Raw genomic sequence first — 72089 nt, forward strand, 5'->3', positions numbered from 1 at the left:
CGAAGGCTTTGGAGACTGGATGTACTTTCAAAACACCTGTCAAATTACAACACCTATCATAAGGTCTTGTACCTTCATCTTAACAATGATGTATGGTATCATTCTATTCATGTAATCCTAATTATTGGATATTGGATATTGTAAACTTTAAGTTAGTAATGTGTCATTCTTCAAGTTGTGATTTAACATGTGATGTTTAATCATGGTGTTTCAACACCTCAATTCATATGATGTAATGATTCTTTCATCAAAATTAGTGACTTCATTTTTGCTGAATTATTTATTAACTAATTGTGCTCTTATTTATGAACAACATTGTGTTAAGAGTTGTACTTTGAGTTAATAGTTTGTTAACCTTGATTAATCATTTTTATATATTGAAATGCTTGATTTATCTTATTTCAACATTGTATTATGTGGTGTTTTATTCCAAAATTTTAGCCTTGTTGTGTGTTTTGGCAATCTTGCTGTAAGGTTGGTTCTTACGTAAATTATCAAACATATTAGACACAAGACATAGAGAAAATAAAGTTTAATGTGAAAAACCCTTCCGGGAAAAAAACCCACCACCCGAGTGACTTTATATTACAGTAACAAGTTACATTCAAAACTCTATTTTTTCACAGGCTTAGATTGCCCTCATAATCAACTTAGTTTGCATCCTTCAACATTCTACCAAATTCTTGTAGCCATTAAAACATACTACAATTCATTTTAGAATTTGGTACAGAAATTGTTACATTTCAAAATAGTCTACTAGCTCAACTGTCGGACCCAACACAACCGACACCAAAATGGCTTCAATGTGCTCATCGCACCTTCCTCATTTTCCACACATTTTTGGAAACAAAAGCCATCCATAGTCCATCTTACTTCACTGTAGCACATTAAAACATTAACATTGTGTCACCATATGGTGACTCACCCCCACCTTATGATATGGTGGACTCACCATACAGTGAGGTTCCTTGCATAGTATGGTGCATTTTGTCACCTTAACATAGAGAAGTTCTAGTTATGGTTGTGTCCCAAAGTGAAGAAAGTGGGAGAGGGATTAGAACAATTAAAAAGACTCCAGATTGTAGATATTTATAATTCAAGAACTAGTGAGGTAAAAGATATATTCATGGAAAGTGGAGAATATTGTCATAAAATCAAATCCATCAATTTTCTATTACATGTGAGAAAACATTTTTATGTTTTAAATATTAAAATTTAATAATTAATTATTTACTATTTACTTTTTTTTTTAAAGAAAAATTATTACGGAATGATAAATCCTTTTTATTTAAATTTAATTTTTTATTTATATTGAATATGATAAATATTTTTTAAAATTCCAAATAAGGAAGTGATTCTCTTTGGTCTATTATTGTCTTTTTAGTTGTGGTTACACACAAATATTTGACATTCAATATACCATTACACTCAGTAAAAAACTCAAAACTCTAGTTTATGTATAACTTGTATTATTGTCTTTACATCCTTCTTTCTTTCAAAACTAATTTGTTGATTAATACTAATTTGTTGATTAATACTTTTATGTACAACAATGAGAGATTCTTTGGATCTTGAAGGATAAACTTCTTTTTGCAATATCTTTTGGGTTCTTTTCTTTCCAATATTGATGTATCATGTATAAATCTTATACGAGGTTATCATATTTATAGAATTTAACATCATTTAATATTTTTACAAGTGTATCTATTGCAAAATTAAGTGAATCAACTACTAAATTGTAGCAAGCTTTTTGAATTTTGACGATATTTACATGGTATAAAAATTTGTCTATTAAAGAAAATTTATATTTGAGGACACTACATACAACTTTACATTAAAAAATCTAGATTTTTAGTTGAAATACATGAACATAAATTTAGGCTTGCAAATGATAAGATTCTTAGATGCACATTAGAATAAATTAATCGACACATATTTCATAGAGAAATATGAACAAAATGTAAAAATGATATCAATTTCATGCCAAGATGGTAACGAACTTTATTTCAAACCTAACATGAAGAGCTTAATTTAAAAACACCCAATATCAATAGGCAAATAAATTATTTAAAATAAATTATGCATTTCAAACAATAGTTAGGATTTGATGCACCAAATATATTAATTCTACTTAATGAAATTATTAAATCAAATATAGTTAGTAAACAAACTTTATGGAAATCTTGGCCAATTTGATAAACAAACATATCACACCACTCTAAATATACAAGTGCCACTAGTTGTCAGTACTTGTCATTGTTGTATTTTAGATGAAGTATTTATTAGTTATTCTATTTCAACATTATTTAAATTTGTTGTTGTAAGTTTAATTGTATACATAATTACAACTATCATTGTCATTGAAAAATGGACTACTAATTATATATTGTTCTTATATAATATATATAATTGTATATAAGATATCTAACTTGTAAATTAATTTAAGTCAATCTTTACTAAATTTTAAAGAAACTTTGAGTAATGACCCAATGAATAACCATCTAACATTAAATGATTTGAAATACATAATTAATTATTTATAATTTACTTTTTGAAATAGTACGAAAATTATATAAATAAAATCAAAACATATACGAAAATTATATAAATAAAATCAAAACATAGAAAAATTATAAACATATTAACATAACTTTAACTAATTAATTGATTATTGTATAACATTTTAAACAAAAAAAAATAAAGAATTTTAGATGACATTAACATATTGTAGAAATATTGCTAAATATCTAACAATAAATCAAAAGATGTTGATTTAAAAAGTAATGCCTAACAACAAATAAGACAGATAACTAACCATATAGAACAAGGGTACAAGCAATCATAATTCTAGATACAAATACTATAAAAGAAGTTTGTAAAACAAAATTCTAGGGGAAACAACTTTTTTATATTATGAAGGGTATACAACACAACCAAATATTTTAGGCGAGACATTCTAAATTCTAAATGGTCATTTACCTTTATTTATGTACTAATATAATGAAATGTTATCTAAACTTAAAGCTCCAAATTAGAAAATTAGAATCTAGAAATTCTAGAAATAATATAGCCTCAAGAGTTTGAATTTCAAGATTGTGAGAGAAAGGCTACTATGGTATGGGTACATAGAGCTTCGAAGGTTCTTAGGCGAGTCATTCTAAATGCTAAAGGGAAGCTGATGTTTAATGTAAGTTGTAACAATTGGGTAGTATGGAAAGATCACACAATTTTGAAAAAAATAGAATATAAGTTATTTCAATAAATTTTGTTACGCTTACATGATAAGAAGTTTGATCATTCTAACATGTTCAATTTAAAATTTAATTTACATTTATTATTATTTGGTATTTCCCTATTTTATGCCCCCTATTTTTTTTATTTGTGGCATCATAGAGTGAATTATTTATACAAATTTGAAAATTGTGTTATTTTAGTGTTTCCTTATCAACTTGCATGTAATCATTCTAGGTAGCTTAGTTATTGGTAGAATCACATAGGAATGACACACCTTTGGCAGAATCATTTGAGTGTGAAAAAACCAACCCTTAATTGAATCTAGTGCCATATTTAGCTTGCTTCTAATTCTGAGACATTTTTTGTTCTAGAATCAGCTGGTAAGTATGCTAATTCAATAATTTAGTTTTTACTTATAAGAGATCTTGTGTTATATTTTGACTTTATTAGAGATATTCTATATTATAATTGTATTTTATAATATCCATTAATATTATGACCCTCTTAATTTATAATTTTAATCCCATTTCCATAGTGCAAATTTTTCAAAACCCATGAAAAGTGTATGATAGGTATTTTTGGTTTCAATTTGGCTTAATCTTGGAAAAGAAAACATTACATATGTTTCTAGAGTGGAGAAACATCGCCAAGGATGAGTTTTTTAAATTTAAAAAGACCAATTCTTACTTTATCATTCTAAATCAATCTTCATCACAATATTAAAAAAAATGTTGAGTTCTTTCTTTACTCATGACTAGTTATAGTAGTTGAGTATGTTTACCTTAGACTTGGTGAACCCATAAAACAATGAAATTAAGTGGGAAAAAATTCAAAAAATACATCTAAAATGGGTGCCAAAGACCCACACACCTTTCAAAAGGACACAAAAAAATCCAAAATGTACTTGAAGATGCCTCTCATGTACAATTTAGTGTGCCTTAAAATGTGGCAATTAAATAACCCCAACAAAAACATAATAGTATAGCTTCTTATGTCATCTCTTATAAAACTTGATTGACATCAAGGGTTGATATCACTAGCACACTCAAAATGACCAAGCATCATAAATATTAAATACTAAATAGAATTCAAATATATGTCATAGCTATCCATTTGTAATGCTAGGGAACCATACATTTCAAAAAAGAAGTGTCAAGTTGATAATGGTTATCCTACACAACCTAAACTTCAAACTTAAAAAATAATCTACACATAGATCATCATGAACTACAATTAAATTAACTTCAAAAATTTTGTAATTCCAACAAATTGGCCTCTTAATTGAACAATTAGTCCTGAGATTAATTTTATTTGTTTGAGTTATCCTTATTCACAAGATGCTGAATTGGTCTCCTTACTTATTATGCAAGTTATCTTTAACATCCAATAGACTTAGACCTCTTTACTCTACTTAGAAATATTTTTCTAAGCCCCAATGTAAGGGACTAATCATTGTCGATAACCAAACTACCCATTGATATTTATTAATCTAAAAATAGAGACTCTTGTGCTTGGCTGAAAATGAGACTGGTAAGAAATTAAAATGTCTTAGATCTGATAATGGTGGTGAGTATTGTAGCCATGAATTTGAATATTATTGCTCCACTAATGGTATTCATAGAAAAAAAATTGTTCCAAGGACTCCATAGGAAAGTGGAGCAGCTAAACGCATGAACATGACTATAATGGAGCATGAGCTTGCATGCTGGGTTTACCTTACACATGTGGGTGGAGGCTATCAATACTGTTGTATATTTGATTAATAGAGGTCCCTTTACTCCTATGGGTTGTGGTATTCCAAAGCAAGCATGGAATGGTAAGAAGGTGAGTTATTCTGTTCTCAAAACCTTCAGTTGTGAAGCATTTGCTCGCATAGATTCTGAAAGCAAAACCAAGCTAGAAGCTAAGTCAAAGAAATATGTATTTATTGGATATGGCATTAATGAATTTGGTTATAGCCTTTGGGATTTTGAAAATCATAAAATTGTAAGAAGTAGGGATGTCATATTCAATGAGAAAGTGTTGTATAAATATCTCTTGCAACAACATGAGAAGAAACAAGATGATTATGTAGTGCTGGATGATACACCAAAAGATGATGTTCCAGCCATTCCTCAAGAGGTGCAACAACCGCAACAACAAATACCACACACACCATTGAATGTTAGATGGTCAATAAGGAAAATTAGACCTCTAGAAATATTTTCTCCCTTTTTGTATTCTATTTTACTTATTGATGCTGGTGAACTTGAATGTTATGATGAAGTTGTGCAAGTGTACTAAGATTCAATGGGAGTTTGCAATGAAAGATGAAATGGACTCTTTGCTGAAGAATAAGACATAGGATTTATGTAAGTTTCCTACAGGTAAAAGAGCTTTACAGAATAAGTGGGTTTACAGGTTAAAAGAAGAGGATGGAGGTAAGAAAAGATTTAAAGCTAGGTTAGTTGTGAAAGGATTTGCATAAAAAAAGGGCATTGATTTTGATGAGATATTTTCTCCTGTTGTTTAGATGACTTCTATTCGTATTATTTTAAGTATTGTGGCTACTGAAGATTTGTATTTAGAGTAGCTTGATGTTAAAATAGCCTTCCTTCATGGTGATTTGGATGAAGAGATATATATGGCTCAACCATGGGGATTTGAGGTCAAAGGTAGGGAGAACTTAGTGTGCAAATTGAATAAAAGTTTATATGGCTTGAAACAAGTACCTCGGCAATGGTATTTGAAATTTGATAGTTTTATGCATGAGCATGGTTATAGTAGGTGTCATTCAGATCATTGTGTCTAATTTAAGAGGTTGGATGATGATAGCTACATTATTTTATGTTTATATGTTGATGATATGATTTTAGCTGGGTCTAACATGGATCATATTAAGGGGCTAAAATGCCAGTTGGCACATGCATTTTCTATGAAGGAATTGGGGGCAGCAAAACAAATTCTTGGTATGAAGATTTGTAGAGATAGGAAGAACAAAACATTGATGCTATCTCAGGCTAATTATGTGGGGAAGGTGTTGCAATGTTTCTCTATGGAGAATGCTAAAGCTGTTAGCACACCATTACCTAGTCATTTGAAGTTGACTACGGAGATGTGTCCCAAGACACAAGAAGAGGAGGAAACGATGTCCAAGGTAGCCTATGCTTCAGTTGTAGGAAGCTTGATGTATGCTATGGTATGTACCAGGGCAGGTATTGCACATGCAGTGGGAGTTGTTGGTAGGTATATGAGTCATCCAGGAATTGAGCATTGGAATGTAGTCAAATAGATTCTCAGATATTTGAGAGGAACATCCAATAAGTGTTTACACTTTGGGGGCTCTACTACTAATATACAGGGCTATATTGACTTAGATTTGGTAGGGGATATTGATACTAGGTGGGGTAATATAGGTTATGTCTTTACTGTTGGTGGAGCAGCCGTGAGCTAGGTTTCTAGGTTACAGAAGGTTAATGCTTTATCCACTATAGAGGCAAAGCATGTTGCTACTACAAAGGCATCCAAGGAGATGTTATGTCTTTATTTCTTCTTGGAAGAATTGGGACATCCTTAGAAAGATAATTATTTGTTTACAGATAGTCAGAGTGTCATTCATCTTGCAAAGAATTCAACTCTGCATTTAAAGACGAAACACATAGTTGCAGTACCATTTCATTCGGTCAATTTTGGATGATGGATAGTTAAAGTTGGAAAAGATACATATAGATGACAATCCAACAGATATGTTGACAAAGGTAGTAATGATGCAGGAGCATCCTAGGTTGCCTTGTTATCTTGCTCATTTTTTTGTTTAATTTGGAATTCCTTCATGTGCCTAGTAGTCCTTCATGTGCCTAGCAATTCCTTCATGTGCCTAGTAGTCCTTCATGTGCCTAGCAGTTCCTTCATGTACCTAGTAGTCCTTCATGTGCCTAGCAGTTCCTTCACATGCCTAGTAATCCTTCATGTGCCTAGCAGTTCCTTCATGTGCAATCCAGGTTCCTTCATGTGCCTAGCAATCTAGTTTCCTTCATGTGCCTAGCAGTGCAGTTTCCTTCATGTGCCTAGCAATCCAGTTTCCTTCATGTGCCTAGTAATCCAATTTTCTTCATGTGCTAAGTTATTGTAGCAATTCCTTCATGTGCCGAGTTATTGTAGCAATTCCTTCATGTGCCAAGTTACCTAGTGTATGTCGAGTGACTCTTCATGTGCCGAATTATCCAGTGCATGCAGAGTGTTTCTTCATGTGCCAAGTTACCGAGTGTATGCTGAGTATTAGTATTTGGATGTGATTTTTGCGAGCTGACTTGCATAATTTATTTCATTCTCGACATTTATATTAAGATATTTTCTTGGGATGAGTCTAGACCGTTGTTGGGTCGGCCTTCCTCTTATGTAATGTTCTAGAATGTTATGTAAGCCATTTTAGCAAGCATAAATAGAGTGTTTAGGCTCAGAGTTAGGAAAGTTTTAAGAGAAGAAGATTTTTGGAGAGCAGAATTGAAGGTGTGAATTTGCTGTTGGATCTTTGTAAGTGAATGTATTGTAATTGGCCATAACCTAGAAGGCTTTACAACTGGGCATGTATGTAGATGTTTTGATGAATCAATAAAAGTATTTCACTCTTCTTTCTCCTTTGGTTATTGTTCCTTGTGTTTGCTTCCATTGTGTTAACTCTTGCAGGGTGGTTTGGATAGTTGGGTGAGCCTTTGGCCCTAGTTATTCTCTCTTGCCTGTGTCAGTTTGTATCAGAGCTTGAGGTTCATCCTTGTAGAGATTGGATTGTGTAGAACCCTGATTTAGATTTGGTTGTAGGGTGGTAGATCTACGGATTTGACCTATAACTTGTAGAGGGTTACAATCTTGCAGGAACCTGATTTGTAAAGATGGTTTGTGGTAGAAGAAATGTCGATGATGCTATATTGGATCTGTTGAGACGAATTGTAGCCAGATTAGATGTTATGGAGATAGCCTAGAGGAGAGGAGCACATCTTGATGATGTAAGTGATGATGAAGTAGCAGCACCAAACCATAATCCAGAACCTGAAGAGGATTAAGATGAGGAAAGATTGTTGTGAGTTTTGTCTAGAAAAATTCAAAGCCTACTATAGAAGTTGTTCCTTATAATGGAAAATTGGATACCAATATTGTGTTGGATTGGATCTCTGATATGGAGAAGTTCTTTGATTATGAAAACACTCCTAATAATAGAAAGGTGAAGATTGCAGTCACTAGGCTGAAAGGTCATGCATCACTATGGTGGGAGCACTTGCAAAATGATAGACAAAGGAGAGGAAAGGAAAAGATTAGAACTTGGCCAAAGATGGTGAAGAAGGTAAAGAACAAATTCCTCCCTACTAATTACCAAGTTAGCCTATTGAGAAAGATGCAAAATTTGAAACAAAAGGACACGACTATGAAAGAGTATACTAAGGAATTCTATAGATTGGACATCAGATCTAGACATGTGGATGATGATGTTGAGAAAATTGCAAGGTACATTAATGGATTGAGATCTGGAATATAAGATGAAATAAGTTTTGTGAAGCTGGAAAGTGTAGAAGAAGCATATCAATATGCCTTGAAAGTTGAGGAGATCTTGAAAAAGAAGCATGAACAAAGACAAAGAGGTAGAGGTGGTAGATTCCAAAGAGGCAGAGTTAGATCTTATAGAGAAAGTGACAGATCTGATAGTTCTATGTAGGATAAAGGCAAATTTGAATGGAAGAATGATGACAAAGGCAAGACCGAATGGAAAAGTGGTAGTTCTTACCAAGGAGGCACTAATTTTTATTGAGGAAGAGGTAATTCTTATTCTAGAGGTGGATTTCATGGTAATTGTTAAATAGATGTGGCAAAGAAGGGCATATATCTTTTAAATGTAGATCCTTTGAAAGTGGAAAAAATAACATAAATGCTGTGATTCAAGAAGATGATGAGGGTTCACCAAGTGGACCTGAGGCTGGAGAAAATATGATGGTGAGAAGAACCTTATGTAATAAGGGAAGTGATAAGGAACCTTTTTTAAGGAGAAGTCTTTTCAAGACAAAATGTAAGATGGTTGAAAAAAGCTGCAAAGTGATCATTGACAGTGGAAGTTCTACAAATCTGGCATTAGAAGAGCTGGTTACCAAGTTGTAGTTGTAGAGGCTGAAACATCCCAAACCCTATCATGTTTCATGGATCAAAGATGAGCATAAGATATTGGTAAGTGAGATATGCCTTGTGAAGTTTAAAATTGGACATTACTTTGATGAAGTTTTGTGTGATATTATGCCCATGGATTGTTGTCATATTTTGTTGGGTAGACCTTGGCAATATGATAGATATGTTGTATATGATGGAAGATTAAATCAATATACTCTTTGGGTAAATGGGAAGAAACAAACATTTTTGCCTTTGATTGAAAGTCTAGATAAAGTTAATTGTACTACTATAAAAATTTGCATGGTTAATGGGAAACAATTTGAAAAGGAATCAAGTTCATTTTTCTATAATTCCAAGAAAACCAAGTTTTTTAAATGGAGACCGAGTGCAAAAAAATAGTGTTAACTGAGTGCCAATCAGTGGTGATCGAGTGATAGATGGTGGTATTGACTAAGTGCCAGAAGAAATTGTAGAGTTGCTGAATGAGTATAAAGACATTATTGCTAATGATATCCTAGATGGTTTACCTCCTATAAGAAGTATAAGTCATTGTATGGATCTGATTCCTCGAGCTAGTTTACCAAACAAAGCACCATATAGATTGACACCTGTAGAGAATCAGGAACTTAATAGATAAGTGCATGAGTTGTTGTAGAAAGGTTTGATCAGAGAAAGCTTGAGTCCATGTGTTGTACCTATTATATTAGCACCTAAAAGAATGGAGAATGGAGAATGTGTAGTGATTCCAGAGCCATTAACAACATAACAGTGAAATATAGGTTTCCTATGCCAAGGATGGATGGCATAATTGATTGCTTGAGTAGACCAAAGTATTTTACCAAGATTGATTTGAAGAGTGGCTATCATTAGATCAAAATCAGTGAAGGTGATGAATGGAAAACTGCTTTCAAGACAAAAGATGGTTTGTATGAATGGTTGGTTGTGCCTTTTGGTTTGACTAATGCACCTAGTACTTTCATGAGGTTGATGAATGAAGTTCTAAAAAGATTTTTGGGTAAGTTTGTGATTGCTTATTTGGATGATATTTTGATATTTAGTAAGACTAAGGAAGAACATCTTGAACATATTAGACAAGTATTGCAGAGGTTGAAAGAGGAAAAGTTGTCAGTTAATCTGAAAAAGTGTTCTTTTATGCAAGAGGAGATTGTGTATTTGGGATTTGTGATTTCAGCTGATGGATTGAAGATAGACCTTGAGAAGGTTAAAGCAATTTTGGAATCGCCTATACCTGAGAATGTGAGTGAGGTAATATCATTTCATGGTTTGGCTAGTTTTTACAGAAAGTTTATAAAGAATTTCAGTGCTATTTGTAATGCTATGACTGAGACAATAAGGGGAAATAAAAAGGAATTCAAGTGGACACATGGAGCTAATAAGAGTTTTGAAACTTTGAAACAAAAGGTTGCTGAATTACTTGTATTGCCTTTGCCTGATTTCAACAAAGTATTCCAAGTTGAACGTGATGCAAGTGGTAATGCAATAGGAGCTGTATTAAGTCAAGAAGGTAAGCCTGTTGCTTTTTTTAGTGAAAATTTGAATGATACTAAAAGAAAATATTCTATGTATGATCAAGAGTTTTATGCTATTGTTCAAGCATTGAAGAAGTGGAGACACTATTTGATGCTTGAGGAGTTTGTGTTGTATACTAATCATAAAGTTTTACAATACTTGGGAAGTCAACATAAATTGAATCAAAGACATATGAAGTGGGTTGAGTATTTGCAGAGTTTTACATTTGTCATTAAGCACAAGAGTGGAGTTACTAACAGAGTTCTTGATGCATTGAGTAGAAGATGTTCTTTGCTGAAATGAATGTTGAAGTTCTTGGTTTTGATGAGATGAAAGAATTATATGATGCTGATTCTGATTTTTTTGAGGCGTGGAGAGAGTGTAGAGCACCAAATCTGACAGATCACATAAGTAAGTATGATGAGTACTTCATTCAAGAAGGTACCTATTTTGTTCAAAGGTATTCAATTGTGTATTCCTAGAAGTCCTATGAGGTTGAACCTGATTAAAGGAAAACATAGTGGTGGATAAGCTAGACATTTTGGAATTGATAAGACATTGAGTTTGCTGAAAGAGAAGTATTATTGGCCATAAATGTATAAGGATGTTTAGAGATTTGTAAAGAGTTGTGGAGTTTGTCAAGTTGCAAAGGAGTGAGTCAAAATACTGGTTTGTATACACCTATTACTATTCCTAAGAAACCTTGGACTGACATTAGTATGGATTTTGTTCTTGGATTACCTAAGATAGTGACGAGGTATGATTCTATATTTGTTGTAGTGGATATATTTTCTAAGATGGCTCATTTCATACCATGTAAGAAAACATCAAATGTTGAGTATGTTGCTGAACTTTTCTTTAAAGAGATTGTGAGATTGCTTGGATTACCAAGAAGTATTATTTTAGATAGAGACAATAAGTTTGTTGGTTATTATTGAAAGACTTTGTGGAAGAAGATGGGTACTAAATTGAAGTTTAGTTCTACATTCCATCCAAAAACAGATGGACAGACAGAGGTTGTGAATAGAAGCTTGGGTAATTTGCTAAGATGTTTAGTTGGGAATAAGCCAAGTAATTGGGAGATGGTATTGGCACAAGCTGAATTTGCATTAAATAATTTTGTGAATAGAAGTACAGGAAAGACACCTTTTGAGATTGTTACTGGAATGCATCCTAGAGGTATATCAAATTTGAGAAATGTTGCTAGTGAAGAAAAGAGAAGCACTGCAGGAGAAGAATTTGCTAATTTTATGGAATCTTTGCATAAGGAAGTGAAGTTGAGGTTGAACAAAGTAATCAAAGGTATAAGGAGAATGCTGATCAGTCTAGAAGACACCATGATTTTCAAGTTGTTGATGAGGTGATGGTTCATTTGAAGAAAGGAATATTCCCAGTTGGAACATACAGTAAGCTAAAGATGAAGAAATTTTGACCTTGTAAGATCTTGAAGAAGTTTGATAGTGGTAATGCTTATGAAATTGAGTTACTTGATGACATGGATATATCTCCTATATTCAATATTTTTGATTTGTATAAGTATCATGATTGAGAGGATGAAGTTGTTGTATCAGATGATTATCCTAAGAAGCAGATTGAGGAAGATGAATAGATATTGGATCAGAGAGTTGGCAAGAGTACAATAGGAAAAGATTACTATGAATATTTGGTGAAGTGGAAGAACATACCTATTGAAGATGCTTCATGGATTTCTCAATTTGAGTTGGATTTAGCTCGGGTTGGGACATCTCAATGATTCAGGAGAATCATTTCTTTCAACCCCGCTTGTCTGATGCAGGAGCATCCTGGGTTGCCTTGTTATCCTGCTCATTTTTTTGTTCATTCTGCAATTCCTGGATGTGCCTAGTAGTCCTTGATGTGCCTAGCATTTCCTTCATGTGCCTAGTAGTCCTTCATGTGCCTAGCAGTTCCTTCATGTACCTAGTAATCCTTCATGTGCCTAGTAGTCCTTCATGTGCCTAACAGTTCCTTCATGTGCCTAGTAGTTCCTTCATGTGCCTAGCAATCCAGTTTCCTTCATGTGCCTAGCAGTCCAGTTTCCTTCATGTGCCTAGCAATCATGTTTCCTTCATGTGCCTAGTAATCTAGTTTTCTTCATGTGCCAAGTTATTGTAGCAATTCCTTCATGTGCCAGATTACCTAGTGTATGCCGAGTGACTCATCATGTACCAAGTTTCCCAGTGTATGCAGAGTGTTTCTTCATGTGTTGAGTTACCTAGTGTATGCCGAGTGTCAGTATTTGGATGTGATTTCTACAAGTTGACTTGCGGGATTTATTACATTTGCAACATTTATATTAAGATCTTTTCTTGGGATGAGTCCAGACCGTTGTTGGGTCGGCCTTCCTCTTATGTAATGTTCTGTAAGCCATTTTGGCAAGTATAAATAGAGTGTTTAGGCTTAGAGTTAGGCAAGTTTTAAGAGAAGAAGATTTTTGGAGAGCAGAATTGAAGGTTTGAATTTGCTGTTGGATCTTTGTAAGTGAATGTATTGTAATTGGCCGTAACCTAGAAGGCCTTACAACTAGGCATGTATGAAGATGTTTTGATGAATCAATAAAAGTATTTCACTCTTCTTTCTCCTTTGGTTGTTGTTCCTTGTGTTTGCTTCCATTGTGTTAACTCTTGCAGGGTGGTTTGGATAGCTGGGTGTGCCTTTGGCCCTAGTTATTCATCCCTGTAAGCCTACCTTGGCAATTTTCTAGGTGCAAATGAGAATTACTAAGATTGTGGAAGGAGATTTGGTTGAGGAGAAAGTTTCCATAGGAGGCGACCTAAATATATTGGAGCCCACAAAAATGGAGAACTTCTCCAAAAGGTGGGCCACCTAGATTATGCTAAAGGAAGGAGGGTTTGTCCCCTACATGTAGGCCATGGTGGGGTACGACAAAAAATATTCACAATAGTTCATTGCTACTTGGAATGATATGCAAGTGACCATAATTGGCATTTCTTTTTAGGTGAATGAAGAATCTATTACTATGGCAACAGGTTTGGAGATGAAGGGCAGGAAATGGCAAAAAATTATGAAGGTGGCAGATGAGGTGAGCCTGTCTAGTTTCTTCAGAGAGAATGAGGCTCCTGACCGGTACAGAGGTGTCTTTAGGAGAGACAAACTTTCGAAGCCCTGGGATGATGTATGTTTGATGATAATGAAGTATTTGACATTGGAGGGTAGGTACAATGTGTATTACTTTTATCATTTCCCTCAACCATTTTTGCAATAGGGAATTTGTTAGTATTCCTTTCTTCTTGTTGCATGCACTTGAGGACATTGTCATTGATGTTAGAGAAAAGAAGAAAACAATAAGGGCCAACCCCCTAGTTTTTGGTTTCTTTTTTTATAAAAAACAATAAGTCAAATGTGACAATTATATCGGGAAGAGAGTGATAGAGAAATTTGATGACTAGTCCCAACAACGAAATACCAAAATAATGTTAGCCCAACAACATGAGGAAAGTTTAATCTTGATCCCTTTCGACTCAAATCCTCAAGATATATAAGTATAATTTAAAGCACATTTTTAATTATGATTTGTAGAAGTTCTCTAATAAGACATATTATAGTAAGATATCTCATACTAATTCTTTGGATTCACATTTTTTTGTAAGCATGTGACATTGTTTATAAATACCTAATGAGAAATTGTTAGATTATAAGGGAAAAGCTCTCTTAAAGCCTTAAACAAATTATTTTCATGGCTTTGAGACAATTATTGTATGTGTAGATAATCAATATAATTTTACCGTTAGGATGAAGTTCATTATCAAGTTTTGTCCTTGTATCAATCTATAAATATGTGTATAATGAATGACTTTAAATGGTAAGAAATAGGAACTATTCAGAGAGAGATATTATGTTTGCTAAATGATTATTGGAAAAAACTAATAGAAATTTAATTTAAACTAGTGAATCAAAGATTCAATTTTACACTCATTAAAATTGAACTAAGTCTATCTCATACTACTAAAAAATAAACAAAACAAAATATGATCTATTTAACAAAAATATTGAATATACATAATTATATAAAAATAAATAACATGTTTAAAATATAATAAAATTTATATTAAAATATATTAGTTATCAAAATTATTATATAAAGAGTCATTAAACTTTATAATAATAAAAGTTTAATGTGATGTGATTCTTTTAATATTAGCTCAAACATTTTATTTGGCCGTCAATATATTGCACGCAAATAACTAAAATGTTTTAATGATTTTTTTAATAATTTATTTGATCTCCCCCACTCGAGTACATATTGATTTGTTTACCTTAAAAATTAAAAAATAATAACAAATATCTATTAATGTTTGATAGAAACTTGAAAGCCGACATAAACATGAGGAATCAAAGTATTTAGCTTTTTGCAAGGCATAATTATAACTTTAATATAAAAAATACCTATCAATTGTAGAAAGTAATGGCCGTTCACGTTTAAAAGCAAAAATTGATTTCGTGGTGCATAACATAATAAAGGATTGTTTTGTGGGTTTAGGTATTGGAATTCTAATACCTTATAGAATGGATGTATCTAACATAATGTTTTTTTATTACTCTATATGTGACATGTTTTTAGATATTATATATTTAGAAGCCTGCACTAATTTATTAATAAATTTAAATCTTATTTAAAAACAATCTAAGTAATAGCTGTAATCATTTACACAATTAGAATAGTACGTGATTTGATTCAAATAGTAAGTGTAATTATAATTTTCATTTTCCAATCACAAAAGCTCATAGATATCTATAATGCCATTGTAATGCATCTATGCTATAATATAAAGTCTTATAAATCTCTATGTGTATGTTAGTTTTTATTATTTATTTATATTTTATGAATATAAACATTTATTTTCTACTAATGTGAATAATTCATTTAATATAATACACTTAGATCATGTTTTATAAAGATAGATTATTATAATATTTTAATTTGAGTGTTTTTTATTTGGTAAGTTCTTTTGATCAATATTTATTATTTTATTTATGAATTGTGTAAGTTTAAAATATGATTTAAAACAAAATTTAAAAAATTTATATTAAAATAATGTTAGAATAACAGTTAATTTTAAAAAAAAAGATTTCACATCTATGAAGTGACATTCTCAAACATGATAAAAATTAAAAGAAATCATTTGTATTCATGATTTTTAAATAGACTTTTAAACAACTAAATTTCAACAAAATATCATTAGCTTTATTAGTACTTGCAGTAGGCATAGTACTATTGTAGTCACTATTTTTTTATCTAGTGATTAAAAATACTTTCTTCAACCAATTGAAATTGATTATTTTTAAAATTTGTCATATAGTTACTATTTTATATGGTATAGATGCATAGTTTTTAATTTATAAGTTCAAAATTTAATTTTCAACTATCTTATTGGCCAATTTTTTTTGGATCTTATACATGAATTTATTAGAAGCACTATGTATGTGCAATTTTGTTAGATTTCATATTCTGAAAAATGTGTTATTTTTCTAATGAATATAAAATTCTACTATATATGAATCTATAATTTATAGGGAATATTGGACTCTATAATTAGATTTTTTCTCAAAGATTTTTCAACAATATTTCATCCTTAAAAGTCTCATACAGATTAAAAAATCCATTTATATAATCTTCATCAAACTTAGATATACAACTCTAGAAAACCACCAACAATATTGAGATTTCCATTATTACATTCTTATGTTTACTTGTATTGTATAAAGTGCATTAAAAAATGAGCAATATTTCTTATGATCAATGCATCTTTATCTGAGAACTTTTTAATTGTTAGTCCCTTCTCTCCCACCATTTTATCCAATGTGAATAACACACCTTTTCCCAACAATAAGAAATAATAAAATCTAGTATACTTTTTTTAGTTTTATATTTAACATTAATCTAATCAAACATAATATATATCAATTAATATAAATAGATAATTTTAAAATATTTTGACCAAAGAACAATAATATCTTGCACTCTATAATTAGATTTTTGTTTTTCAAGTGTTTCCTAATAATTTTCACCCTTAAAAGTCTTATAAAAACAACACAAATAAAACGTTCGCTTATATAATCTTCATCAAACCTTCAATGTACAACTCTAAAAACACACTATTAATATTAATAATTCTACTATTATTTTCTTATATATACTTATATCATACAAAATTTATTCAAGAATGACTAATACTCCTTTGATGGAAGCATTTTAAAATTCCTTAATTATATTCTATATTTAAATATTGCATTATGATTGAAAACCTTTTTAAATGTCCAACCCCTTCTCTCCCATCATTGTCAAGATGAATAACATATTTTTCTCAACAATAAGAAATCAGTAAATACATTAATCAATTCTCCAAATAGTTTGGTGAATTTTACAATACAATTGAGCACAAATCATAATAACAATATTAATATATTTTAAACTTAATATAAATATAATTAATAAATACTTACATTTACATATAAAATTAAAAATATTATTAACTATATTTAACTATAGGAAAGTAATAAGCTACTACGTAGCACATGTTATATATAATAGAAACACACAAAAAAGTTTTTCCTTCCTCGTGGATTGCATATGATAGCCTTCTCCAATGAAAATAATGCAATTTTTTATTTAAGAATAAAGTTTTTAATATAATTTTTATGACTATTTTAATTCAATTTGAACTTATTTTATTGTATAGAAAGTGTCATTTTTTAACACCTCTTTACGAGGAAAATATTTGGTCTTTAGTAGGGAAGCAATTCTAAACAAAATTGTGGGGTTTTTGTTATAGAAAAAGAAAACAAATGATTGTTAAAATTATTATTATTTATCAAACCCACTTTGATGTTCCCACACCTTTCCAAAATGATTATTCATATTCTTTGTTTTGGAAACAAAATAATGAAGAAAGATAGTCACCAAAAAACAAACAAATATGATAAAAGTAAATTGATTGTGTTAAAACTTCAGTCTTTATATGTGTTAAATTTTTACCTAGATACATTTGATCAATGAAAAAAATTGAACCCCATAGATATGCATATAAATTCAATTTCATTTTCCTGGAAAGAAATAAATTTAATTCATTCTTATCCCTCGCTTGATTCTATCCACAACTAAGATGCAAATAGATTGGTCTTGCCTAATGGAAAAATAAATATACTATAATTCTTCATAGTTGTTTAGATTGGTTCACTATATACAAATATTAAATTACTTAACACAAAGAAGTTTACCATAACTCACTTTAACAAAACCAAATCTCATTGAATTTTATTAACAATGCCAATATGCATGTATTTCAGTAGCATAGAAAAATTGAGGAGATTATTTTTTACAAAGGCAAGCTTATCAGGAATTACTCTAGCATATTATAAAAAATTGATGAATAGTTTAACACAAACATAATTTATCTTTCATGAGAGTTGACTAAATGAAATTACATTAGCACACACAAATGGAACTAGATTTCCTCCCATGAGAATAAATTCTTCTGAAATCACTTCAAAGAAAACAAATTAAACTGAATTTATTTCAAAAAATAGAACAAAAAATTCACCACATAGAGTAGCAAATGCATAGGGAGTTGAACCCTTCAAACCATATCCATTAGAACCATTGTAGAATATTTTTTTAGAATGGGAAAATTAACAAATTGGAAGGTCCAAATAGTTGCACCAATTTAAAAACATGACAAGCTAAAAAGTCTAGACATGGAAAAGGAAGGCAAGCTAAAAATTCTTGAGATGGAAAATGGAAAAATATAATCATGTGGAGGAGGAAAACTTAAAAGAAACAAATATAGTAGTAAGAATAGAAATATTTCCTCTCATTCGAGTGAGAATTTTTCAGTGAAAATTGGCAAAACTAGCCAACAAGGTTGATAATTTACCATAAAAAATTAGCAAAAACTAGGAGCAAAGCTCCCACATATAAGCCTATTGAATTAATTTCTTTCTTTCTTACTAATTAACTAACTAACTCATTATATATATAAGGTGGTAGAAATAAGTTGTTTCAAGCTCTGTAACTCTCACTCCTTGTTTAATCGCTCTTGGGTTTTCAAATTTTACCATGGTCCCTTCTAGGGATAAGTCATCATCTCCCCCTCTCAACCCTCCCCTAGGTAAATTCCACATATCACTAAAATCCATGTGGACTCTATCCTAGGGCATGCCAATGGTTCTGAGTCATTGATTTCAATTCCCCCAAGGCTGGCTAGAAAGACACACTTGTGGGGGGGCTTAGATTATGCTTAAATCACTGGTTGTGGAATTTATAGCTACTAAGGAGGGAACATAAATTTCCCTACTAGACTCAAATTTTAACCAGACTATGGCTTATTTGAAACTTGTTGTGTTTGGAAGTTCTTTTAATTTTTACCCCTCCCTTGATATGATTAGGAAATGGGTGTCATCCCATTGGAAGCTTAAAGGCAATTTAGTGGTTTTTTTCATGCTAAGAGGACTCTTCCTCTTTGATTTTATAGCTCCAGAGGATCAGTCTTTTTTTCTCTCTAGCTTGTGGGTTTATGGAAAGCTCATCCTCACACTTGCTAAGTGGAAGTTGGGTTTTGACCCTTTGACAAAGCTTAGTCAAATGACCCCTATTTGCATGAGATAATCAAGCCTTTCCCTAGAATTCTAGGATGAAAAAAACTTCTATTGGATTGGCAACTCCTTTGGAAACTATATTTTGGTGGATTTGGTAACTTTGTCCAAACCTCACTTAGTTTCTTCTAGGTTCTGCATCAATGTGACTATTAATAAGACACTACCTAACTTTGTAGTGCTCAAATCAAAATTTGGAAAGTACACCTAGGCTCTAGTTTATGAGAATGCTACCCTATGCTAGCAGAAGTATAAGGTAAGATCAAACTCCTTAGCAACTTTTAAGATCCATCCCTTCCTAGAGATGAAGGATAAGAAGAAAACCACATCCCTGAGTGTTGTTCAAATTATTCTTGGTGAGAGTTTGAACAATACCATTAACCTACGTAAGGTTGAAGAAAAGTCCAATACTATCACCAACTTATTCATACTTCATACTAGTGTGTCTCCTATGAGAGAGAGAGAGGGTGGGGGGGGGGGGGGGGATTTTGCCAATATGTCTTCAAGTTAATTTCATTTGATCTTTTTAAAATTTATTTCCCATCTCTTTCATTTACAAAATTCTCTTCTAAAAGTTAACAAAATAGAAAAAAATACACTCCAAATGTCTTCATTCTCGAAAATGTGAACTATCTTTTAATTTCTAAATTTGAGAAATGAAAAAAATTTATTATTTACTAATATGAGATCCTAAGTAGTTGAAAAACAAAAATTTGGACAACTTAAGTTTCGATTGAAAATAGGAAAGTACTTTTGATCAAAAGTACCTAGGTAGGAGTTTTAACCCGAGTAATTTCATCGAATACAATTTTTGTTATCGGAAACTCTTTTGATCAAAATTAGGTTACTTTTGATAGAAAGCGCTTTTGATTAAAAGTACCCGATTAGGCCTAATTAAAAAAGGCCAAGAAGTTTTTGAAGACTTCATGGCTTTAGAGCTCAATTAGACATCTTAAATAGAACATTGAAGACAAGCCAATTTGCATCACATAAGTATAGAAACTAAGTTTTCTAATGGTTATAGATTTCATAAAATTTGAGTTTGTTATGTACATGATTTTTTATGTAAAAAAGAAACTTTGTATTTAACATTCATGGAAAAATAGTAAACAAGAGAATAAAAATTCTAATAAATAACCAAAGTCTCTATATCAAAGTCTTCTTTCCATTAGAAAACAAATTAATTGAAATAAAAAAAATACACATCAAGTTAAGTGTTTTGAAAGGAAAGTATATCAAAATTAGAGAATCAATTTCAAACATTAATAAAATATGAAAGAACAAAAATAAAGATATGAAACTAATATCATGATCTCGATATAGATGTTAGAAAAACAAATTCAAAAGAATCACTTTGATATCTATTTTAGAGAAAAAGTTATGTAATTTTAAAATAGGGTCACCCTTTTAAAATCAAAATTTTAACAATATCAATTTATGGGAGAAGAAAAATTATTTGAATCAATTATATATAGTTAGTTAGTTAGTTAAAGGATAATCTTTAATTGGATACATAAGATAACTGCATTATCAATTACATGATCATCTCAAGAAAATCACTAGAAAATATAAGCAACATATAAGTTTGAAGAAGAGGATAATGAATTTTTAGTTTGACAGCTTATTCATTTATAATTTAAGGAAATAGAGGTTCCCAAAATGGTCCTAGTTCATATATGGTGTTAAGGTATTCTTTCTAATGCATATGAAATGAAATTGTGAAAATGGATTGGATATTTCAGCTATCTTTAATATGCTAGGCTTATATATTAATTAGATGAGCCAACTATGTGAATCAAATAATATTTTGGATATGTAACCTCCTAATTAGATTCAAAATGTTTATGAAAGATAAATATAAGAAAGTTAAATAAAATATCAATGAGTTTTGAAATAAACATGATATAAATATTATTAAGAACATCTAGTCAAGAAGAAAAGGAGGCCATTTGGATGAACTGCTCTAGTCTAGTCCTTTAATGAACATGTTTGATTTTTGAGTTGAAGTTGATAATTTCTCTTAGAAGGAGCATTTATGTAGGCATTTCTTTGGTACATAGTAATCCTCATCAAAATAACAATAGTAAATTTTATAATATGTTAGTCTAGAGCCTTTCTTAATTTATATTTCTTTTTAAAAATCTTTGTATTCCTAAGAATTGTCCTAGTATTTCATTAGACCTCATATGATGCATTTTCTCTCTCTCATGTATATGCCATGCAATAAGGGAAATCATATATATTTTTGGAAAGAACTATGAATCTCATGGGAGATAAAATCATATGGAGACGGAGAAAATAGAAGGAATTATGTTGGAAGAAAAAATAATACTGAAATTAGAAGATAAATTTTACAAGTAAGAAAATGATATTAAAAATCTAAGGATTAGGTGTGTGTAGTGAATACTAAGTTTATATGGCCCAATACCTACATAGAGTTTTGTCAATCTTAGAGCTTGTCCTTAATTGGGAGTTGCAACCTAGTTCAGAGTAAAAGTGTACAGTTCTTTTGAATGGAAGAATCATGGATGCTTTAAAAAAATAACAAACTATCCTTCCTTTATACCTTTTTGAAGGGAACATTGTGATTTAACAAATAAATTGGAACTTCCAAATTGCTACAAGCATACATATACACACGACTCAAAGATGTGGTTTTCCTAAAAATGATTATACAAATGATAAATAAAAATGTTTTTGGAATTCATTTATTTATGTTGTCGAGGAAATAAATACATTATAAACAATCATAGGAAATGATTGGGGAAAAATGTACATTTGACAAATGTGGCAGATATCACAATAATTTTTGTAGCTTACAAAAATATAAAGAATTCTTGAAAACATTAAAGTTAGAGAATTGTGTAAATAAAAAATTAGACTAAATATTCATAAAAAAATGTTGTTTATATTGCCTTCCTAAAACATCTTAGTTTTTGATTATAGGACATACAGACCAAGAAGAACAAATGCTAAAAAATTCAACGAAGTCCATTGTATTTTCAATTATTTAAGTTTGATCAAAATACATTTTGTCTGACAGAAGGGCACTTTGTCCATCAATATATGCTATCTATTTACGTATATCTTCTTTTCAAGAAGGGCACTTAGTGTTATTTACAAACTTCCTTTCCTTATATTTTACGGTTTAACTTGCCGGGTAGCCTCTTCTCCATTTCTGCACGATTTCCTTAACGAACAGACGAGATTTTCAGGTGACATGAGAGAGAAATACTTGTTACGTCATACAATATTACTATTATTATAATAATAATAATATAGTCTCTAGTCTTGCACAGTTTAGTACGTGCCAAACACAACCTCCAGCAATAAAACATCAAGGAGAATGGCTGTTAGTGTTAGGACTATTCTTGGCTAAGGCATCTCATCACCAACTCTCTCTTTCCTAAATTCATCAGCATTGGTTGATAGCAAAGCCAATGAAAGAGTCGACAGAATCAATAGACACCCGCACGCCCTGCTGCTGAATATTGCCTATTATAGACAGACTCCCCTCCGTGGGTGCAAAGGCCAGGCAAAATGTTCCCATGATATCAACAGGAATCAGATAATTTTCAGGCGGAAGGGTCAAAACGGCCCTATTGATAAAATGAAAACTCAAGGTAGGAACGATAACAGTTCGGAGGCCGGCGAAGTCATAGCAGGTATCAAACATGGACATTCCTTGGGCGCGGGGAAGATGTTGTGTGCTCAGAACGAAGGCGTCACGGATGGCATCATAAGCGTCGCTCTGGAGCCGCGTGACGGCCGTGCCGGAGTCGACTATCACGCCGCCCGCACCCGTCGCGTCGAACTCAAACACCCTCTGCGGAAGAGATACCAGCAACCCACCCACGCTGATGGCCGTCAGTGGAACATAGTAAAACGTACCGAATCGCGGGTTTCGGAGAAGCGGAACGAAGACGGACCCAACCGGAGAAACCGAGTCGGGACCGAAGTCGACTACGCCGGATGACTCGGATGAGCGGTCGACGAGGCAGTATGAATACTTTGTTCCGTATGACCCCAGCTGTGACGGGAACGAAAGGGCGCCCGCCCCGAGACCAATCAACCCGGCGGCGCCCACGAACAACCCCCGGTTTTCATGGCCACACCCGATTGCGACGTTCTGAACTCTCGTGTTGCCAAATGTGAGCGTCTCCGTAGCAAAGCTCCCGACGGAGTGAGACCCGTCTCCATAATCTACCCGATACGCGCACCCGCCGCTGTTACACCCGGACTCCTCTAACTCACTGCACACCGCCGAATTGCACGAAATGGAGGCGAAGGAGGCCGAGGTGGAGGGGTCGAAGATCGGATCGGCCTGGTCGTAGCAATCTTTGCATGGCTGGCACTGCACCCACGCCACATCGCTGCCCGTGTCCAGCACGAAGTACTGTTCTGTAGGAGGTGTTCCTACTCCTATGCGGGTAAAGTACTCCCCACTGCCCACTATCATGCCCGACATGATATCGCTTCCGAAATCCTCAGTCTTGGCCTTGTGCTCTACTCTTCTTTCTTTCTCCTTCCCCTTCAACTTTCTCTCTACTCGCCTATTCAGCGCCTTCACCCGGCGGCACTCCCTCTCCAACCTCTCTTTTAACCTCTGCCCGTAGCTCATGTTTCCCCCCACTAAACTATCTCTATGGAAAACTTTCAGCCTCCATGGATTTTCAGCCACTTCATCCTCTTGTTGATTGTAGGTCTTATATAGTTCCACCGGTGGTGCCGGTGAGCTCACTTCCCTCAGCCGAGCTGCGATATTCAATTCATGATAATGAAACCCACCTCTCTTCTCTGCCCAAGAGACGTGAACAAAGTAGAGGGAAATCATAACCCAAACAAGATATCTACAAAAACCCATTTGTGAAATGATAACTTACGCCTCTCTCTTCTTCTCTATAACTCAAATTTCATGACTTCTCTACAACTTCAGCCCTCCTCTTCCCTGATACAATTCAATTATCTCCTTTCACTGATTTATATCTTTAGCTTGCTGTATTGGTTATGAATTTATACTTGTGTTTGATTGGAATAAGTCTCACCCATGATTTAATAATGATTTATTTGCTATTGGTCATGTATCGTGCCAACTATTTCCCATCTCTACGATTGAGGCGCTTCCACTAGCCACAGTCTCCAGCACTACTGCTGCCTCGTGATATCTATGGACTTCCTCTCATGCCATTGAAATCGACACGACCTCGCAATCTTGTATTGTCTGAAGCACTGTCTCCTAGTTGGATGGTAAATTATTTGAGGACCACTGGCCCTCCTTACTTTAGACGGCTTTAAAAAATGCAGGGAATGCTCGTTATTCATGCGTGATTTTTGTTGAGAGCTTCCTAAATGTGGGTTCAGTCGCTCAATTCCTTTTTAGTGTTTAATTTATTTTGAAATCCATAAGTCGCTCAATTCCTTTTTAGTGTTTAATTTATTTTGAAATCCATACTTACTCTTGTCTTAATCGCGTGTTTACATTCCATTCAACGCATCTACCACCGCCTTGGCTTGACTATACCTTTGTTTTTACATGTCTATCGACTGGGCTGTTTAAATAAGCAAAGATGACATATGCCAAATTAAATTTTAGCAGACTTACGGTTGTTTTGAATACTAAATTTCGTAATGAAGATGAACGTAAGCCATGAGTTGAAGATATTAGGTCAGAATAACGAACAGTTCCTTTCATGATCTCTCTCGGGAAGATGATTTTAACAATTTGATTTGAGTTCTTGAGTTCTTTCACAATACATAATAAATTTAGTGGAAATTTTAATTTTTGAATGCTGGCTTCTCTTAAAGGCAGATGGGTTTTCCCATATTTTGTTAGATCATTTGTACTGTAATATGGAGAATTTTGACAATTAGATGCGTAAGGCACTAGCTAATTTCTAGATAAAATGTATCAAAGACAAAAAAAAGTCAAACATGATTCTTTTTCAGATTCACTTAAACAGAGTGAATTTTTTTCAAGAATTTGGTTGTTTTCGATCACAAAATATACAGATCATGAAGATCAAATGCCGAAAATTTCTAAAAAATTCATTTTATTTTTGTTTTTTTGAAATTTAGTCAATGGTGCAATTTCACGTCCGATGCATAATCCCATATTTAATTATATCATTCTTATTATAAATTGGAGTTTACTTGGTTTGTAATTATTGAATTACAGTTTTTGTTATATATTTTTATTGATTTTGTATGATTTATTTGATAGTTATTAATTGTCAATGGTTCTTTTGTAAGATTTGTGAAATTATTAAGACACATTTTTAGTATTCTTCTTTACTTTAGATAGAATGAAATTGGATTCAAGATTTTTGTAACCATTTTAGATCTAACTATTTACTCATAAGATAGAAACATTTTAGAAAACTGACTTCATATTTCAACTAAGTAAACATTTTAGAAAACTGACTTCATATTTCAACTAAGTAAACCTAGTTATAACATGCTTTCAAATCTAGAAATTATATTGCGAATTTAGAAAGATCATATTTTGTGTCATTGTTTTAAATCTAAAATTTAAAAAAAATTGTTAATAAAAAAAAAAAAAAAAAAAAAATATATATATATATATATAAGTTCAAGTCAAAAAAGTTGCACTTAAATTGACATATTATTGGTGTTTCTTGATTATCGGGGTAATGCAGGTTGTAAGATTGTTAGAGTTCTATTAATCTCTTCTTCCAAAAAGGTGATGTAAATCCTATGGGTTGCCCCACCTAAATAGACAATCAAAATATACAATCTTGAAAAAATATTTAATCCTTCAACTTGAAATAGTCAATATAAGCACTGGGATTCCAATCGTAGCACCATTATTGAAACAATCTTGAATAAATTAATCTAGACTATATTTTAGAAATTATATTAAAATAAGATAATTTCAAAATCTATTACATTCACAAAAAATATTATTGAGCCTTAGACAACATGAAAAATTGAATGAATGTGATAGCAATTTGAGAACTACGCACTTCATGAAAGCACAAGAGAGATTTAAAAAAAGATAGAATAATGTTATTCTATAAAAAGATGTGAAAGAAAGATTGAATGAATTATATTATCAAAGAGATCTCTTGGTTACATAAGCCAAGTTGAACATAGTACTAGTACATAAGATTATGACACAATTTTTTTCAATTTTATGGCTTGACACAACTAACGAGATAAACTAGAAAATAAGAAATAAATGTGATAGATAAGATCACATGAAAATTAACACGTATATAAAAATTCCTGACATTTACATATGCATAACTTAATTAAACATAAATAACATTTGTAATTAAAGTCTAAATCTCACAAACAATAGGACCATCTTGAATTATACTAAATCTTTAATCTATAGCTCCTTTCATCAAGAAAAACCTCATTTTCCAAAATAACTCACAAAGCTTCTATTCTAATTAATGGAAAAATAATTAACAATTGAACAAAATAAGAAATTGAACTCCTGTATTTTTAATATCATTTTCTTACTTGTAAAATTTATCTTTTAATTTTAGTACTATTTTTTCTTCCAACATAATTCCTCTTATTATCTCCATCTCCATATGATTTTATCTCCCATAAGATTCATAGTTCTTTCCAAAAATATATATGATTTCCCTTATTGCATGGCATATACATGAGAGAGAAAAATGCATCTTAGGAGGTCTAATGAAATACTAAGACAAGTCTTAGGAATACAAGGATCTTCAAAAAGAAATATAAATTAAGAAAGGCTCTAGATTAACATATTATAAGATTTACTATTATTTTGATGAGGATTACTATGCACCAAAGAAATGCCTACATAAATGCTCATTGTAAGAGAAATTATTAACTTCAACTCAAAAATCAAACATGTTCATTAAAAGACTAGACTTGAGGAGTTCATCCAAGTGGCCTCCTTTTCTTCTTGACTAGATGTTCTTAATAATATTTATATCATGTTTATTTCAAAATTCATTGATATTTTATTTAACTTTCTTATATTTATCTTTTGTAAACAATTTAAATCTAATTAAGAGGTTACATATCCAAAATATAATTTGGTTCACATAGTTGGCTCATCTAATTAATATATCAGCCTAGCATATTAAAGATAGCTGAAATATCCAATCCATTTTGACAATTTCATTTCATATGCATTAGAAAGAATACCTTAACAACATATATGAACTAGGACCATTTTGGGAACCTCTATTTCCTTGAATGATAAATGAATAAGCTACCAAACTAAAAATTCATTATCCTCTTCTTCAAACCTATATGTTGCTTATATTTTCTAGTGATTTTCTTGAGATGCTCATGTAATTGATAATGCAGTTATCTTATGCATCCAATTAAAGATTATCCTTTAACTAACTAACTAACTAACTATATATAATTGATTCAAATAATTTTTCTTCTCCCATAAATTGATATTGTTAAAATTTTGATTTTAAAAGGATGACACTATTTTAAAATTACATAATTTTTTTCTAAAATAGATATCAATGTGATTGTTTTAAATTTGGTTTTAGATAACATCGATATCAAGATAATGAAATTAGTTTCATGTCTTTATTTTTGTTCTTTCATATTTTATTAATGTTTGAAATTGATTTAACTCTAATTTTGATATACTTTCTTTTCAAAAACTTAACTTGATGTATATTTATTTGATTTCAAATAATTTTTTTTCTAATGGAAAGAAGACTTTGACATAGAGACTTTGGTTATTTTTTAGAATTTTTATTCTCTTGTTTACTATTTTTCCATGAATGTCAAATACAAAGTTTTTTTCTACATAATAAATAATGTACATAATAAACTCAAATTTTATGAAATCTATAACCATTAGAAAACTCATTTTCTATACTTCTACAATGCAAATTGGCTTGTCTTCAATGTTCTATTTAAGATGTTTAATTGAGCCATAAAGCCATGAAGTCTTCAAAAACTTCTTGGCCTCTGTAAATCAGGCCTAATCAGTTACTTTTATTCGAAAGTGCTTTCTATCAAAAGCAACCTAATTTTGATCAAAAGTGCTTTCGATGACAAAAATTGTATTCAATGAAATTACTCAGGTTAAAACTCCTACCTGGGTACTTTTGATCAAAAGTACTTTCCTATTGTCAATCGAAACTTGAGTTGTCCAAATTTTTGTTTTTCAACTACTTAGGATCTCATATTTGTAAATAATAATTTTTTTCTTTTCTCAAATTTAGAAATCAAAAGGTAATCCACTTTTTTGAGAATGAAGATATTTGGAGTGTATTTTTTTCTATTTTGTTAAATTTTAGAAGAGAATTTTGTAAATGAAAGAGACAGGAAATAAAAACAAAAGATCAAATGAAATTAACTTGAAGACACATTGGAAAAATCCCTCCCCCCTCTCTCTCTCGTAGAGGACACACTAGTATGAAGTATGAATAAGGTGGTGATAGTATTGGACTTTTCTTCAACCTTACTTAGGGTAACGGTATTGTTCAAACTCTCACCAAGAATAATTTGAACAACACTCAGGGATGTGATTTTCTTCTTATCCTTCATCTCTAGGAGGGGATGGATTTTACAAGTTGCTGAGGAGTTTGATCTTACCTTATAATTTTGCTAGCACAGGGTAGCATTTTCATAAACTAGAGCCTAGGCGTACTTTCCAAATTTTGATTTGAGCACTGCAAAGTTAGGTAGTGTATTATTAATAGTCACATTGACATAGAACCTAGAAAAAACCAAGTGAGGTTTGGACAAAGTTACCAAATCCACCAAAATATAGTTTCCAAAGGAGCTACCAATCCAATAGAAGATTTGTTCATCCTAGAATTCTAGCGAAAGGCTTGATAATCTCATGCAAATAGGGGTCATTTGATTGAGCTTTGTTGAAGGGTCAAAACCAAACTTCCACTTAGCGAGTGTACAAATGAGCTTTCCATAAACCCACAAGCTAGAGAGAGAAAAAGACAAATCCTCTAGAGCTATAAAATTAAAGAGGAAGAGCCCTCTTAGCATGACAAAAACCACTAAATTTCCTTTAAGCTTCCAATGGGATGACACCCATTTTCTAATCATATCAAGGGAGGGGTAAAAATTAAAAGAACTTCCAAACACAAGTTTCAAATAAGCAGATTTATGCACAATGGAGAGAGGGAGCAGACAGGGGAGTGGACTTGAAGCACTTGTTCAAATTTTAAATTTGGTCTCAGGCGAGAATCCTTAGGGAGAAAAAAATTAGAAACTAGGTATGAAGGAGGGGTTTCAAGTAGAGTGTGGAGAGGCAGAAAATGAGGATGGGGACCCATGTGCTGTTGGCAGAGTCCAAGACAAGCCAAAAATGCAACCCCAGGTGGACAGGCTAAGGAATCTTCTAGTGAAATGAGCCTCGCTCTTCAGTGTCAAACCCTCTGGTAAGTCATCTTTCCCTCTGGTTAAGATTGTTTCTAGTCTGGAAAAGGGATCGTGCACGATTTCTATTCTAGACAAATTAGTTGATTATAGCATTGCTTTGATGGCCTCCACACTGGTTGGGAAGTTTATCGATCAGAGACCAAACATTAATGTGGTACAGTCCTTGACCATGAAGAAATAGCATCTAAAAGGTCAGGTAATTGTTACTGTGATGGTCGAGGGGTTTCTCTCTTTTGACTTCACCTATAATGAGGACATGACTAATATTCTGTGTGAAGGGCCCTAGAGCACAAGACAGGCAACACTGGTGTTGCAAAAATGGTCTTCAAAATTAGACTTAAATGAATCCTTTTTTCAGCAAGCTCTAGTATGGGTTAGACTCCCCGAGCTGCCCTTGGAATTCTAGAATGAGGATTTTTTTTTGGGTGTGGCCAGTTCTTTTGGAGAACTTTTATCTATAGATCCTATCATTACTTCTAAGAGTAGACTAACCTATGCAAGGATCTGTATAGGAGTTAGGGAAGGGGATGATATGCTAGAAGTAGTGTGTTTCAAGTCTAAACTCAGTACTCATATTCAGCAGTTGGACTATGAGAATGTACCCTTTGGATGCTTTCATTGTTTAAAGACTGGACATAAGGCTTTTCAATGTCCAAAAGCAAAGATGGATAAGAAGAAGATTCTTTCTTCTTCTTATCTCAATAGGGACAAGAAAGTTTGGAAGAAGAAGACCACCATCTTAGGCTAGAAGGCTGGTTCTAAAATGGTTGGTGAGAAGGCTAGAGAAGTTAAGAAGGACGGAAATCAAAAGCTATCATCTTCTACTGCAATATCTCATATTACCCAAACTGAGATTTTGGAGCTAGCCCAAAAATCTTTAAATGATGATGGATCCGTCGATCTAAAGGAACTGCCAGAGGAAAATGTCCCAAAAGAAATTCAAGATGTCATTCAAGAGATAGTGGAATCTCAGGTCATGGAAGGGACAATAGAATTGCAACAGGTTAATCCTATGGTAATTGAATGCAAGGAAGCTCCTTAGCAGATTATGCTGGAGGCTGATTCAGAAGGGATCCCTAAAGAGTCTGAAGGGGGGTGTGTTTTGGCCTCCAAGGAAGAAGAAAAGGATAGAGTAAAGAAGGATATAATTATCTATCAAGGTCTAGAGGATAATCTTGTTTCCTCTAGAGTTGGAGATGAAAGAGTAGTGGAGAATGATGTTTTGGAGAAGGTTCTTGATGATTGGGAGGATCTTCCAAGTACTCTTAAGAATGCTCTTATAGTATCTAGGTCATTAGACATTGAATTGGAAAGAGAAGTTTCTCTTTCCTCTAAGCCTAGGAAGATATATGTTAGTGAACCCTCTATAGCCTCTTTGGTGGAGACTAGAAGTAGTTGTAAACCAGATGTGGGAACAATGGCTAGAAGAGGTAGAAGAACAAAGAAGCAAACCAAAGAGGAGGAGACCAAAAGATGTTTGGCAAATGGGTGCCAGAGAACTCTTCAGGAGTGTTCCAAGAATGGAAAATGAAGATTATTTCATGGAATATTAGGGGCCTCAATGGAGCCCACAGACAAGAAATTATTAGGAATTTGATCAGGGATCAGAGACCTGATATTATGATGATCCAAGAAACTAAGATGAAAAAGGATTTTCTCGGGAAAATTAAGTTTAGTAACTTGATGAGTGGGGAGGCCTCGGATTCAGAGGGTGCTTCTGGTGGTCTATTGACTCTGTTTAATAACAAGCATTTTAGAGTTGAATCAATTTTTAATGAAGGTAATATCCTTTTCTGTAAAGTTTATGATATTCAATCTAATGAAAATTGGTTTTTGCTAGATTTATATGCTCCTAAAAATAAAAGAGAAAGAAAGAATTACTAGACTAAAGTAGGAGAGCTGGTCTAGAGTAGTAATTTAAAGAAAGGTATCATTATGGGATATTTCAAAACCCCTCTTGTGGATGAGGAGAAGATGGGTGGTTTGACTCTAGACTGGGAAAGTAAACAAGATCTCTCTAGCTTCATCAATGGCGTGGCTTTTTTGGATTTGGATCTAATGGGAAAAGCCTTTACTTGGTAAAACAAACATATTAGGCAGGATTGTATCCAGGTTAGATTGGATAGAGCTTTAATATCTCCTGATTGGCTGCAGTCTTCCTCTTGTAGGTTAGCTCTTTTTCCTAGAGTGGGTTATGACCATTCTCCTATCTCCCTCTCGGTTGTTCCTATAGGACCTAGAAGGAACCCCGCTTTTAGATTTGAAAAAATGTGGACCACTCATCCTAATCTTTTGGATAAAGTTAAAAATTGGTGGGGATTAGATGTGAAAGGCACTGCTATGTTTAGAGTTGCTAGGAAATTGAGTAATGTTAAGAGGATGGTTAAAGTTTGGAACAAATCTAATTTTGGCCATATCTTTCTTGAGAAAGATGACTTGTCTGATAAACTTATTTCTATTCAAGCCTCTATTTAGCAAGATGGGTATGATGAGCTTAATAGGGAGGCTGAGTTGTTTATTTTTATAGACTTACATAATATCATCAGCAAAGAGGAGAAGTTATGGAGACAAAGATCTAGGATTAATTGGCTTAAAGATGGAGATCAAAATTCAAAGTTCTTTCATCTAACCACTCTCAAGAATAGAGCTAATAACATAATTGTTGGTATCAAGAAAGGGCAAGATCTACTGACTAAGGAGAATGAAATATTAGCTGAAGCAGTATCCTTCTTCTCCTCTCTCTTGTCTTGAGACCCTTTGCTATCTAAGGTGGACCAAGAAGACATGGTTGCTTGCATTCCTCAGATCATCCAACCTCACCATAATTTAATGCTTTGAGCTATTCCTACTGCTCTTGAAGTTCGTGAAGCTCTATTTTCTTTGCGTGTTGATAAATCTCCAGGCCTAGATGGGTTCCCAACCTTCTTTTTTCAAATGTATTGGCAGGTGATGATGAAAGATGTGGTGAAGGTATTTTAGGAATTCTTTGGAGCCAGGAGCATTCTTAAGGAGATTAATTCCACTTTCTTGGTTCTCATTCCCAAAGTGCCTAAGACTAACTCTTTGGACAAGTTTAGACCTATTAGTTTATGCAATTCCTTTTACAAGATTATTTCGAAGGTGCTTACATCTAGGTTTCTCAACCTCCTCCCTTTGATCATATCGCAACAATAAATGAGTTTTGTCCCAGGAAAACAGATTTTAGACTCAGTCATGATGGTGCATGAAGTGATTCACTCTATGGAAGCTAGAAAATGCGAAGGGATGTTGCTTAAACTAGACCTCTCTGAAGCCTATGACCGAGTTGACTGGTTTTTTCTTGATATGATGCTCAAGGCTTTTGGGTTTGATTTAAAAGTTTGTAAGTTGATATCTCAGCTTGTTTCTACTTCATCTCTTGCTATGTTGGTTAATGGAGCTCCTTCAGATTTTTTCAAATCTTCTAGAGGTCTTCGTCAAGGGGATCCTCTCTCACCTATTCTCTTCATTATCCTGGCTGAATGTATAGGAAGGCTTATTGAGAGAAAGAAGGAAGGTAGAATCAAAGGGATAAAACCTTCCTCTAAAAGTGATCCTTTCTCGCATCAACCTTTTGTTAATGATACTATCATGGGGGGGGAGGCTTTAGTTAAGGAGGCAAAAGCTATGAAGGATGTCCTAGATATCTACTCCAAAGGGTCAGGTTAACTTATTAACTGGCATAAGAGCTCTTTATACTTTATTAATACCCTAGAGGATAGACAGAGAAACATTTCTAGGATTCTAGGTTGTGGAGTCGGAAAGTTTCCCTCTACTTACCTTGGGTTTCCTTTGGGAACGATTCCTCCTAACTCCTTCTGGAACAATATTATGGACAAGTTCAACAAAAAGTTAGTAGGCTAGAAAAGTGCCACTCTTAGTCAAGCTGGCAAATGCCAACTAGTTAAATCCACCCTTTAGAACTTGCTAGTGTATGCTTTAAGTCTTTTTGTGATTCCAGTGAAATTTGTTGAGAGGATGGAGAAAATACAGAGGGATTTCTTATGGACTAGTGTAGAAGGGTAAAAAAGATATCCTCTTTTTGCTTGGGACAAAGTTTGTCTCCCTAAGAAATATGGAGGTCTTGGTATAAGGACGCTTACTCATCTAAATAAGGCTCTTTTGGCAAAGCAATTATGGTGCATCTTCAACAACACTGGAGAATGGAGAGACATTTTGGTTAACAAGTATATTAAGATGCCTTCAATTTAGTTCACCCTTTTAGTGAGGATATTCCTAGAGGATCTGCTATCTGGAATGGTTTTCTGAAAGCCAAGAACCTGGCTAAGGTAAAAGTTTCTTGGAAATTGGGGATTGGGGAGGATATCTAGTTTTGGTCTGATAGTTGGCTTATTTAGGGTCCACTTATGAACAAGCCTATCTATGAAGTTTGGGTGAATCACTATATTCAACATTTTGGGTTGAAAGTCAATAACTATAGGAATGACTAGGGTTGGAAAGATCTGTTTATAATCTCTAAAGATCTAAATCCAATCATGTTAATGTTAAATTCTATGGCTCTTAGCAATAAGAGGGATGAAATGACCTGGGGGACAACTCCAATGGAAACTACTCTATTGCTTCAAATTATATGGCTCTTTGGAGCTTAAAAGAGAAGCCTCCATGGTTAAGAGCTTGGCTCCCCAGCCTCATACCAAAAATCACTATATTTTATTGGCTGGCCCTACAGAATGAAATCCTCACTTAGGATAACCTTATAAAAAGAGGACAGATTTTTCCAAGTAGATGTATTTTATGTAAGAATTAGCTAGAAATAGGCAATCACTTATTCATTCACTGTTCCTACTTAAGGGAGGTCTGGGATTTCCTTACCCAAGACTTAGGAATTAGCTAGTGCATGCCATATAATCTCCTAGATTTTTTCAGCCAATGGAAAAATTTGTTCAATCTATCTATTTTGCAGGAATTAACTACCTGGATCTTACCTCACTACTGCTGGAGCATATGGAAGGAGAGGAACAATAGAATCTTTAGACATAGAGAGGAGTTGACCATAGTGCTTGAGAAGAAGATTTATAAAAATATAAAGGAAAACTACCTAGTAAGGAAGGGGGGAGATATCAAAGTAGGTGGTAGAAAAATTGAGAAGGGAAAAGATAGAATGTTAAAAAGATAGGAAGCCAAGTGGTTTCTCCCCCCAGAAGGATGGCATAAAGCCAATTTTGATGGGGCCTCCAAGGGAAATCCTGGCTCCTTGAGAAGTGGAGGCATAATAAGGAATAAATTTTGGGAGGGAGTAGAAACTTTCTCTCTTCAGCTGGGCTTCCAAACTAATCACTTTGCGGAAGCATGTGTTGCTTACCACATGGTGAAACTGGCTTTTGAAGTTGGAGTTACTAATCTCTGGCTTGAAGGGGATTCAAATAACATTATTAAATGTATTAATGGAAATTCTCATTATTCATGGTCAATTTCAAATCTAATTGAAGAGACACGTGAGACTCTTCCTAAATTTAATAGAGTCCATGTCACTCACATTTTTCAGGAAGCAAACTTGGTGGTAGATTGGTTCGCCAATAAAGGAGTTGAATCTGACCAAAAGATGACCTAGCAACTGAGAATGAGTTTTCTGGTGGATGTTAAGAGCTTGATCGAGCTGGATAAGATCCAAGGGAGTATGAAGGAGATCAATTTGTAATTATGACTAGGAATGGTTTTTGTGGAAAGCGTACAATCCATAAAGGTTGTATTGGAAAGTGCAAGAGGTGGAATTTATTACAATTTATTTGATACACTTTATGGGTCATTTTTTGCATATGCAACTTGTGTAACTATAAGGTTAATTTCTTCGGCCTTTTTATTAAACATAGAGGTCCCCATTAGGTGGTGAAGTTATAGTGTGCTATGCTTATGAGAATTGAGGGAGTGCAAAGTGCTAGAATGGTGGGTGAAAGGTGCAAAAAAGAACCGGTGGGAAATATGGAAAAATTGAGAAGTAGGGACAAAGTGTGGGAGAAGCTGGAACAGGGCGAGATTGCAAGATATATCATGAAGCTACATGGTTTTGATCAAAATGTGACTGACAACATGGTCATCTCATGGAAGGATGGTAGAGTCAAGGTGAATGGGGTTTCATTTATGATAATGGAGGAGGTGATTTTGACTATTACTAAGATTTTGATGGAGGGTTTTAAGTTCTTTAGGGACAAAAAGCTCTTGGCCAAAGTAGTGAAGGACTTCATTGAGAACACTAAGGAGCTGAATGCCCTAAAAAATAGTGATACGTTCTATGATCTAGATTCCATAATGAAACTATGGAGGTATGTTCTGCACATCGCCATCAAGTACATTACTCTTGACCCTAGGTTTGATCATGTTTGCACCCACCATTTCATTCTTTTGAATCATTTTCAGCATGATAGTAAAGTTTCATTTCCTTTCTATTTGTTGACTTCCATGTGCACGATGGTGTCTAGCTTAAAAAAGAAGCTCACTGTTAACCCCGCTTTGCATGAGGGGATGTTATTGCTTATCTATGAGCACTTTAAGGCTTAGACAATAAGTAACATTAGCTCACAAGCTAGGAAAGAGGAAAATGGTAGCTCAAGCTACTCCTCTAACTCTGATGATATTCAGAGCATTAGCTCTGAGGAAGGGGGGTTAAATTTCTCTGGTAAAAAAGTTACGCCACATGATAAGAAGTTACCCTCTCCCATTACCCCTAGTAGAAAAAGCCCTAGGGGTCATGGTCAGAAGATTCTTGGGAATGATGAGAAGGACTACAGTGATGAAGAGGAGGACATGGAGACTGAAGATGAGGATAAGGAGAAGGAGGAAAAAAAGTAAGACTAGGGTGGGAAGAAACACAAATGGGTGGGATTGGAGGATGAGAGGTCACAGTGGGAACCAGATATGTCTTCGCTGCCTCTCTCCCCTATCCATCCTCAAGCCCATCTAGATGAGTAGAAAAAGGATAGTATTGGAGATGAGGGGGGGAAGTGTTGGCCAAAGATAAGATGAAATCCTGGAGGAATTTTAATGTGAGGACAACGAAAATGGGTATTTTAAGAGAAGTGATGAATCTCTAGATTCTGGTGGAGAACTAGGAGGAGTCGCAGCTTGAACAGCTAATTAACCTTGCAATTTTGGCAATCTCTAATAATGCTAGGGAAACTAGGATGAACCTTTTGAACAACGCCCACAATAGCATGATTGACAATTTTAGGTCAATCAAGTGGCTTTTTCATGAGCTAGAGGAGGTTAAGGAGAAGGTGGGTCAAATAGAAGGAGCCAGGAATCTGACGAGTCTTGAGAAAGGGACAGACTAGGATGATAGAATTAGCCTAGCGAAAAGGAGGATTCTTAACCTGGAAAATTACAACCACAATCTGTCGAGCCAGATGATCTCATTGCTCAACTTGATAAATGAAAATATCCTGTCATTAATTGATTTGCTTAAAGTTAGAGGAATGCAGGGAGATGAGGAAGGAAAAGATAGGGGAAAAGCCAGATTTGATGATGAAACTGCCACGGGTATCACTTACACTTGTCTAGACTAGGATGTACACATGACTCATCAGCAGGAGGTTGAGGAGAACCAGATGGCCTATGAGGCTACCTAGGTCATTCAGGAGCTGGAAAGAAAGAATGAGGATTAGCTCTTTTCTATCCTTTTGTTTCTAGCTATTCCTTTTTTGTCTGGCTTTTTGTCCTGGCTTTTGCCTATTTCATTTTTAATATAACAGTGTGGCCTTTGTTGTTCGGCTGGGCCTAGTGCTTATTATTAGCCTTCAGACTTGTTCTTTTTTGGCTGGGCTTTTAATCCTTATTATCAACCTTGTTTATGTTTTGAATCTTGGGTTTCAGGGTCCCTATAAAACCTATTTATCTAATCAAAAACAAGTTTCAAATAAGCCATAGTCTAGTTAAAAATTGAGTCTAGTAGGGCAATTTATGTTCCCTCCTTAGTAGCTATAAAATCCACAAGCAATGATTTAAGCATAATCTGAGCCCCCCACAAGTGCGTCTTTCCAGCTAGCCTTGGGGGAATTGAAATCAACGACTCAGAACCATTTTCATACCCTAGGATAGAGTCCACAAAGATTTTAGTGATATGAGGAATTTACCTAGGGGAGGTTTGAGAGGGGGAGATGATGAGTCCTCCCTAGAAGGGACCATGGTAAAATTGGAAAACCCAAGAGCGATAAAACAAGGAGCAAGAGTTACAGAGCTTGAAACAACTTGTTTCTACCACCTTATATATATAATGAGTTAGTTAGTTAATTAGAAAGTAAGTAAGTAATTAAGTCAATATGCTTATATGTGGGAGCTTTACTCCCAGTTTTTGCTAATTTTTGATTGTAAATTATCAACCCCATTGGCTAGTTTTTTGAATTTTCACTGAAAAATTCTCACCCGAATGAGAGGAAATATTTCTATTCTTACTACTATATTTGTTTCTTTTAATTTTTCCTCCTCCGCAGGGTTATCTTATTTTTCCATTTTCCATCTTGAGAATTTTTAGCTTGCCTTCATTTTACATGTCTAGAATTTTTAGCTTGTCATATTTTTAAATTGGCGTGACTATTTGGTCCTTCCAATTTGTTCATTTTCCCATTCTGAACAAAAGATTCTACAATGATGGTAATGGATATGGTTCGAAGGGCTTAACTCCCTCTACATTTGCTACTCTATGTGGTGAGTTTTTTGTTCTATTTTTTGAAATAAATTTAGTTTGATGTGCTTGCTTTGGAGTGATTTCAAATGAATTCATTCTTGTGGGAGGAAATCTAGTTCCATTTGTGTGTGCTAACATAATTTCATTTAGTCAATTCCTGCAAAAGTTAAATTATGTTTGTGTTAAACTATTTATCGATTTTTTATAATATGCTAGAGTAATTCTTGATAAGCTTTCCTTTGTAAAAATTAATCTCCTCAATTTGTCTGTGCTACTACAATACATGCATATTGGCATTCTTAATGAAATTCAATGAGATTTGGTTTTGTTAAAGTGAGTTTAGGTAAACTTCTTTATGTTAAGTAATTGAGTATGTATACACAGTAAACCAATTTGAACAACTATGAAGAATTATAGTATATTTATTTTTCCATTAGGCAAGACCAATCTATTTGCATCTTAGTTGTGGATTGAATCAAGTGAGGGATCAGAATAAATTGAATTTATTTCTTTCTGGGCAAGCAAAATTGAATTTATATGCACATCTACAGGGTTCAATTTTTTTCATTGATAAAATGTATCTGGGTAAAATTTTAACACATATAAAAATTGAAGTTTTAACACAATCAATTTACTTTTATCATATTTGTTTGTTGTTTGGCGTCTATCTTTCTTCATTATTTTATTTCCAAAACAAAGAATATGAATAATCGTTTCAAAGGTGTGGGAACATCAAATTGGGTTTAATAAAAAATAATAATTTTAACAATCATTTGTTTTCTTTTTACAAAAAAAAAACCCCCACAATTTTGTTTAGAATTGCTTCCCTACTAAAGACTCGATATTTTCCTTGGAAAGAGGTGTTATAAAATGGCACTTTCTATACAATAAAATAAGTTCAAATTGAATTAAAATAGTCATAAAAATTATATTAAAAACTTTATTCTTAAATGCAAAATTGCATTATTTTCAAAGGAAAAGGCTATCATATGCAATCCATGAGGAAGGAAAAACTTTTTTGTTTGTTTTTATTATATATAACAAGTGCTACGTAGTAGCTTAGTACTTGCCTATAGTTAAATATAGTTAATACTATTTTTAATTTTATGTGTAAATGTAATTATTTATTAATTATATTTAATTTAAGTTTAAAATATATTAATATTAATATTATGATTTGTGCTCAATCGTATTGTAAAATTCACCAAACTATTTGGACAATTGATTAATGTATTTAATGATTTCTTATTTTTGAGAAAAACATGCTATTCATCTTGACAATGATGGGAGAGAAGGGGTGGGACATTTAAAAAGATTTTCAATCATAATGCAATATTTAAATATAGAATATAATTAAGGAATTTAAAAATGCTTCCATCAAAGGAGTATTAGCCATTCTTGAATAAATTTTGTATGATATAAGTATATATAAGAAAATAATTGTAGAATTTTTGATATTAATAGTGTGTTTGAGTTGTATATTCAAGGTTTGATGAAGATTATATAAGTGAACATTTTATTTGTGCTATTTTTATAAGACTTTTAAGGGTGAAAATTATTAGAAAATACGTGAAAAAAATTCTAATTATAGAGTGCAAGATAATATTGTTCTTTGGTCAAACTATTTTAAAATTATCTATTTATATCAATTGATATATATTATGTTTGATTAAATTAATGTTTTATAAAACTCAAAGAAGTATACTAGATTTTATTATTTCTTATTGTTGGGAAAAAGGTGTGTTATTCACATTGGATAAAATGGTGGGAGAAAAGGGGCCGACAATTAAAAAATTTCTCAGTTAAAGATGCATTGATCATAAGAAATATTGCTCATTCTTGAATGCACTTTGTACAATATAAGTAAACATTACAAAATAATAATGGAAATTTCAATATTATTGGTGGTTTTCTAGAGTTGTTGTATATCTAAGTTTGATGAAGATTATATAAGTGGATTTTCTATTTGTATGAGACTTTTAAGGATGAAATATTGTTCAAAAATCTTTGGAAAAAAATCTAATTATAGAGTCCAATATTCCCTATAAATTATAGATTCATATATAGTAGAATTTTATATTCATTAGAAAAATTACACATTTTTAAGAATATAAAATCTAACAAAATTGCACATAAATAATGCTTCTGATAAATTCGTGTATAAGACCCAAATTTTTTTGGCCAATAAAATAGTTGAAAATTAAATTTTGAACTCATAAATTAAAAACTATGCATCTATACTATATAAAATAGTAACTGTATGACAAATTTCAAAAATAATCAATTTCAATCGGTTGAAGAAAGTATTTTTAATCACTAGATAAAAAATAGTCATTAGGGTAAGTGCACCAAGTTTTGGTGCAAAAAGATGACACCTTTTTTTTTTCTAGTTTTACAAAGTGTGCACGTGCTATAGCGCATACATGCTTAGTAAATTTTTTTTTTTAATATAAATGGGTTGCAAACCTATAGCCCATTTCATTTTTAACTTCATTTTTCAAGATTTCCTCCTCATAGCCCGTACACAAGTTGAAGGAATTGAAGATTTTTGCCATCCGTCTCCTCAAAATGCCTCCTTATTGCCGAAGTTCGAGATTGAGATCACACCTTATGTTTTCTACCCTTATTTTATATGTTTTTGCATTGTTTTGTAGGCTTTTTTTTCAATTTTTCTTTAAATTTGTTTATTTATTTAGATTGCAATTGGTTTCTTATCAGGAAATGTGAATAATGAACCGACAAATCCCCAAAAAGATCAAAACTAAAACCCTGCACAAGATCCGAACAAATTATCATATCAAGATGTAAAAAATAGAGATTATGCAAAAAAATTATCATATCAAGATGTAAAAAAAAAAAAAGATATACTAAAAGGTAGCATTTGTTCATTGTTTAGAAAGCCTGGTGAACACAATACTGTTAGAGAGACAACTAAATGGTTCCCCATCCATTGGTGCATACACGATGGCATTAGAAATAATTTTTGGGATAGATGTGGATGGTCTTTGATGTCCCTTCCTATAATAATCATGAGGTCCCAATGTATTTCTTAAGGAAATTGTATTATGAATTTTTCCTTGGGGAGGTCCCCAATTATTTTGATATATTAGAATCTTAGGGTAGAGGTGGAGGATCATCATTTGAGAGATCGGGGGCACGTCATGACCCTAATGTAGTTAGGGCACCTGTTGTCAAGCCATAAGGTGAGCATGTGATTATTCCTTCAGTTGTGAAGGAACATGTAGAGACCAACACTCTAGGGACTATTATGCTTTGATGTAGACCCTCATTCATTGCATAAGTCCATTAGTTGAGGAGGAGCCTTCTGTGCATCACAGTTGAATGTGCACATCATGCAGATTCTTATGCACATTTGGCAATCATATTGGAGATAGTATGGATGATGGGCTAGTTATTGATTAGTTCCTGAATGATACATTTGGCATTGACACACAAGTAAATTAAAATTATAATAAACTAATTTGATCACATTTCATATGTATAGTGGATGACTAATTAATTAGTATGTATTGACATTGTTTAAAATTTAGGGTCAGAGTGTTGGTGGCCCTAGTAGAGATCCCTTGGCCCCATTTTTTGTCCTATCGACGAGTCTAGAGGTATGTATCAATTTAATCATTTAAATCAATACATACATTTATTAAGTAATCATATGGAGGATTGACAAAAAATTCATGCATGTGCATCAGTTCTCTACTGGACCATCACCATTCACTAGGGACTTCGAGCCTAGGTGTGATATGAGCTTTGTAGAGGTACATTTATTTCTTATTAATTTAATTCATTTGTTTATGTTTGTTTCATGTTTCATGTTACATGTAACATGTAACATGTATTGTATGACATGCAACTCTTGACATTTGAGACTCCTCCTCATCTTTGGCAGTCCATCAATCGTGGAGTTGCTGCAGTGATGACTAGTTCAAAGCCATTGACTAAGGTATGAAAGAATTTTCTTGGTTTTAGTTGTTGTTTATAATAGTTAGTATCAAAATTTCTAATGTTATTTATAAGTGATTATATTGATTGAATTGTTGTAGAGCCTTGTTACACCTAATCGTTTGTGAGCCTTTAAGGTGGACATGCAGAGTGACTATTTGATGGCGGTAAGAAAATAATTAATTTTGTGTGTACATATATTTTATTTCAACGTATAATAATTATTGATTTATATCTACTTTTTTTTGTATCAGCTCAAGTTAGAGAAGAGCCTAAATAAGAGGATGAGTGAGTGCGTGAGGAAGACCCCATCATTCCCATCATCCCCCTCCACACGATGATCGAAGACCATTAGGGATTTGTTTCCTTCCCCTCATGGGAAGGAGAAGATATAGTTGATAGACACACATGTATAGGCATCAGTGGACATATATGTTGGATTTTATGTCAGTTGACATATTCAATATACATTTGATGTATATATGACATTTTATATTTGATGTATGACATATAGTTGATGCATGACATTATTAGACTTATGACATTATTGGTTAATATATGATATGTTTGTTCATGTACGACATAATTGGTTATCATAATATATTATTTGTTTGTTAATCTATGACATTATTGGTTATCATTTTATATTATATGTTTGTTCATGTATGACATTATTGGTTATCATAACATATTATATGTTTGCTCATGTATGAAATTATTGGTTATCATAATATATTATATGCTCATTCATGTATGACATTATTGGTTATCATAATATATTATATATTTATTCATGTATGACATCATTGGTTATCATAATACATTATGAGGTTGCATGGGTACTTGTACCCACACCCCTGGTACTCATACCTACATACCCAAGTACCAGGTACACCTATCCCAAGTACTGGGTTCTCAATAGAGAGCATCACAGCTAAGGACCTTGATTGAGATTTCTAATTATTATTTTTTAGTTTTTTGTTTGTGTATCAGCTCATTGTTTATCAAACTTAATTCAATACCTAAGTAGTTCAAAACTTTGATAGAATATTGATTAACAATAAAATTTATCACTGTTCAAGCATAAGTTTATCATTTCCAATATGTCATTGTCATATGATTTATGATCTTATTCATGTTTAAAGTTTTCCTTCTCTGTTATTTATTTATCAAGCGTAATTCAATACCTAATCAGTTTGAAACTTTGATACAATACTGATCAACAATAAACTTTATCAGTGTTAAAGCTAAAAAATTATCATTTGCAATATGTCATTGTCATATGATTTATGATATTCTTGTTCATGTTTAAAGTCTACCTTCTATGTTATGCATCTAAATATTTATCATAAATTATTATTACAAACATATACCAAATCTGAAACTGAAAACAATACATTACATTTGCAAACTTTAACACTGTTCTTGATTTGAAAAATCATTGTCATGACACATAAATTAAGGTTTTCTATAAATATAAAAGTATAATTAAAAATAAAGTTTGACATACCCAAGTACCCTTGTCCCCTATTATAAAAAATAGTTGTACCCATACCTGTACCCGTACCCTAAGTACCCCAAGTACCCCCATCCCCATGCAACCTTGTATATTGTATGTTTGTTCATGTATGACATTATTGGTTATTGTAATATATATCTTGTTTTTATTTTTTACGTTTTAAGTACATTTCATGTATTTCATTTTAATGTAAATTGCATCCAAAATGATGCAGAGTGCTCACACCAAAAGCTAGTGAATTCCCAACAAGAACACTTTTAAAGAAAACTACCTTTCCCACCTTCGTAAGTGTCTTCAAAGTCTCTTTCCAACTTGGTTACAATATTGAAAAAACTTCTACCCAACATAACAAAACTAGTTGATCACTTTCCCTATTCAAGACTTGGGAAGCAATAAGGGAAAAATGTGCAAGTTTGAGAAATGGATCATAATCAATTTCTTGCTTCAAACTAACATCATAGCCACTTCAAGGAACACTTAATAACTATCTCACAAACTTCAGTCTATCATCTATTCCATCCTTTTGATGGTGTAGGATAGGATAGACTAGCTAGTCTATGCTTCTCATCCAACAATAGGATCTTGGTGTTTTCTCTACACCTATGTGGTCTATAGGACCTATTTCTACTTAGAAGATCCCTTAACCTTGCCCAACCTCCTCACCAGGTTAACTAATCCAAACTTGCAGCATCACTCCCTTACTCTTCTAGGAACACTATCCCTCCAAAGGTCTTATAGGTCTACTAGGATACCATAGCACTCCCTTGTCCAACCAAGGTTTCCATGATATCTTAAGGTGTTATTGTAATACTTGTACTATTCTTGAATGGATAACAACAACAATGGGTTTGTGTCTAATTTCAAGATTTCTTCACAAAAGGGCTACAAGGAGAGACCCTAATTAGGCCTCCACCCAGATTTCTAGGGCCAATAACTCCTTTGTATTACACCTTTGGCCTTAATAAAAATTGATACATAGGACCCATGCTCAAGGATTTTTAGGGTCTCAAGGTTCCTATAGGCCATACAACAAAAATAGCAAAATTAAGGGTTTGGTAGGGTTTTCTTGGCTTCCTGCTATCCCCACTTTTAAGAAACCTTCCACACTTCATCAAGACTCCTCCTGAACAAGTTAGAACCTCCTCATACCTATCTTCAATCCCTTAGAAGGGCAAGTCTTCATTCTTCAAGCTTTGCTCTCGAGAGCTCTTTCTTTGTTGATAGTCCCTAGCCAGGCATTGCCCAACTCACCTAGGGCTTGGTCAAAGAATTATTTGCACTCACTTTTAGGGGCCTTTCTTACATAATATAATAAATTAGGGTATGTAACATTGAAATCTAGAAGACCATGGAATTACCACTATGGAGACACGACTTACATCCCTTTCATGATATATAACTCCAAAACTGGTAGCAGACATGTATCTTTGAAGAAATTTACAAAACCTTTCAAAACTTGGTCACAAACTATATAAATAATGCATGGAAAATAAAATAATACTAGTAAGAAAACTAAAAAATGTAACAAAATGATAATATCCACATGATTTTTCTCCAAACAAGATTAAAAACTAGTAAAATTTGTGCTAAAATAGTCAGAGTCTGCTGCATACATTCCAACAGTACAGATTCATAGAGAAAATGAGTTTCCAACCCTTGATTAGGGTTCCTCCAAGCATAAATAGGTTGCTCCTTAGGGTAGAGATAGGTTTTAGGGATTTTTCAAAGCTTCTTTACAAAGTAGGTCTTTTAGCAACAATTGGAAAAAGTTGCTCAGCAACTTTTAAAAATTACAAGTAATTTTGGGGCAATTTTTATTACTCAGGTAGCTTTGTTTTGGCTCACATTTCAAGACTATGCTATGCCTTTCGAAAACATCCTTGGGAGTAAAAATTTCACTATCTTGCTTCACCTAAGAATCCCAAAACTCATTATAACATCCTTTCCATAAGGTGGTAGATTTATATAACATTGCATTGTTCATGCACTTTGGTCTTCTAAACAAGTAGTCCATCTTGGAAGGTTCTTTTAATGCACACCCATACCTAAAATGCAATAAAAACTCCTAAATCAACCTTCCCCCCATAAAGAGCTAAGAAGGATACCAACCCAAAGTCAAGGTACCATTCTCAATAGAGACCAAAAAGGAAACTTTAAGACCTATCCTAGCTTGGACACACAAGCATGAGCTAAATGCCCTTATTGTATTCACATACTTCTTCAGAGAAGTTCATCACACCAAAAATGATATGGTGGGAGCCTTGAAAGGGTGCTCTTGCACCACCTTTCAAGAGATTCTTCAACATCCTATGAGTGAAAATAATTTTCCGACATCTTACGACTATATTTTCTTTGCAACAACATGTAATTTGTTGATTTTTGGACAACTCTTCACAAAGGGAAGTGGTTATGTTTCAAACCCATGAAATGACTATTAAGACAACCAAGAAGATCATTAACATCTTCCACTAACTCTATTCAGTGATAACATGCAACTATATAAGGTGTAATAACTCTCAAAACACCTATTTAGTCAACTTATTAACAAAAACAACAAAAAAAGGAAAACTGTTAAGACTAAGGAAATTTGGGTTTATAGGTGAGCTCAAGTTCCTTGACCTTAGAAACAAGGATTATCTTATTACCATAAAAAAATAACATGTTCAAAATGATGTGTATGATCACCCCGTTACCTTCTATTATGAGTCTCCATCATTGGATGAGATGACATATCTAGTTGCCACAGTCAAAGATTCCTGCCCTATGACATTTATTGACTCTTAGGGATGATTTGATTTAGTGTGCATGAGAATGTTTGAGTGCTCAATGGGATGGGACAAGCTTAGGGCTAGTGTTTACCTAGCCACCTAGAGCTAATGAAATAGACAGTTCGATCCCATGATGAAAGGTGAGAGAGATTTGGTAGTTGGCAACTTTGTACTGGCCAACACTACAAGTTTCAACATCACTCGAGATGGCATCACAAAATCAAAATGGAGTAAGATCACCAAAAAGTGAGAGAGGTTATTATAGGTCTCCACAACATGGTCCTATAGCACCTAGAATCACATCCATACCTTGCACGAGCTTCAAGATAAGCCCTGTCAAAGATCATTGCTCTATGGCATTTAGTGACCCTTAGGGACGTTTTGGTTCAGCGTGCTCGAGAACGTTCAAGTGCTCAACAAGATGGGATGAGCATGGGGCTAGGGTTTACCTAGCCACTAGAAGCTAACATAATAGACAATTTGATCCCACAATGACCAGTGAGGGAGATTTGGTAGTTGGCAACTTTGTACTAGCCAAACTATGAGTTTCAACATCACCCGAGATGGTGTCATAAAATCAAAATGGAGTAAGATCTTCAAAAGTGAGAGATTTTATTATAAGTCTCCGCAACAAGGTCATATAACACCTAGAATCACATCCATACCTCACACGAGCTCTGAGATATGCCCTGTCAAAGATCACTACCCTATGGCATTTAGTGACCCTTAGGGATGTTTCAGTTCAGTGTGCCCGAGAATGTTCGAGCACTCAGAGGGATAGGAAAAACTTGGGGGTAGGGTTTACTTAGCCAGTTAGAGCTAACAAAATAGATATTTTAATCCCACGATGAATGGTGAGGGAGATTTGGTAGTTGGCAACTTTGTACTAGCCAATACTATGAGTTTCAACATCACTCGAGATGGCATCACAAAATCAAAATGGATTAAGGTATCCAAAAAGAGAGAGAGGTTATTGTAGGTCTCCACAACATGGTCCTATAGCACCTATAATTTCATCCATACCTTGTATGAGCTCCGAGATATGCCCCGTCAAAGATCGCTACCCTATGACATTTAGTGATCCTTAGGGACGTTTTAGTTCGGTGTGCTTGAGAACATTCGAGCACTCAACAAGATGGGATGAGCTTGGGGCTAAGGTTTACCTAGCCACTTGGAGCTAACAGGATAGATGGTTGATCCCACAACAAATAGTGAGGAAGATTTGGTAGTTGGCAACTTAGTACTGGCCAACACTGCAAGTTTCAACATCACCCAAGATGGCGTTGCAAAATCAAAATGGAGTAAGATCTCCAAAAAGAAAGAGAGGTTATTATAGGTCTCCACAACATGGTCCTATAGGACCTAGAATCACATCCATACATCATAGGAGCTCTGAGATATGCCCCGTCAAAGATCACTGCTTTATGGCATTTAGTGACCCTTAGGGATGTTCTGGTTTGGCTTACCCGAGAACATTTGAGTGCTCAATGGGACTAGACAAACTTCAGGCTAGGGTTTACCCAACCACCTAGAGCTAATAGAATAGACAGTTTGATTCCATGATGAACAGTGAGGGAGATTTGCAAGTTGGCAACTTTGTACTAGCCAACACTATGAGTTTTAGCATCACTCAAGATGGCATCGCAAAATCAAAACGGAGTAAGATCTCCAAAAAGAGAGAGAGGTTGTTGTAGGTCTCTACAACAAGGTCCTATAGGACCTATAATCACATCCATACCTCACACAAGCTCTGAGATATGCCCCATCAAATATCTCTGCCCTATGGCATTTAGTGACCCTTAGGGATGTTTCGATTCAGCATGCCCAAGAACGTTTGAGCACTCAATGGGATTGAATGAGCTTAGAGCTAGGGTTTACCTAGCCACTTGGAGCTAACATAATATATAGTTTGATCCCATGACAAATAGTGAGGGAGATTTGGCAGTTGGTAACTTTGTACTGGCCAACACTACGAGTTTCAACATCACTCAAGATGGTGTCACAAAATCAAAATGGAGTAAGATATCCAAAAAGTGAGATAGGTTATTGTAGGTCTCTGTAACATGGTCCTATAGGACTCAGAATTGCATCAATACCTTGCATGAGCTCCAAGATATGCCCCATCAAAGATTTCTTCCCTATGGCATTTAGTGACCCTTAGGGATGTTTGATTCGGCATGCCTGAGAACATTCAAGCGCTCAACAAGATAGGACAAGCTTGGGGCTAGGGTTTACCTAGCTACTCAAAGCTAAAAAAATAGACAGTTCGATCCCATGATGAACAATGAGAGAGATATGAGCAAGATATATATGCCTAGGCCACTTTGTGCAAGATATAGGCAAAAGTTGCTAATTAGGCCAAATTGAGTCTTTTTGAGTTTTTGGTCAAGATAGCCTAGGGGGTATGTGCACTAAGTTGTGGTGCCAAAAAGGTAACAACACTTTTTTTTCTTCTAATTTTCAATAGAGCGCACGCGCTATGGCTTGGGTAGCCCAAGCCATAGTATGTACATGCTATAGTGTGTACGCGCTTTAAAAAAAACCCAAATTTTATAAATGGGCTGCATACCCATAGCTCATTCATTTTAACATTTTTTGCCTACCTCTCCTTGCTACAGTGCATATGTGGATTGCATTTAAACAAGTTTTTTGCCACCCACCTTGCCAATATGCCTCCTTGCTATCGAAAATCGAGATCATGAGCACGCCGTATGTTATCTATCTTTCTTTTTGCATTTTTTGGTATGTTTTTTATATTGTTTTGTAGGTTCTTTTCAATTTTTTAAAAAAATTTGTTTATTTATTTAGACTTCAATTGATTTCTTATCAGGAAATGTCAATAATGAATTGACAAATCCCCAAGAAGGTCAAAACAAAAACCCTCAAGATGATCAAAACCAAAACCCTCCACAAGAAGAACAACAAATTTCGTAACCTAAACCAATTGCAAGACCTCCTCCTGGCACACAATAAAATATAATAAATGAAATAGAAAGAGGCAAAACTGAATTAGAAGGACTCATTGGTTGGTTGAAACAATGTGGACAAACCAATCCAATGAGAGCTCGATTGGCATCATCCCTCGAATCCATTAAGATCCACATTGCTAATGTTAGTGGTCAGTTAAATGTTTGGCGGGTTAAGAGGGAACAGCAAAAAAGATATTATGCAAACAAATTATCATTTCAAGATGTTAAAAAAAAAGATATACCAAAAGGTAGAATATGTGCATTATTTAGAAAACTTGGTGAACAAGATACTATTAGAGAGGGTACTAAATGGTTCCCCATCCATTGGTGCATACACAATGCTATTAGAAATAATTTTTGGGATAGATGGTGGATGGTTTTTGATGCCCTTCCTTGCAATAATCACAAGGTCCCTATGTATTTCTTAAGAAAATTGTATTGTGAGTTTGTCCTTGGGGAGATCCCTAATTATTTTGATATATTAGACTCTTAGGGTAGAGGTGGGGGGTCATCATTTGAGAGGTTGGGGGCACATCATGATCCTAATGTAGTTAGGGCACTTGTGGTCAAGCCACAGGGTGAGCATGTGACTATTCCTTTAGTTGTGAAGGAACATGTAGAGGCTAGCACTCTAGGGACTATTAGAGCTTTGACACAAACCCTCATTCATTGCATGAGTCCATTAGTTGAGGAGGTTCCTTCTGCATGTTGCGATCACATGTGCACATCATGCATATCCTTATGCACATTTGGTAGTCATGCCGAAGATGGTGCAGATGATGGGCTAGTGACTGATTAGTTCTTAAATGAAACACTTGGCATTAACACATAGGTAAATTACAATTATAATAAACTAATTTGATAACATTTCATATGTATAGTAAATGAATAATTAATTAGCATGTATTGACATTGTTCAAAATTCAGGGTTAGAGTGTTGGTGGGCCTAGTAGTGATCCCTTGGCCCCATTTTTTGTCCCCTCGACGAGTCTAGAGGTATGTATCGATTTAATCATTTAAATGAATACATAAATTTATTAAGTAATCATATGAAGGATTGATAAATTTTTTTATGCATGTGCATTAGTTCTCTACAAGATCGTCAACATTCGCTACAGACTTTGAGCCTTGATGCGACACGAGCTTCATAGAGGTACATTTGTTTCATGTTAGTTTAATTCATTTGATTATATTTGTTTCATGTTTCTTTTTACATTTAACGTGTATTGTATGACATTATTGTATGACGTGCAGCTCTTGACATTAGAGACTCCTCCTCATCTCTGGTAGTCTATCAATCGTGGAGTGGTTGCAACTATGGCTAGTTCACAACCATTGACTAAGGTATGAGAGAATTTTCTTGGTTTTTAGTTGTTGTTTATAATAGTCAGTATCAAAATTTCTAATGTTATTTGTAAGTGATTATATTGATTCAATGGTTGTAGGGTCTTGTCACACCTAATCATCCATGAGCCTTTGAGGTGGACTTGCAGAGAGACTATATGATGGCAGTAAGAAAATAATTAACTTTGTGTGTAGATATGTTTGATTTCAATGTATAATAATTATTCATTCATTTCTACTTTGTTTGTATCGGCTTGAGTTAGAGAAGAGCCTCAACAAGAGGACAAGCAAGCATGTGAGGAGGACCCCATCATCACCACCATCTCCCTCCACATGACGATCGAAGGCCTCTAGAGATTTGTTTCCTTCCCCTCGTGGGAAGGAGAAGATATAGTTTATAGACATGTACATGTATAGGCATCAACAAACATATATGTTGGATTTTATGTCAGTGGACATATTCGATATACATTTGATGTATATATGACATTTTATATTTGATGTATGATATTTATTTGATGCACGACATTATTAGACTTATGACATTATTGGTTAATATATGATATGTTTGTTCATGTACAACATTATTGGTTATCATAATATATTATGTGTTTGTTAATGTACATGACATTATTGGTTATAATTTTATATTATATGTTTGTTCATGTATGACATTAAATTAGATAGGTTCATGTATGACATTAAATTCAATACCTAATGTAATGAAATGAAATGTGATGTGATGTAATAATATGAAATATAAGGAAATGAAAGGTGTAAATCAACATAAATGTTAAGTAATGAGATGCATGAATGAAAGAAAATGCAATGAATGAAAATGTAATAAATATGTGAATGTAATGAAATATATGTAAATGAAATATAACATAGTGAAATGAAATTTGATATAATGCAAAATGATGTAATGAAATGAATTGTGATAAATGAAATTTAATTAAATGAATTTTGTGATAACTTCATGTGATAGGATGGAATGAGTTTAGATAAAATGGAAAAAAAGGAATGAAATGTAATGAAATGAAATATGCAATGTGATAAGGTGTAATGTAATGAAATGAAATATGCAATGTGATAAGGTGTAATGAAATGAAATGGAATTGAATTTTTGATACAATATTGATCAGCAATAAAATTTATTAGTGTTAAAGCCAAAAATTTATCATTTTCAATTTATGTCATTGTCATATTGATTTATGATATTCTTGTTCATGTTTAAAGCCTGCCTTCTATGTTATGCATCTAAACATTTATCATAAATTATTATTACAAACATATTAAAAATCAGAAATCGAAAACAATAAATTACATTAATTCCAAGGTTTAGTTATGATGTAGAGCCTAATAGAATTCTCAAGGTTTAGTTATGATGTAGAGCCTAATAGAATTCTCAATGTTTTATTAATTCCATATGTTATATCTACCATCATAGAATACTAATTGTAATGGGCACTCACATGTATTCCAATGCATATATTTCCTTATATGCACAATTGGTCAATGTTGTACCTTTTAGAAGATATAATTTTATAGGTAGAATGATGCAGAGGTTAGGGTACAATAAGCAATATGCTGATGTGAATCTAACAAGACAGATTATACACCCAAACTTCTAAACCTTGACACAACAATAACACTAAGGGATCATCATTAATCCATACAACTTTACACTAGCAAACTTGGCTTCACACCCATGAATGGTGGATTCTAACAAATAAGGTTGATAAACATGTTAAGGGGTTCATCCCAACACTAAAACCAAGGAACCATGGCCAAACAACAACCTGAACAAAAATTTCATAACTCTATCCTCATAATGTAGCATCTAGGCTACTAGCCCTACCAAAGAAAAATTAGGCAACAAGTACCATATCTTTTGAAAGATCTTAGGAACTAATTAGAATTCAAAATACCCTTATTGAGTTTGTTATATCCCCAAAAGGGAAAGTGTTGAATCTATTTACAAGCCTTCCAAAATTGGACTGTTATACAGGCCTAATTGCCCCAATTAGGTCACCTTAACAAAGGAAGTACCAAAAATCTAGTGAGAAAGACCAAACCAATGCATCCAATGATTAGGTTAGGACAAGGAAAGGTAGATTCCAAAGTTTCACTTACTAGTTCAAACGCTGAGGCATGCAAATTAGCAAATTCCATAATGTAGCAGAGTTGTCACATGGTAATGCCAAGTCATTTGTACAAATTCTATAAAGTAGATCAAATGCATAAGATAATCTTGTCAAAACTTAAGAGACAAGGAAACAATCAAACCCCCTATAGAATTGAGTCCTTATCAATCCAAAATTATGACAAGAGGAACATCATTAACAAAAAAAAAAACAAAAAGGGGTATGATTTCCTTAGTAATATTTGTGTGTTTCAATATGAGCTAGACAAAGGATATAATTGAAGGGTTTAGGAGGTTTTTTTGGCATGCTAGTCAATCCTATTAAAAAATACTTTTCTTCTTCTCACAGATTTTCCTATTTGTGTATGTGTGCACCTCATAAATCATTCAATCTAACACCATGGAGACTGGATATCTATGTATATGCCAGGATAGGTCAAATGCTCTACCCAATTGTGTTATTGATAAGTAGGCTTAGATCTTTTCTCACAAGTCAAATTGTGATAGTACTAATGGAATTTGAGTGCATAATTTTTTAGTCAATCTCATTATCCCATGTTTCATGATTAGTGGGACACAAGAACCCATCTCTCATGAGAGTGAATAGAACACGTAGCACTCATTGGATCTAGGTGATTCTCATAGAGTTAAGGTACATGGACTTGCTAAGATGTCACCCACCCCAGTACTACTCTCTCTTGAGCACACTTAACTATAAAGTTTCCTCTATGGTTAAATCCACTCTTCCCACAACACAATTTGAAAAACCTTCACCAATTGTTGTGCCTTATGAACCATTCATTAGAATTCCCCTTAAGCTCATTGATTGATAAGTAGGAGACATTTCTACAAGAAGTCAAATTGTGATATTGCTATCAAAATTTAATTGTGTAGTATTTGAGACAAATTCATTGACCCATGTTTCATGAGTAGTGGTTTACATGAACTAATATCTCATGATAATGATAAGAACACTTAGCACTCATTGAATCTAATAGATGCTTAGAGAGGTCACCCATCCTAGTACTACTCCAACTCAAGTGCACTTAACTAAAAAGTTTTCCCCATGGTTAAAACCACTCTTGTTGCAACTCCATTTGTAAAAGCTTCATCAAGTTTTGTGCCTTATGAACCATTCAGTAGTAATCCCCTTAAGCTTGTTAATTGATAAGTAACATATATATTCCACAACATATCAAATTGTGATATTTCTATCAAGATTCAACTATGTTGTTTTTGAGTCAAATTCATTAACCCATGTTGCATGAGTAGCGGTTTGCATGAACCCCTATCTCATGAGAATGAATAGAACAATTAGGACTCATTGGATTCCTACTTATCAATTAACACTTGCCAATCCAAACAATACACTATGCCATCCCCTCAGCTCCTAGAAGCAGTAGTCTGTACGCCACATGCTAGCGATCGTCACAACACAAACCAAATGAATTGCAAATCCCAAATCATGCACTATTCCAAGTCTTCTACCATTATTTATGATCCCAAACCTTAATTCTAGGTCACCAACAAGTTATATCCAAAATATAGTAACAATACCTGACATATTTCTCTATCACTAGCCTACAACTAGTCTTTACTAAAACATCTGCAACTTACTCAAATCATTACATAAAGTATTGCAATTTTAGACATAAGGTCTATACTCATCTTGCAACACATATCCAAGGTCATATATCCATGAATGTTGTACACTATTTGTATTGTTCCAATCATTGACCTATAACACACATAATATAAGCTTGTCAAACTCATTTCTTAAACTCTTGAACATATGTTTACATCAGCAGCCACCATCTACTCCACCTTAGAAACCACCAAAATCTTAATGTACATTTGAAAACCTCCAATTCCAACAAAAATTAGACTTTTCCAATGGTGAAAATGGGAGAAATCAACATTCTTTTCCAAAACCCTAGGTGGTTAGGGTTTGAAAGAAACTTTTACAAAAAAATTTATATCTCTAACCTCCTAGCGAATCAAGGGCTTAGAGTAGGCTCATTGGAAAGGTGACTCTACAGGCTTCAATAAAAAGGAACTCTCTAGGCCCCTGATTCATACAGTCCATACAATGCACAAACAGTAGTTTTTTTTGCAAGAAAAATGATGGTTTCTTTATTGATTTCAAAGAAAAAGTACAATCTATGTCTTCCACCCACTTGTAAGGGCTTATGAAGAGCTTCCTCCAACTAGTCCAATCAATTTTCAAACATTGTGACTGTTGGAGGGAGCCATTACAAACAAAAATCCATATTATTGCATAAATGTTGCATTATTACCCTAGTTATGCAACTTATTTTTCTTTTTATGACTTTATAAAGACTTCTAAAGATCCTAACACCTCCTATGACTTCTAAAAAGACCCTAAGAGACTACTAGACCCCTGTGACCTCATGAATCAATTGATTTATAGAAATACCAAAGTTGTTCAAGGGTTCACACAATAGGGTCTAAATGCAAGAAAGCCTAAAAACAACCAAACTTGCTAAAACAATTTTGAAATGGCCAAGAAGACCTTAAAAATATCCATTTTGATAGGGTTTACCTAGCCACTTAGAGCTAACAGAGTAGATAGTTTGATTCCATGACGAAAGGTGAGAGAGATTTGGTAGTTGGCAACTTTGTATTGGCCAACACTACAAGTTTTAGCATCACCCAAGATGGCATCGCAAAATCAAAATGGAGTATGATCTCCAAAAAGTGAGAGAGGTTAGTGTAGGTCTCTGCAACATGGTCCTATAGGAACTAAAATTGCATCCATACCTTGCACAAGCTCCGAGATATCACCCATCAAAGATTACAACTCTATGGCATTTAGTAACCCTTAGGGACATTCTGATTTGACATGCCCAAAAAAATTTGAGTGCTAAACAAGATAGGAGGAGGTTGGGAATAAGGTTTACCCAGCCACCTATAGCTAACGAAGCAGACAATTTGATCCCACAATGAAAGGTGAGAGAGATTTGGCAGTTGGCAACTTTGTACTGGCCAACACTACAAGTTTCAACATCACTTGAGATGGCATCACAAACTCAAAACAGAGTATGATCTCTAAAAAGAGAGAGAGGTTATTGTAGGTCTCTACAATACGGTCCTATAGAAATTGGAATCACATCCATACCTTACACAAGCTCTGAGATATGCCCTATCAAAGATCGCAACTCTATTGCATTTAAGTGACCCTTAGGGGTATTTTGATATGGTGTGCTCGAGAAAGTTCAATTGCTAAACAAGATGAGACAAGGTTAGGGATAGGGTTTACCTGACCACCTGGAGCTAACAGAGCAGACAGTTCGATCCCATGATGAAAGGTGAGGGAGATTTGGCAGTTGGCTACTTTGTACATCGCAAAATCAAAATAGAGTATGATCTCTAAAAAGTGAGAGATCTTATTGTAGGTCTCCATAACACGGTCCTATAGGAACTAAAATTGCATCCATACCTCACATGAGCTCCTAGATATGCCCTGTCAAAGATTGCAGCCTTATGGCATTTAGTGACCCTTAGGGACATTTCAGTTCAGTGTGCCTAAGAATGTTTGAGCACTGAATGGGATGGAACAAGGTTGGGGATAGGGTTTACCTAGCGACCTAGAGCTAACAGAGTAGACAGTTCAATCCCACAACAAAAGGTGAGAGAGATTTGGTAGTTGGCAACTTTGTACTCGCCAACACAACAAGTTTCAGCATCACTAGAGATGACATTGCAAAATCAAAATGGAGTATGATCTCCAAAAAGGAAGAGAATTTATTATAGGTCTTTGCAACATAGTCCTATAGGAACTAGAATCACATCCATACCTAGCATGAGCTCTAAGATATGCCCCGTCAAAGATCGCAACCCTATGACATTTAGTGACTCTTAGGGACGTTCTGGTTCGGCATGCCTGAGAATGTTTGAGCACTCAAAAAGATGGGATGAGGTTGGGGATAGGGTTTACCTAGCCACTCGAAGCTAATAGAACAGACAATTTGATCCCACGACCCTTTTTCCACTAAGTTGAAAATTTGAGCAACTTTTACAACTTTCAACAATGCAACTTTGCACAAAAAGTGCAATTTTTACATTTTTCACTTGATTCCAAATCTAAAACTTGGAAAAGTTTTGAAAATAGTAAAATAACTTATTTCCAAATGCTTAGCCCTTCACCAATTCCCAAACTCCTACAAAGTTGTCAGCATTTTTGCAATTTTGTTTTGACAACTTTTGCAATTTTTTTGCAAATTTTGAAATCTGAACTCCTAGATGCCTAAAACTTAACCTAATGACCCTAAGAACCTTTATAACCTTCTAAGAAACCTAACCACTCTGAGAATCCCCACTCACAAGGAAAACCTATCACAAAGACAACTAATCACTAGTTGCTCTTAAGGGCATCACAAGGTTTATTTGACACAAAACCCCACAAATACAAATAATGACTAGGGGTGACTTCCAAGAATGGAAATGATCTATTGAGGTACAAACTAACATGAATCCAACATTAGATTCAAACTATGCAACTTTCATTGGCTAGTTGCTTCACAAACTCAAGACTAGGCTTGTAGCCTTGAACATGAAAAATCACAAACATCTCCTCACAACCCAAAGAAAAGAATCACTGATTTGGATACCCTTTTGGGTTTTATACAACATACTAAAGCCTTGAGATCTCAAGAGAAGTACACATCAATTGATTTTTTTAAGGCTCACTTAGGAATGTAGGCAATTAGGCATCCATTAACAAAGGAAGTACCCTACCCCTTGAGAAAAAACTTTAATCAAAAAATTGGAGCATGAGGGGGATCATGTAATATGATCACATACCAATTTTCAAGCCTTGAAACCTTCTCTGTAGTGAGTTATGGAAGATGTTGCTACGAATTTCTAGGATGCACATGGATCTTGCATGCCTAGGGCATCAAGTTTTTCTCTCCAGCCTCATTTTTTTGACCTAAAACCAAAAGGAACATAAAACACATTGTCCTAAATCAGATTCCACCAAGGATCATTAATTTCCCATGGTGGAATCTCAAGATATGAGGGAAAATAGATGAAACCCTAGGTAATGGCACAAAATGGGGACAAGAGTTAGTAAAATAGGAATATCTTGAGTTGTAGAGTGAATATCCTGCAAAATAGACTTAGAATGAGAAAACACACATATATGCCTAAAAACATCAAAATGGTTAGAAAATTCAATATGTATCCTACAACAACAAGTTGTGTGTGTGTGTGATTTATCTTGACATAAAAAGGTTTACCCATCTCAAAAAATCTTTGACTTATTTGAATTTGTGGATACATACCAATAAATTTTGCAAAAAAATGTGTTTGAGTTGAGTCCAAAAAATGTTTCACATGTGGGTCACGATTTTGGCTACCAATGCTCCTTCTTACAACATCTCTTTGATTAGGGGAAACACATGTGTTATTTTTCCAAAAATCTTTGATCAATGATTTCAAAGCTTCACTAATTTCTTTATCCTTTCGTGGTAGTCTACCACTAAATGTCCATAACTCATTTTTTGTTAGATCTTCCAATCTCTCATACCTTAGCATGGCTCTCCTTAGAGTACTTCTACCAATTTTTAATGTTTTTCTTGTCTTTCTCATGAGTCAAGATTTCTTCATTTGGGTACTTACTATTGTCGATGTAAGTACTTGTCTTGTGATATTACTATCTTTGGTGCGTCATTTAGAACCCACTTTGTCATAAGCACTCATTAGATTCTTTATAATTCTTTTTTCATTTGAATTGTCCATCGTTCTTAGCCCAAGAATCTTCATGATAGGCCTAAGTTTCAAATTCTTCATCATTTCAACAAATAATTGGCATTGACCTGTAATATTTAATTCTTCAAAGAATAATCTCCACATACAATTAGCTTTTCTTTGACAAGTATGCATGCTAATCTTGTCAGGCATTGATTTCAAAATTTTAGTATCAATATCAATCAAATATTTTGGTCTTCTAAAATGAATTCTAGAAGGTTTTATAATCTCTTCCATTCCCTCAACATTTTGAACATCAACATAAGGTTGAGTGTTTTGCATACCTTGAACCAAGATGATGTGCCTTGGCAATAAGATGCAAAAGATGGAATATCACCTACTTGATATGTTGATGTTGTGCCTTCAACATGACATGATGGAGTGTGTACATCATTGGATCTACAAATTAGCATCTCTTCAACATGAGAGGATGATATGACTCCAACATTGGAAGATGGTGTAGCTTCACAATTCAATTGTCTTCTTGAGCATAATAGTCTCATTCGTTCTCTTTGTATTTCTAATTCTTTCTCTTTGTTTCTTTGTATCAGTGGTTCTTGATCCTCTTCAAAAGTCAATTCTTCATTATTGCTTTGCAATTTTTTTTGTTCACGTAGTAGTTTCATTTTATCTCTTTTAATTGCCAAATCTCTCTCCCTATCTTCATTTGTTTGAGTTTTTGGTTTCTTCCTTAGCATGATGACGATTTCTATATGTCAAATTATTCAAACATCTGAATTACTTACAATTTTTAAATTAAAAATCATTCAAATACATATAAAAAATTACAATTATTTCAATGAATACACAATATATATCAAACAACTTGTCAAATTTCTAACCATTTCAAAATAAAATTTCTTTCAAACATACAAATTTCAAAGAATTCACTATATATTGAACAACATGTCAAATTATAATCAAATATGTATCTATATATCAATAAACAATATTTAAAAAGGATTGCACTAACCTTTTCTATACTAAGAATATTCAAAAAGTCTTCAAATTGCATATCCAATGATTCAATTTGGTGTTTGCTAGCTTCAAAAAGTCTTCAAATAGTATTTTCTATGTTGAGACCCATGTTTTCTATTGGAACAACAGAATGCACAACATAAAAAAAACAAAGAATGGATGAAATGGGACCCCAACTTGCTTTTTTACCATTTTTGGGTGATTTGACATAGTGCATACACATTATAGTGTGTATGCACTATAAAGCACATACACACTATAGTGCATACGCACTATGTCAAAACACATCTCTCCCTATCCCACCATCCCCCATCCCCTCCTCTCTCTCTCTCCTCTCCCATCCCCTACTCTCTCAATCTCTCTCTCCTCTCCCATACCCTTCTCTTTCTCTCTCTCTCTCACTCTCCCTCTCCTACTCCCTCTCCCTCTCCTACTCCCTCTCCCATCACCTACTCTCTCACATTCTCCCTCTCCTACTCCCTCTCCCATTGCCTACTCTCTCTCCCATCCCATACTCTCTCACTCCCTATCCTCTGCCATCCCCTACTCCCTCTCTCCTCTCTCGTCCCCTACACTCTCTATCTCAGACACTCCCATCCCCACTCTCTCTTGGGCTACTCTCTCTCCCATCCCCTACTCTCTCTCTCTCTCTCTCCCCTCTCCCATCCCCTATTCTCTCTCTCCCCTCTCCCATCCCCTACTCTCTCTCTCCCTCTCTCTCCCTCTCCCACCATCTACTCTCTCTCTCTCCCTCTTCCACAACCTACTCTCTCTCACCCTCTCTCCTCTCCCATCCCCTACTCTCTAGATCTCTCACACACACTCCCATCCCCCCTCTCTCTCTCTCCCTCTCCCATTCCCTCTCCCACTACCTACTATCTCTCTCTTAGACTCTCTCTCCCCCTCTCTACTCTCTCTCTCTCTCTCTCTCCCATCCCCCTACTCTTTCATACACTCTCTCCCATCCCCTACTCTCACTCTCTCTCCCTCATCCCATTCTCTCTCTCTACCACCTCCTACTCTCACACAAACTCTCTCCCATCCCCTACTCTCTCTCTTACACACACTCCCATCCCCCCTCTCACTCCCTCTCCCACTCCCTCTCCCACCACCTAGTCTCTATCTCCCACATACTCTCTCTCCCCTCTCCCACCACCTACTCTCTCTCCCCCTCTCACTCTCTCCCTCTCTAACCTCTCTCTGCCACCTCTAGTCTCTCTCTCACATTTTCACACTCTCTCCCATCCTATACTCTCTCTCTCTCTCTCTCACACACACACACACACACACACACACACACATTTCCATCCCCCCTCTCTCTCCCTCTTCCACTCCCTCTCCCATCACCTACTCTCTCTCTCTCTCTCTCCAATCCCCTACTCTCTCTTGAGCTACTCTTTCTTTCCCCCCTCTCCCATTCCCTACTCTCTCTCTTTCACACACATGTACTCCCATCCTCCTCCCTCTCACTCTCCCTCTCCCACTCCATCTCCCATTGCCTACTCTCTCTCTCTCCTCCATCCCCTACTCTCAATCTCTCTCTCCCATCTTGTATACTCTCTCTCTGACCCTGTACTCTCTCTGCCACCCCTACTCTCTCTTACACTTCCTCTCTCTCCCATCCCCTACTCTCTCTCCCCTCTCCCATCCCCTACTTTCTCTCTTTCTATCTCTATCTCTCTCCCCTCTCCCATCTCCTACTCTCTCTCTCACTCTCCCTCTCCCACTGCCTACTCTCTCTCACCCTCTCTACTCTCCCATCCACTACTCTCTAGATCTCTCACACACACTCCCATCCCGCGTCCTCTCTCTCCCTCTCTCACTCCCTCCCCCATTGCCTTTTATCTCTCTCTCTCTCTCTCTCTCTCTCCCTCTCTACTCTCACTCTCTCTCCCATCCCTCTACTCTCTCTCACACTCTCTCCCATCCCCTACTCTGACTCTCTCTCCCATCCCGTTCTCTCTCTCTACCACCTCCTACTCTCTCTCGCACTCTCCCATCCCATACTCTCTCTCTAACACACACTCCCACCCCCCTCTCTCCCTCTCCCACTCCCTCTCCCACCACCTAGTCTCTCTTTTCCCTCTCCCACCACCTACTCTCTCTCTCTCTCACTCTCTCCCTCTCTACTCTCTCTCTAACACCCCCTACTCTCTCTCACATTTTCACACTCTCTCCCATACTCTACTCTCTCTCTTTTATACACATTTCCATCCCCACTCTCTCTCCCTCTTCCACTCCCTCTCCCATCACCTACTCTCTCTCTCCCATCCCCTACTCTCTCTTGAGCTACTCTCTCTCTCTCTCTCTCCCCCCTATCCCATTCCCTACTCTCTCTTTTTCAACACATGCACTCCCATCCTCCTCTCTCTCACTCTCCCTCTCCCACTTTGTCTCCCACCACCCACTCTCTCTCTCTTTCCCCCATCCCCTACTCTCAATCTCTCTCTCCCATCCTGTACTCTCTCTCCCCATCCCCTGCTCTCAATCTCTCTCTCCCACCTTGTACTCTCTGCCACCCCTACTCTCTCTCACACTTCCTCTCTCTCCTATCCCCTACTCTCTCTCTCTCTCTCACACACACACACACACACACACACACACACACATTCCCATTCCCCTCCTCTCTCTCCCTCTCCCACTCCCTCTCCCACCACCTACTCTCTCTCTCCCATTCCCTACTCTATCTCTCTTACATACACTCCCATTCCCCTTCTCTCTCCCACCACCTACTATCTCGGTCTCTCTCTCTCTCACTCTCTCCCTCTCTACTCTCTCTCTCCCATCCCCTACACTCACTCTCTCTGCCACCCCTACTCTCTCTCACACTCTCACACTCTCTCCCATCCCCTATACTCTCTCTACACACACTCCTATCCCCCTCTCTCTCTCCCTCTCCCACTCCCTCTCCCACTACCTACTCTCTTTTTCTCCCATCCCCTACTCTCTCTCTATCTCTCACTCCCCTCTCCCTTTCCCTACTCTCTCTCTTACACACACACACCCATCCCCCCTCTCTCTCCTCTCCCATCCCCTACTCTGTCTCTCACTCCCTCTCCCTCTCCCTCTCCCTCTCCCACCACCTAATCTCTCTCTCTCACTCTCTCTCACTCTCTCTCTCACTCTCACTCTCACTCTCTCCCTATCTACTCTCTCTCTGCCTCCCCCTACTCTCTCTCACATTTTCACACTCTCTCCCATCCCCTACTCTCTTTCTTTCTCACACACACACATTTCCATCTCCCCTCTCTCTCCCTCTCCCACTCCTTCTCTCACTGCCTACTCTCCCATCCCCTACTCTCTCTCTCCCCCCTCTCCCATTCCCTACTCTCTCTTTCACACACATGCACTCCTATTTTCCTCTCTCACTCTATCTCCCACTTCCTACTCTCTCTCTCCCCTCATCCCCTACTCTCAATCTCTCTCTCCCATCCTATACTCTCTCTCCCCATCCCCTACTCTCAATCTCTCTCTTCCATCTGATACTTTCTCTCTGCCACCCCTACTCTCTCACACTTCCTCTCTCTCCCATCCCATATTCTTTCTCTCTTACACACATTCCCATTACCCCCTCTCTCTCCCTCTCCCACTCCCTCTCCCACCACCTACTCTCTCTCCCATCCCTTACTCTCTCTCTCTCTCCCTCTCCCATCTCCTACTCTCTCTCTCTCTCTCTTTCACACACACCACACACTCCCATCGCCCCCTTTCTCCTCTCTCATCCCCTACTCTCTAGATCTCTCACACACACTCCCATCCCCCTCTCTCTCTTCCACCACCTACTCTCTCTCTCTAACTCTCTCCATCTCTCTAACTCTCTCCCTCTCTACTCTCTCTCCCTTATCCCTTGCTCTCTCTCTCTCTCTCTTCCCTCTCCCATCCCCTACTTTCTCTCTCTGCCACCCCTACTCTCTCTCACACTCTCACACTCTCTCCCATGCCCTACTCTCTCTCTCTCTCACACACACACACACACACATACACACACACACACCCATCCTCCTCTCTCTCTCCCTCTCTCCCTCTTTTGCTCCCTCTCCCACTACTTAATCTCTCTTTACCATCCCATAATCTCTCTGCCACCCCTACTCACTCTCTCACACTTCCTCTCTCTCCCAGCCCCTACTCTCAATCTCTCTCCCCCATCCTGTACTCTCTCTTTTCCACCCCTACTCTCTCTCACACTTCCTCTCTCTCCCATCCCATACTCTCTCTACCACCCCTACTCTCTCTCTCCCCTCTCTCATCCCCTACTTTCTCTCTATCTATCTATCTCTCTCTCTCTCTCTCTCTCACACACACACACACACACACACACAACCAACCCCCCCCCCCCCCCCCCCCCCCCCCCTTTCTCTTGCTCTTGCTTTTCATCTCTTCTTCCTTCTCTATGCACTAATTAGCTCTCAATCGTGTGTGCGCACTATAGCATGCATGCACTATTGAGACCCAAATTCAAAAGCTTTAAATAGTGTGTGCATGCTATAGTGCATAGGGCGTATGCACTATTCGAAGCTTTGCATTAAAACCAAGCCGAAGGCTTGGTTTTGCCTTGGGGATCCAACCCAGAGGTTTGGAGTTTATAAACAAGTCTGAGATGTGTTTTGCTACAAACATACAAAAAATGATTGATTTTTCTTATGTGCTCTCCTTTAGGATTCCTTGTGGTTGGACATCAATAAGATTAGGTTACATGACATTGTAGGTCTTTGTATTAGCTATATAACCATATAATTTATTTTTAATTTGAACTATTTCAAGCCTTTCATCTATAATTTCATTTGAATGTATGTCCATTTTTTGTCAAAAACCACCATGTACTAATTGGGCTGTAGATTTTGGCTCGTTCATCAAATTTTGCAACAACTTAGTTTTTTACAAACTAGACTCCATTCTGCACACTTTGAAAAAAAAAAAGTTTTGATTTTAGATTAGTTTTCAATTATTTCTATGGGGAGCACACATATATTTCACATTTTTGGGATGTGTCTAGTTAAAAAAATTCATTAAAAAAAATACCCATTATAAAATTACTCAAAAAATTTGGAATAAACTACATAGTGTTAAGTAACTTTTGACCAGAGCAATTAAAGAATTTCAAAAAAAAGGTTAAAATTTTAGGGGGGCAACACTTTGCACTGTGTTATGTTTTTTTGGAATAAACAGTACCACTTTCTGTGGCCCCCCTTTTTGAGGACCTAAAACTAAACCATTTTGAAATAAAATTAGTAGTTTAGAAACTAGATTCAAAGGACTACGACTTTTGTTTTTGTCATATCTTAAAATTTAGAGCATAACTATCTTCAAATTCTTGTTGAAGTTCATAAATTGTTGATTTTAGGAAAAAGCTGTCCACTTATACCCCCCTTTTGGCATGACAACTTGGTGCACTTACCCTAGGATTAGGTGTTTTTAGTTGTTTTTTGATAGTTTGGAACCTTTTCCAAGTCCTAGAAGTGAAATCTAGTGAACTTTGCATTAGTTGCACTTTTTGTGCAAAATTGCAAAAGTTGTAAAAATTGATTAAAAATGAAAATCTGATTGGAAACCTTCTAACCTTCAAAAAAATGTTTCGCATGCTCGTATACCTAAGCATGGATAGTTAAAACTTCCCAAATTTCCATCAAGCAACTTTTTGAGCAACATTGCAACTTTGCATTTATAGGACTTGGGAAGCCAAGATACTCAAGTTGGACATGATCCTTCAAAGTTCTTATCGAGATATATTAATGATCTTAACAGAACAACAAAAAGCTCATTGCCACCTTTAAATGGAGACTTTAGCTTAAATGGAGATTACCAGTTTCCAAACATGTGCAAGTCAAGTAGATGACTGGTTTACAAAGAAACCAATAGGAAATGGGGTAGTGGAAATGAACTCAATGCTCAGGAAGGTTTGACAACACTAAGATAACTTATTTCAAAATTCTCAGCCCTTCACCAATTCCCAAACTCCTACCATTCATAAATCAACACGCTACAAGAGGTCAAATCTTTCATGGTACTTGACCTAAGGTTTGATTGGAAAAATCACAAAACAAATCCTCCAATCTTGAAACAAAAAGAACCCTACTAACTACCATTTTACAAGTGGGCATGAAATTTAAACTAAGGAAATTGTAGTTAGAGGCCCATTTTTGCTGTGTGCACCAAAATGCTATCCTAAAAACCTAGTTTCATTAAAAATGCAATAACTTGAGTTAGAAAACACATAGAATGATGAGACTAGAAGCAAAAGAAAGATGATCCAAAGATCTATCTAAAAAATCCATCAAATTTGGTCTAAAAGTATATGAATTTCATGGAGCATGAAAAAAACAGTAAAAATGACTCAAAAATTGAATTTCTTTCTTTGCAACTTCTTCCAATTTGTTTATTAATGCCCTCCAGACCTCAAAAATGAGGTATATATATATCTCTAATGTATATTTTAATGGTTAGAACCAATATTTTAATAGTTCTAACCCTTTTCCACTAAGTTTCAAATTTGAGCAACTTTTACAACTTTCAACAATGCAACTTTGCACAAAAAGTGCAATTTTTACATTTTTCACTTGATTCCACTTCTAGGACTTGGAAAAGGTTCCAACATACCTAAAAACAACTAAAAACAACTTAGTCCTAGGATTTTTTGACCAAAAATATTAAAAATCCCAAATTTTCCTAATGAGCAACTATTGCTTATAAATTGCATAAAGTGCCTTAAGCATACAAAATGGTGTCTTTCTTTGACAGCCATGGACTTCTCATCCAAGGGTTGTTTATTCTAGTCTAAGTAGGTAAAAAAAATATGAAAACCAAAATATAAACCAAGTGCCTTGGTGCTCTGCACTAGGAACATACCCCCAAACATGAATGAAAAGAGAGCAATGACCATGGACACAGTGAGATTGGTGAAATGCAACAATAAAACTCTTCGTGTTTGTACGTTTGCAATAAATGGAATCCAATACCCATACTACCATACCTAGGTCCAATTTGAAGTTTTCATTTATTTAGACAAAGTGTTGTAGATCGTCATTTTCACATTATTTCTAATGCAAAGCTTACAACCTTCTTTCACCAAAAGCTTCCTAAGTGCCTAGTAGCACCCAACCCACTGCAAGATGCCAATCAAGCTTACTAGCCTTTACTAAATGCTGACCACTATCTCTCCAAGTGGACTCCAATTTTCTAATGTATTTCCCCTTCTCTAGGGCTCTTAGCAAACTTGGGTCAATCATAGGTTTTAGGAACACTAGACCTCAACTAGGCCAAATAAGGCAAAATGTGAAATCTAGTTTCCAAACTCCAAAATTAGGCTAGGATCAACATCACTAGGGTCATATCATAGAGATTCATGCACTTTTAGGGTTCTAACACCCCCAAAAGACCAAATTTCCAAAATTAGGCCTAGAAATCCTAGTAGGTCAATTTTCAATTTTCTATGGCTAACTTCCAAACTTTCCAAATGAGGTATCAAAAAAATTACCTTTTTAAATACCCTTTACTATATTCTTGAAGACTCCAAAATATCTTGGGCTGAACCTACTCTAGCATGTCCTAACTCCCACTTGGTTCACAGACCTAATAAGACTAATTAGGCTGGCTTTCCAAAGCAAGTGTTAGGAAATGGTTTCATAGAATCATCACAACTACACAAAACTCTTCCTCCCCATGCCACATCTCCATTTCACTCTTTTCTTGGGTCATATCAGTTGGTTTGGAAGTCTAATCACCACTTCTTCTACAAATCTAGGCTAAACACATAGGGATGTTCAGCCTAGGGCTGGCTAGTAAAATATGAAACCTTCTCCTCCAAGCTTGAAACTTTACCATATCAAATTACACTCCCCTAACTTGCATGCCTCCAAGTAGCATCAAATTCTAGCTATGGGATTGCAAGTTCGAGGCACATGTTTGCTAAAACCCTCAAATTGAACACCAAAAAGCAACTTGAACCAAAAATGCAATAACTTGAACAAATGGAAAGATAAATCCTTCAAACCAAAAGCAAATGAAGTCTAGTCCATCAGGTTATCCAACCATGTCAACTGATCCCTTCTCCCAATGCATACAACATAGAAAAATAGTGAAAATGATAGAAAATTAGAGTTTTATTCATGCAAATGTTCACCAGTCCATACCATCATGTTGTCCTCTCCATGTACAACATATTTAAACATGTCCTCTATTTATTCAATGGTCATAACCATATTTGAAATGGTTATGCCAATGTACAACCTTTTTTGCAACCATATTGTAAAGTTGTTAGCATTTTTGCAATTTTGCTCGACAATTTTTGCAATTTTTGACAACTAACTTCCTATACACCTAGGACTTGACCAAATGACCCTAAGGACCATTAAACCTTCTAAGGATCAAAAAAATCCTATTTGTATTTAAAAACCACCAAGATTTCTCATTTTTGATCCATTGGCACAATTTGGCACTATGGCTTATAATGGCACCTATTAAAACATTTTTATTAATGTTCCAAATCCAAAACTAGGATGACTATCCATTTTCCTTGGTGCCTTGCACCAATTTCCTTCAAGCAAAATGATGTAACCATCCCCTTTGTATTCTAGCTGTGACTTGGGGATGGATTATTAACATGCATCATATGTAATTATGCATACTAATGTAGGGACCAATTAGAGAATGCAGATGATCATCCAACTGGATGAGTTTGGAGTGCTTGGGTGCATGAAAATGCATTAAATTTGATGCCATAGGTATAGCAATAGGAGATCTGCCTAAAGGAGGCCATGGTTTTATGTAAAACAGTCAAATTAATTATCATAAACATGGTGTAGGATCAACTAATGGTTTTATGTAAAATAGTCAAATTAATTATCATAAACATGGTGTAGGATCAACTAATAGGTTCTCGAAGTGATTTCTTAGTCAGATTTGAAGAGGGCCCTAGTTTTTAGCCTTGTTTGGTGAGGGTTTCATAAAAAGCACATTTGGAGAGTTGATGAGTTAAATCCAATTGAAGAATCCTCATAAGATACATTACCAAATTTTTTGGTTGGGGAATAATTATTCCACATAGTTCCTTTGTAAATGGAGGGGTTTTTATGCCTAAAAAGTGGCCCATAGTGTAACAATAGAGACTTGGTCCAAAACAACCATACCTCATCTTTTGACATGTTATAGAGAAACCAAATGGGTATCCTAATCTTCAATTTATTTTCTTGATGTTATGGGAAAATGTGTAGGAAAATGCAAGAGGACAACATTTGGGGGCTAATTGGGGGTTGTAGGCCTAGTAGGTTGGGATGATTAGTTTACCTTAGAGATAGGCTCTTGGTATTTGGTAAACTGGTTATTTGGAGTGTATTAGGGTATTCAAAACCATTATATTACTAAGAAGTCTTTGGATAAGTCATTTACCTGATTTGGGAAACTTAAGCCTTAAGGTTGCATTCAGAAACATTTGGGAAAACACATTATTCAGAGTATTTTCTCATAGAACTTAGAAGGGCCCATCTTGCTCTACATTAGTTTGCCTACAAGTTCCTATAAAGAATATATGTAATCATACCCTAAAGATTTGATTTCAAGTGTAGAAGATATACAATATGTAATTGGGTCCTAGAGTTACATTACAAGTTGTAAGTTCAATACATGTTGACATGTAGTCAAGTCTCAAATACTTAACTATGATTGTGTTAAGAGGGTGATATGCAATTAGGTCTTTGAGACTAGATTGTAGGGATGCAAGACTTAACCTAATGATATATGAAGATGCTTAAAGAACTTGTAATCAATTCCTAGAGACTTGATTACAATACGTGCCTATCAACATAGAAGAATGACTTATTGGTTGGGTCTTAAGGCTTGCTAACCACTTAAGCATGAGAAAAATTGCAATCAGGTTTGTGAAACCCAATTGCATTTTTTTAATGCATGTAACTTATGACTTGTAATTGATGTCAAGGACCTTGACTACATATGAGAACTAAGACAAATTATTCACATGTTGAGATTCAAATATTGACCTATACACTAGTAACTATGAGGATAATGCAAGGGCATTCAGAGACACAAAAAAGGGCCCAAGTGATGCAAGTGGCAAGGTAATAACAAGGTAGCTTGGGAGAGTACAACCTACAAGAAAAATCTAACAATGTTTGATAAACCAAACAAGGCTCAAGACCCCACACTTGCACCTTGAAAAAAAATATTGCTTAATACAAGAAACCTACACCAAACGTGGAACCAAGAACTCAGACTCAAGAAATGATGTTCTTACATAAACATAGGCATATGGATTGGAATTGAAGATCCCAAATAGAGAAAAGGACATAGTTCCTTCATTAACCTCTTGGATTCCTAGTAGCCTAAGGAATGAGACTTAGGTCTGCAACTTGTACACTTAGCATGAAAAGAAAAGACTAACACCAAGATTACTTCCTATTTCTAATGTACTATCAGATTCCAAAGTCGAGAGATCCCATTAGCAAGCAAATTGTCAAAACCCGTGGGGACAACATTTAGACACAAGGGCCAATTAGGCCAAATGTACAAAGGAGGTACCATTTAAACACTTGATAAAAACATGAGACCAATTGGAGGTGTTTTATTACCAAGTTATGGACCATAATATGGAGTTTTGAGGCCCTAAAATGCTAGGACAACAGGCTTGTGTATTGATGCATACACAGTATATGCATCTAGGGCATCATGTTTCTTTCTTCTCCCTACATATTGTAACCTAAAACCAAAAGAATCTTAAAGTGCATTAAAAATACAAGGATTCCACCAAAGGCCATAATTTTCCTATGGTGGAATCTCACATTATATTTTGATTTCAATCAAAACCCTTGAAACCCTTGAATTTTGGGCTGTTAGCACTAAAATAGGAATAACTTGAGTTCTACACCATTTCAAGACCTCAAAATAATTGCATTAGAAAGGTGATTCAAATATATATATCCAATTATAAAAAGTATAGATCCCTAGGCTTCTGTACATGACCATACCATATAGAAAAATAACCCAGAATGCAGAAAACAAGGTTCTTTTTATTGATTTCAATGCCAAAAATGTACATTACACCTTCCATCCACCTACAAGGGCTATATGAAGGTCTTCCCAAACTGATCCAACCATATTTGAAAGGTTGTGACCATTGGAGGAAAGATTAGAAGCATTTTTGCTTAGTTATGTAAAAAGTTGCAAAGTTGCATAGCAACTTTTGCACTTTTAATGCATTTTTTACATTTTAGAGCCTAAAAGGCATTTTAACCATTCAAATAAGTCTAGATTGACCCAACACAACTGCCAGACCTAGATTATAAGTATATGAATTCAAATTCATAAATTGTGCCCTTGTGACCTCATTGAGCAATGAGTTCATAATATACCCAAACTGCTAATGGGCCACACAAAAGGGTTAAAGGTGAACCTAAGAGGCCCAAACACCCTTATTTCATCATTCCATGTGAGAGTGCTCCTATACCACTAAGAGACATGATCCACAATGCAAATGGATTTTTGTGTAGATCTATACTTAATTCTTACCAAGAAAAAATCAAGAGCAACATATTGAAAGGTTATGTTAAAAAAAAATAATGTTGATGATGACCTTCAATCTACCTTTGAACCATTTTAAAGAAAGTCAGATCTCAATATACTTCATTATTTAAGATGAAACAATAATTGCATTGTTCAATTCACTTGCTTCATATGTTCTTTACTCTTTTTTATCCCCACCTATATAATTCAAACTTCTATTACATGCAAAATACTTTCTAACACTTCCAACTTATTAAATGGACTATCCCTTAGCAATTCCATGCTAGGGACCCTTCCCTAAGCTAGAGACTTATCCCTTAAGTTTTCCATTTCCCTATGGTAAGGTATGCCTTGAATTTTAGGCCAATTAGTGACTCTTCCAAATACATTGTGACTTCCTACACCCTTGCTATCACACCTAGGTCTAATGACCTCTATTGATGTAGAGCACACAACCTAATTTTTCCACTTGGTTCTTAAACCTTTAAGGGTACCCAAACCCACTTCAAGATGATGTCTTGGTTAACAACCTTTTCCAAATGATGACCTTTACTTATCCAAG

The 72089-nt window shown here is 34.8% G+C and overlaps 1 pseudogene; it reads right to left on the reverse strand.

Annotated features, from left to right (window-relative positions):
* Positions 1–22498: 22498 nt before the first annotated feature.
* LOC149547832 (protein ASPARTIC PROTEASE IN GUARD CELL 2 pseudogene) lies at positions 22499–24831 on the reverse strand (annotated as a pseudogene).
* Positions 24832–72089: the final 47258 nt, after the last annotated feature.

This window comes from Cupressus sempervirens, chromosome 7 (assembly GCF_028749045.1).
Source record: "Cupressus sempervirens isolate cs-2001-9-10 chromosome 7, ASM2874904v1, whole genome shotgun sequence".
Classification (NCBI taxonomy): Eukaryota; Viridiplantae; Streptophyta; class Pinopsida; order Cupressales; family Cupressaceae; genus Cupressus; species Cupressus sempervirens.